We start from the raw sequence: 72,089 nt of genomic DNA on the forward strand, positions 1-72,089 counted from the left end.
AGATGTGAAATGAAGAAGATTTGCAGCGGTAGGCGAGATAAAAGAAAAGTCAAATGGCTCTGAGCACTATGGGACTTAACTTCTGTGGTCATCAGTCCCCTATAACTTAGAACTACTTAAACCTAACTAACCTAAAGACATCACACACATCCATGCCTGAGGCAGGATTCGAACCTGCAACCGTAGCGGTCACGCGGTTCCAAACTGAAGCGCCTAGAACCGCCCGGCCACACTGGCCAGCAAAGAAAAGTCGCGGCGCTTCGCACGATCCAGCAAAATGCCTACCAAGACTGTTTACTGAAGTGGAAACGGCTTTGGGAGTGCTGTATCAACTGTGGAGGAGAGTGTTTCGAAGAAGACCGTGCACAATAAATAAAAGCAAAATGTAGAAAAATTTTGTGGGCAAAGTTCCGGAAATTTTTGAACAAGCCGCGTATTTATGTTGAGGATCGATTGCCACTCCCTGTCCCAAGCATTTATCTTCTGCAGGTCTTCCTGTGTTTCGCTACAAATTTCTAGCGTTGCGAATTCGCTGTATGACAACAGCGTCACGCACGAAAAAATCTCGCGGAAGTTCCAATGTTGTCCTCTAGATCATTCTGATAAGTAATGGCCGTATAACACACATGGGGGCACATCCGAAGGTACTTTTACGTCCAAAGATTTCTCTCCGTTGAGAATGGCTTGCTGCTTTCTGCTTGATACAAATTCTTTAATCCAGTCTCACAATTGGTCTGATATTGTGCATGCTCGGCAGAGCGTAACTGCATCGAACGCCTTCCGGAATCCAAGAAGTGCGGCATCTGCCTGGACGTCTGTATCGACAACTTTCTGGGTCTCGTGGACGAACAAACCGACCTGAGTTTCACAGGAACATTGTTTTCGGAATCCGTGTTGATTCCTACAAATTTTACATATTCACGCACACCTTTACCTTTAACCCAAATAAATAGAGACTCATTTTGATTAATTTTTGGTTTGCTGCGAGTATACAAGACAAGAGGAGATGTTGAATCATAAGCTGATTTACCAAAGTCTTTACTACCAATTTCAAACATATGATAGGCACGATAGGCAATTACATCTCTATCATTAAAACTTTCAAGACCAGGTACACTAGAAACTCCGCTACCACCTCTTACTATGGCAACGGTGAACCATCCATTTCCATGTGAGAAAGTGTCGTTTATATCTACACTAAAATTAAGAGAACATCCAAGAAATACACAAGGTCCATCGACGAGCGCGTGGGCTGCAACACTCTTCACTGGAATACGATTTTTTTTTTGTCTCCTGATGTTGTAGTAAGTTCAATGTTTTCTATGGTTTTGTAGACTGTTGTGCGGGTACGACGATACCTCCTGTAGAAATGTGATGATACACGAGCATAAAACATGTTCCAAAATTCTGCAACAGACCAACATCAGGGATGTAGGCGTATAGTTTCGTGCATCTGTTCGTTGACCCTTCTTGTAAACTGGGATGATCTGTGCTGCGGTTTTTGATCATTACTAACGTCTCTCTCTTATGCAGAGCTACGGTACACTGCTGCTAGAAGAAAGGCAAGTTCTTTCGCATACTCTGTGTAGAATCGAATTGCTATTCCGTCAGGTCCAGCGCATTCCTGCGTTACACGTCGAGATAGAGACAACAGTTCCTGTCTCCCTCTGTCCATATGACTAACTCACATCTGGGAGCCGATTCCTTTTATTCTACAGGATAATATGTAGTGACTCGAGCTACTAAAGCTGAGAATGAGAGGAAACATTAGCCTAACAAACAGATGGCATGCGAACGGCACAACGAGGACAGAGAAAGCAGGTAGAAAGAGAGCATTGTTCGGCAAGTGATGTTTACCACTACCAAACATAGATCTTAATGTCAGAAAAATGAAATTATGAGAACATATTTCTGGATCACAGTTTTATATGGAAGTGAATCATCGACTAAGGGAAACCAGGAAAAGAAGAAAATCGAAACGTTTACAGAAGAATGCTGAAGTTAAATCGAATGGTAAAATAAAACATGGGTCGATTGTTTGGGGGGGGGGGAAGAGACCAAACAGCGGGGTCATCGGTCTCATCGGATTAGAGAAGGACGGGGAAGGAAGTCGGCCGTGCCCTTTCAAAGGAACCATCCCGGCATTTGCCTGTAGCGATTTACGGAAATCACGGAAAACCTCAATCAGGTTGGCCGGACGCGGGATTGAACCGTCGTCCTCCCTAATGCGAGTCCAGTGTGCTAACCACTGCGCCACCTCGCTCGGTGTAAAATAAGAAATGAGTACCTTTCCAGCAGGATCGCTAAGGAAAAGAATATGGGGAAAACACCAACGATGACATGGGACTCAATGATAGAACATAATGCGTATAACTAGAAATGATACGAATTTCTTGTAGTTTAATAGAGTGAGTCGTAACGGGTAAACAAGCATGAGAAGGCGGAGACTGAAATAAGATTACATACGAGAAGTAACAGAAGACGTCGGGTGTAAATTCTACTCTGAGCTGGAAAGCGAAGACGTTGGCACAGGAGAATATGTGGCCACATAAAACCAGCCAAATGATTGGTGACTGAAAAGAAATTGATAAGATTCAGCACAATTCAATGCAGTACTACTGAAACGTCCCCTTTGAACATTTATACATGACTGTGCTTAAACTGACACACAATATTTTTAGCGCAACGCAATCTGTCTTTCAGAAATCCGTACAAAGGAATGGCCCTGATTAACATTAACCTATACCTTTCACAAATCACTTACCTCACAAAAATCTTCATTACTCGAACTACTGCAAAACAGCGAGCGCCACTACTGCTAGCTAAATAAAAGATTCAAACTACTGAACGCACTAACTACTGATAGGCATAGTTAGCAAATTAAAGATTTTAATAGAGAACAAACAATGTATTTACCTTAATAGTCATCAAAAGTCATTATATATACAGCAGCTCATGACATCCATTTTTACAAATTTCAAAACTCCGCCATTTCTCTCCCCACATCCACCACTGCTGGCGGCTCACCTCCCACTGCGCAACGCTACGCGCTGTTCACATCCAGCTGCCCAACACTACAATGGCAGACAACAATGCAAACTAGCCACAGACTGCACACAGCACAGCCAGTGATTTTCATACAGAGCGCTACGTGGCATTACCAATATAAAAATGTAAACAGCCTACTTACACACTACGCATAGGAGTTTTTCTACATCTGTGGTACATCTAGTCCTTAAAGCTAAATAACACTAGAATTTAACAATGAAATACGGGAAAGAGTGTTTTGTCCCCGAGACTACAGATAGACCACAAACTTTATAAGAAAACTGACACTATAGAGAGATAGCAATAGCTTGTAAGGCAGCAGAGAAGTCACCTTAGTTCAATTGCATTTGCATTTTGCGTGGTTACTGTTGTAGGCAATTTAAAAATGCAGTAACTAGTTAATTTAATATATTTCTTTTTCTCTAATGAGTTACAAATCGTTTTCGGAGAAAACGATATTTGCAGAATACGGAACCGTGTTGTAACAGTTACATCTCGTGATATTCTTGAACATACTTGTACAGTGGAGACCTTCTCAAACTTGATATTTTGACAAATGCTTCACAAAACATGAACATAATTTGTTTTTATCAATATTTCTCCTATCCCAAAAGATAATACTAAGAATGAAAATAATACTACGATCAAAATCCATCTGTTGAAAAACTTCACGGGCTTAACAGGAAGGAATGAATCCAACGATGTGCCAGGGCACCTTTTACTGCTCTATACTCCACTGTGGCTTGCAAAATATTCCTGCACTTGTATTGTTGTTTATGTGCTGGAGTTTTAGACTGAACTATATAATTTTCTGTCAGGCAGCTTTTTCTACTCAAATGAAGAACAGCTTCATAGATACACTTAAAATACACATTTGACGTAATACAATAAAATTTCGTTATATTCAATTATTTCATTGTATTAAACTTGAATTATCTTGACATCTGTTCATATGCCAAACATCAATCTCCGTGGAACCCATGGAGCGCGACGAACGTAAAATCATATGTAATTATGACTATATTTCACCTGAATACATTCACGTTTCAAGTAGTGGAGCTATAAAAACCGTTCAACGACTATTATATTGATGAAATTAGTTCTAAGTTTGTCTTGTACCTTTAGACACAATATGTCTTTTTTATTTTAAGACTTTCCAGTGATGTAGGCGATATTAAGACTTTCCAGTGATGTAGGCGATTAAACGGACAGAGGTTGTTGTATATGAGTTGCTCTAATTGCTTTGGACTGATACGCCTGGAGGAACAGGGTTGAAAATCGTTTGTCTTTTTTTGTTTCCCTTCTTCCCTCCTGCTTCGGCAAAATGGACAGCTCCCTTTAATTTTTTTCAAACTGCCGTCTAATGGGGTTTGATTTCACGTCAGAGATACACAACGGTGTGCTCTTTGAAGGCTTCTGCTGGACCGCGCTTCAGACGTTGATAAAACTTTTCTCATTTCTCTGTAATTTGCCTTCTAATCAGGCGAGACGATCACGACAGAATAAATGGGCGGAAAATTGGAAACCAGTTTGCGTAATGCCCCCACCTCGCCAGATTCAATTCTCTCGACTGACGGCAGGCGAGAGTTTCAAGGTGAGACAGACATCTGTGCCCCCTGAAATACTGGGACGGTAGACTGAAGGAGTATGCCCAGATGAAACATTTCACTGAAAACGTGGAACACACTATTTTATGTGACAAGACAATATGTGTTTCTGTAGTGTAAAAGGAAACGAATTCTCAATTCGATTAATAGCATTGTTTTTATTATTATTTTTATCATTATTGTAAATATTTATAAAGCAGTTACAAGCTATACAACTTACTTCCTGCTGACTTAACATTTCCCCAACCTGTTTTTTCAGTGGTTTCTCTAACTAGTAATTTTTTCAAGAAAGAGGTATGTTCCACACCATGCAAAGACCCCCTTCTCGTTCTTCCTGGTGGTATGCTCCCTCGTAGGGATTTTCCCTCATGGTCTTGAAGAATCGTCTTCTGGGATCTTGCATGACCAATACACTCAATTCTTGCAGCCGGTATTTTTACAGTAATGCCATATTCTTTAAACAGGGTAACTAGTGCTCTGAATTTTCGGATTCGCCAGTCTATGCTGGCCCTCAATACTGAAAACATTTTGCATAGTACTTCCTCTCGTGTAGCCTGAGGGCATCCTCACTGCTTGTATCAATGTCCAGTCTTCGCAAACATATGTTGGAACTGGTTAAACAAGTGGTTTATGGATGCACATTTTAGTTGTCCTACACACTTTCGTTCTGAATTCTAATTTAAATTTAATCTTTCAATTATGTGCTGTACAGAAGAAAACTGTCAGTTATATTGATTCGTTCATTTGTTCGAAAGTTTCAATTTAGATTTTCAAGTTATCATTGTGTTTGGGAGTACAGGCAAACACAAAATATGTTACTTGGTTGACATTTAATTGAAAACCATTACCTGTAATGCTGAAACGTCCCCTTAGAAAAATTGTACAAGACTGTGCTTAAACTGACACACAATATTTTTGGCGCAACGCAATCGGAGTTTCAAAAATCCCTACAAAAGAATGGCCCTGACTAACATTAACCTATACGTTTCACAAATCACTTACCTCACAAAAATCTTGGTTACTCAAACTACTGCAATACAGCGAGCGCCACTACTGCCAGCTAAATAAAAGATTCAAACTACTGAAGGCACTAACTACTGATAGGCATAGTTAGCAAATGAAAGGTTTTGATAAAGAACAAACAATGTATTTACCTTAATATTGTTCAAAAGTCATAATGTATATAGTAGTTCATGACATCCAGTCTTATAAATTTCAAAACTCCTCCATCTCTCTCCCCACATTCACCACTGCTGGCGGCTCACCTCCAACTGCTCAACGCTACGCGCTGTTCACATCCATCTGCCCAACACTACAATGGCAGCCAACAATGCAAACCCGCCACAGACTGCACACAGCACAACCAGTGATTTTCATACAGAGCACTACGTGGCGTTGCCAATAAGAAAACCTAAACAGCCTACTTACAATGCATCCGCTTAAATCCTGTATGAGACCTGTAATTCCTCTCTTACCGTTTCCTAAAAGAACTATGGAATTTCATTGTTTTAATTTTGTATCCTCATTTAGATTGCTATTGTAACGGATTGGTTTTTACATTACTAACCTGAACACAACTGGTGATAAAGGGTCTCCCCTTTGACACAGTAGTGCATGGGAAACCCATCTGTATTTTAACTTTTAATTTTGCTCCTGAAAGTGACATTTTCTGTTCATCTTTTGTCAGATTCCGTTTTTAAGAAATTCCAAGCACTCCCATATTCTTCCACAAACAATATCTGTTAACTCAGTCAATGACATTTTAAACTTATCAAACAGTGAATATACTTTTTGATTACAGTCACACTTTTCTCTCAAAAGATTTTCAGTGTAAATATGTGATTCATGTGGATGTACTAGGATACATCGTGATGCATCGAAGACTCGACAGTTTGGTAACGAATGGGAGTGTGCAGATATAAAAATTGTGTAGAGACACCACAGCTTGAACACAGTAAGCAGGTTCAAGTGGATGTAGGTTACAGTAGTTATGCAGTTGTAGATGCTTGCTTAGGACAAACTAGTGTGGAGAATTCCATCAAGTCGTTCTTCGGAATTAATGCCACCAAAACAACAACATTTTATGTGATAACAGTGTGAAGATAACATATTACTTAAAATTTCGTATATTATATTTACCAGTGAGAATGTGGTTTATGCATATGGTGGGCTTGCCCATAGTTTTATCTTTTTTTTCCTCTTGTGCTTTGTGCCGCATCGGCACATGGCCAGTGTTGTTATTAACGGATTTAGCTTTGTTAATTTAAGGGATGGCCAAATGCCCATCCTGTCTCCCATGTCTTCCTGTTTCCTCCACGATGGAGTATGTGTGTCTGCAACTTCCTACATGTAGTGTTACCCTTGTGAAAGTGAGCAGAAATTCGCTGAATGTTTGCGAATAGTGCAACTGAGCCGGGGCTTGGGTACAGCCCAGTATTCAACTAGTGGGACGTGGAAAACCACATAAACACTATACCCAGGCTGGCAGGCCCATCGACCTCCGCCATTAACCCGCCCAGCGGATTCCATCCGGGGCTGGCGAACATCGCCGTCGAAGAAGCGGCGCTTCAACATGCACTGCTATCGAGTTGTTTGGTACCTATTGTTTAGAGAATGGGGAAATGAAATCTTTCTTCTCGTCCTTAGTATTAGCCCCTGGTTCAGCCCAAATGCACTGTGTTCCTGATCCCACTGCACACTTACTAACAACTCTCTTGGATCCGAATTAACGTCTCTCAAAGGAAACCCCTTTCCCAAACACTTTTCACCTCCTACCCTGCCGCAAGCCGCATTATGACGTTATATGGACCTATTTGGGAAAAAGAAAGTCAGGGGAAGTTATTTGCTCGTACATGAGACTGGTGGTACAAATGATCATTGAGTGTAGGGGGACACATTACGTTCCTTAGCTTTGCATTTCTGCTTCGGAATGATGTAACTATGGTACAATGGTGTACAGCACACATATTGAAAACCGAATGATAATATGTTTGTAGCCTAGCCCCATGTTACTCCAACTGTATAGTAGGCAAAAAATATGTGATATGTTGCAAAATTTGACTATTAATTGTTTGCCACTCATCACACGTATCATATATTTTTAGCAATGTCCCTCTGTTTTATTGATTCTGTAACAAGGGACACCACCGTCCGATTCTTATTTTGACGTTGGCTTACCAATGATCTGTCTATTTCACTTCTGAAGACGACAGTTTAAACTGTCGAAACCGGTGAAGCGACCCAATATAGGTTTTCTTGCGTAGCTGACGAATGATTTTTCATCTTTGTCGAAATATTCTGATGCTGCTGAACTACAGCATGACCAGACATTATACAAATCGAGTATGTAACACTTTGTAGTGATACGAAATGGAACGATCGCATAGGCTCAGTAGAACGAAAACCAGATGGCAGAGTTTGGTTCAATGGTAGATTGGTGTTTACAAGCATTTGCTCCCATATTATGGAAACACGCATAAAAATTCGTCGCCTTGACTAAAACGCTAGTCTCATGAAATTTCAGTTCATGGAGTCACAGTGCAAAGAATGTCCGGCTATGTCCGAATTGCCAGTTTGTTCAGTGTGACAGTTCCTCTCCTGTGTTCGGCTGAAATGGTTTTCGTACTTCTTTTCGTGGTTCCCAGTTACACTCACTCAAGTGTACGGACTTTTAATTACACCAGCTATAGCCAATGAATGGGGAACAAGCTTCACACCTCTAACGAAATTGTCTATTTTCCAGATGGGCTTGGAAACCGATTTAACCCTATCTTTCACCAAAACATTTCCAGAGCTGTCAGTAGCTTTGAACGTAAAAGGGAGGAAAAATTTTCTCATTGGCAGCTGTATTTCTTCAAATTATTCAAATGGCTCTAAGCACTACGGGACTTTACATCTCAGGTCATCAGTCCCCTAGAACTTAGAACTACTTAAAGCTAACTAACCTACGGACATCACACACATCCATGCCCGAGGCATGATTCGAACCTGCGACCGTAGCAACAGCGCGGTTCCGGACTGAGCGCCTAGAACCGCTCGGCAACAACGGCCGGCTGTATTTCTTCATTAGACCTGAAGATTTAGGATCCGAGTAGTTTGAAGTAGCTTACGAAAGGTCAGGCAGATCGAGAATTCTCTGCGCGGGAATCAGGAAATACACTCCTGGAAATGGAAAAAAGAACACATTGACACCGGTGTGTCAGACCCACCATACTTGCTCCGGACACTGCGAGAGGGCTGTACAAGCAATGATCACACGCACGGCACAGCGGACACACCAGGAACCGCGGTGTTGGCCGTCGAATGGCGCTAGCTGCGCAGCATTTGTGCACCGCCGCCGTCAGTGTCAGCCAGTTTGCCGTGGCATACGGAGCTCCATCGCAGTCTTTAACACTGGTAGCATGCCGCGACAGCGTGGACGTGAACCGTATGTGCAGTTGACGGACTTTGAGCGAGGGCGTATAGTGGGCATGCGGGAGGCCGGGTGGACGTACCGCCGAATTGCTCAACACGTGGGGCGTGAGGTCTCCACAGTACATCGATGTTGTCGCCAGTGGTCGGCGGAAGGTGCACGTGCCCGTCGACCTGGGACCGGACCGCAGCGACGCACGGATGCACGCCAAGACCGTAGGATCCTACGCAGTGCCGTAGGGGACCGCACCGCCACTTCCCAGCAAATTAGGGACACTGTTGCTCCTGGGGTATCGGCGAGGACCATTCGCAACCGCCTCCATGAAGCTGGGCTACGGTCCCGCACACCGTTAGGCCGTCTTCCGCTCACGCCCCAACATCGTGCAGCCCGCCTCCAGTGGTGTCGCGACAGGCGTGAATGGAGGGACGAATGGAGACGTGTCGTCTTCAGCGATGAGAGTCGCTTCTGCCTTGGTGCCAATGATGGTCGTATGCGTGTTTGGCGCCGTGCAGGTGAGCGCCACAATCAGGACTGCATACGACCGAGGCACACAGGGCCAACACCCGGCATCATGGTGTGGGGAGCGATCTCCTACACTGGCCGTACACCACTGGTGATCGTCGAGGGCACACTGAATAGTGCACGGTACATCCAAACCGTCATCGAACCCATCGTTCTACCATTCCTAGACCGGCAAGGGAACTTGCTGTTCCAACAGGACAATGCACGTCCGCATGTATCCCGTGCCACCCAACGTGCTCTAGAAGGTGTAAGTCAACTACCCTGGCCAGCAAGATCTCCGGATCTGTCCCCCATTGAGCATGTTTGGGACTGGATGAAGCGTCGTCTCACGCGGTCTGCACGTCCAGCACGAACGCTGGTCCAACTGAGGCGCCAGGTGGAAATGGCATGGCAAGCCGTTCCACAGGACTACATCCAGCATCTCTACGATCGTCTCCATGGGAGAATAGCAGCCTGCATTGCTGCGAAAGGTGGATATACACTGTACTAGTGTCGACATTGTGCATGCTCTGTTGCCTGTGTCTATGTGCCTGTGGTTCTGTCAGTGTGATCATGTGATGTATCTGACCCCAGGAATGTGTCAATAAAGTTTCCCCTTCCTGGGACAATGAATTCACGGTGTTCTTATTTCAATTTCCAGGAGTGTATACCAACGTAAGAGTTGCGGACTCAGTGACACGTGGAAGTTAGGATCGGTCCTGTAGGTGTGTTCGGTTGGCCGTAGTGGTTAAGGCGACGGCTCACAATAAACGTGAATTCCCGGTTGGTGTGACGGTTCGTCACAAATTTTCATGTTTAGCAAACAGCTAATGTCAGTGCAGATTCGCAAAATGAGAATCCATTTCGTGTAATTTCATTTAACAGTGCGGTGCGGCATTTTTCGGTCGCCACAACTATCTTCAGTTCAGCGGAATCGTGGCGTCAGCACTGTTTACCCTTCGATACTTTTTCGTGATATAAAAGAAGTATAAAAGAAGTTTAGTATTGGAGGACAGCGTGGAGGGTAAAAATCGTAGAGGGAGACCAAGAGATGAATACACTAAGCAGATTCAGAAGGATGTAGGTTGCAGTAAGTACTGGGAGATGAAGAAGCTTGCACAGGATAGAGTAGCATGGAGAGCTGCAGCAAACCAGTCTCAGGACTGAAGACCACAACAACAACAACACAACAGAAGTTGATAGTTCCAGTGGCTGTCTGCACAGAAGAGGCAGTCTAGTGATGTAGTGGTCAACTGTCACAAGTCTTTCAAAAACAGTGGGAATGACGGAAGAAAAGAATGACAATTCGCAATATACAGTCGTATAATTGATAGGTACCGCAAATTTGCTAAGAAATGTCATTACAACACCAAGCAGAATGTTCATCATTTTGATTTGCAGCTCCTTGTGTTGGCCGTGTTTGCAGTTAAAATTGTTGGTTGTGAGGTCCGTCAGTTATGCAAAACACCGTTTTTTCTCATTACCCAAACATGTTTCGGCACCACTGTGCCATCGTCAGTGGGTTTCCGTTTTATTTTATCTGTAATTTGAACATTTTTACTGAATGATTACAAAAATTATGTGGATATTTAGTTCACACAATAGATCGTTTCTTTTTGTAAATACCATTACATTTGGTGTGCATGAAAATTCTGGATCACATGTGTGTTAATTACTACAGGTAGCTTATCATCTGCAACCAAATGATGTTGATGAGAAAGTGTTTTGCTGGGAGTTAAGATATCTTCTAGAATGCAATTTAGTTTGTCCTGATGTTTTCGGGCCTACATTCGTTTTTACTTAAGTTTTCGTGTGGCAAGCACTTCCATTCTCCGCATGATGCTGAGCTGTTGTGATGTACACGTAACTATAACAACTATTTTCCACACATAACGTCGTAAAACACTTTTCACTTCACCAAAACACAGTGTGATTGCGGTTTGTTGTGTGTCCCAGACCCGTCAGTGTTCATTTATTCACCAGAGAGTTCGGCGCCAAATTTGAATTTTGTTTGCATTTTATCTTTTTGTGTGTGTGTGTTTTCTCTGCTCTTATTAGCCGTGTGTGTTGTAGTTTATACGGTATTCCTTTTGTGTGTAAATGGTGCGTCTTTGCAGATTTTAGTGTATCTATTTTTCGTGTGTGTGTGTGTGTGTGTGTGTGTAAACTTTAACAGTTTGTGCTCTTTTTATTTGTAAAGTTCCTTTAATGTGTTAAATAGAGTGCCCTTGCAGAGTGTAGTGTATTCGTTTAAGACCTGTTTTCCTTCCACTATTGCCTTCTGTATATGCAAGTTTTCCTCAATGGTCAGTTTGCTGTATAGGCTGTGGCTGGGTTTTAGTATTCTTAAGTCTGTTTCTATTGTGGTTGGGTGGTGTACGTTGGCTATAAGGTGGTCAACAAATGTGCTATGGGAGCTGTCGCTTTTTAAAGCTCTGAGACGTTCTGAATATCTGGTTCTGAAGTTTTTGCATGTTTGTCCTATGTACACTGACTGGAAAGTGTTGCATGTGAGTTCATATATTCCTGATCTGTTAAATTTATCCATGGGTGTCTCTTGTGTTGTGATCTTTTTCTGTGTTGTGTGCTCCGTCCTGTATCCTATTTCGGCTAAAGATGCACATAATTTTATAATCATTTAACAAAATTGTTCACATTACAGAATAAATAAAAACGAAAACCCACTGATGATGGCACAGTGGCACAGAAACATGTTTGTTTACTGAGAATAAACGGTGTTTTGCATAACTGGCGGACCTCGTATCCAACAATTTTAACTGCAAACACGGCCAACACAAGGAGCTGCAAATCCAAATGATGAATATTTCGTCGCCCAGCCAGGCATTTCCCAGCAAGCTCTACAACAAATACTGGGACATCATAATGAAGCTTCAGAAGACAACTCTCAATATACAGTTTAATAAAAATTGTCTAACTAATACTGTAATTCCAGATTATACCAAAAACTCTGTGAACAGCATGCCATCTGCACCAAAGAAAGTGAAAAAGAAGGTGGAGATTTTGTAGCTAAAGCAGGAAATTAGGGAATTACATGCTAAAAAGCAGTCGCTCAACACTGAACTTTACCAAACACATTTAGATTAGGCCAACAAATTTACAATACCAGCTCACTTTAAGGAAATAACAGAGAGAGAAAAGGCATATATTCAGAAAGTAATACAAGAAGAACGAGAGACACTAAACACAAAACTCAACACAATAATCAACAGCACAAACACAACCACTAAAAACAATCTCAACCAAGAATATGTTACATGACAGAATCACTAATCTAACTGACAACAATCTTACCAAACAAGAAAAGAGCCTACTAGAAAAATGACCAAAACACAACATTAACACAAACATAGCACACAAAACAATAGAAAACCTCATAACGGAATCAGAACACATTAGAAAGGAACAAGAAAGTCTGAGCACACCAAATTTTAATGCAAACTTAACAAGAGAATTAGTAGCTGCAGAAATAACACAGATAATCAAAACAGACAAATCCACAATAATTTCTAATCATAAAACATCAGAGGAAATCACAGCCAGCAAACAAAAACAAAAATTAAAACAGAATAATGCCATAGTAACAAGAGCATACAAAGGGAATATTACTGTAAATATGGATGAAAAAGAATACATAGAGAAAACACTCGATTGTCTCAAAGACAACATCACAAAACTGTTCAGTGACCCAACAGCAAGATAATAGAAAAACACTCAACAGACACCGAAAAACATCAAAACATTCTCAAACATTCTCAAAAAGGCCAGGTAAACAGGATGACACAGAAAAATCCAAAAGCACCCTAAATTTCCTACCAAAGGTTCACAAGTATAATATCCCATTAAGACCCATCATTAACTTCCGAAATTCTCCATCCTACCACCTAGCCCAACAAACACACACACTACTGAAAAAACTGTACACGTTTGATAACAACAGGAGTCTGGAAAACTCAAAGGAGTTAATTGACAGAATCAAGAACATACACATACCGGACACAGCAACCCTCATATCATTCGACATCACATCACTGTGCACTTGCATCCCAATAAGTGAAACAATCAACACCATCACCCAAAGATTAAAACAAGAAGGAAACACACCAGACACACACATCAGTGAAATTACAACCATACTCAAGACCATAACAGCACAAAATTATTTTGTATTCAACAAAGAACTGTTTTCTCAACATGTCTTCAGCGAGCAAAAATAATTAAATAGTACTGAAAATTGTTTTGTGTTCTGTGTTGCTGAGAAACGTGAAATATGAAACTAAGTCGTATACCGTTTGACAGCATCGCCATTTAATGCAGTACATTCACTGTTTTCCCCTTATTCCCCCTCCTCCAGTGTGTTGTGGTGGTGAGGGTATTGTGCAGCCAGGTATGCACACGTGCAAGAGCAATACTCATGTGCGGAATTCCTGGCTTCCCTGTTCTAAATGACAGAAACCACTTGGCTGTTCAGAAAGGAGGAGGGAGTTCAATGAAATGACACATAGTTTCCTATTCCGCACAAAAATACTCTTTTAATGATCAATTAGTTGTATTTTAGAAATATATCATATGTCAGGGATAATAATGTGTATTTGCTATCATGTAGCGAATTGTAGTACTCCTATAAAGCTCACATTTCTCCTATAAATTCTACTTCCTTGACCATTCACGTACGGTAGTTGTGAAGGTTTCAAATATATGAAGATGTGTCGTCACAGACGAGAACGAGACGTCATTGTTGAGTTCAGGAGACTGGTTTGATGTAGCTCTTCAAGGCAGTCTATCCAATGCAAGCCCCTTCGTACATACGTAACTTCTGAAACGTACAGCCATTTGAAACTGCTAATTTAATCAAGCCTTTTTCTCTCTCAATAATACGAGAGAAGGAAAGTTGCTACTCACCATACAGCGGAGATACTGAGTCGCGATAGGCACAATAAAAAGATTCACACAATCATAGCTTTCGGCCATTAAGGCCTTTGTCAGCAGTAGACACACATACACACACGCAAACACACACTCACGCAAGCGCAACTTCAAGAGTGTGCGTGTGTGCGTGTGTGTATGTGTGTCTACCGCTGACAAAGGCCTTAATGGCCGAAAGCTATGATTGTGTGAATCTTTTTATTGTGCCTATCGCGACTCAGTATCTCCTCTGTATAGTGAGCAGCAACTTTCTATCTCTCGAATTGTTACATTCCATCCTGGGTTTTCCATTGTTTGACTTTTTCTCTCTCAACTAGTTTTATCCATCATACTTAAGTCCACTACCAAACTCATTCACCAAATGGATTTGTTTTACTTTCCTCCTTTCCGTAGCTTCAGAGCTTCCGAAAGTTATAAACCTTTCAGCAAGCTGGTTAGCCAAAGGCTGAACTACTCCTCCTCCTCCTTCTCCCAAATGCTTCTTTGCAAGCTTTATTCTTGGTATAACTTCTACATCTACATCTACATCTACATCCATACTCCGCAAGCCACCTGACGGTGTGTGGCGGAGGGTACCTTGAGTACCTCTATCGGTTCTCCCTTCTATTCCAGTCTCGTATTGTTCGTGGAATGAAGGATTGTCGGTATGCCTCTGTGTGGGCTCTAATGTCTCTGATTTTATCCTCATGGTCTCTTCGCGAGATATACGTAGGAGGGAGCAATATACTGCTTGACTCTTCGGTGAAGGTATGTTCTCGAAACTTCAACAAAAGCCCGTACCGAGCTACTGAGCGTCTCTCCTGCAGAGTCTTCCACTGGAGTTCATCTATCATCTCCGTAACGCTTTCGCGATTACTAAATGATCCTGTAACGAAGCGCGCTGCTCTCCGTTAGATCTTCTCTATATCTTCTATCAACCCTATCTGGTAACTAATCCCACACTGCTGAGCAGTATTCAAGCAGTGGGCGAACAAGCGTACTGTAACCTACTTCCTTTGTTTTCGGATTGCATTTCCTTAGGATTCTTCCAATGAATCTCAGTCTGGCATCTGCCCTACCGACGATCAACATTATATGATCATTCCATTTTAAATCACTCCTAATGCGTACTCCCAGATAATTTATGGTATTAACTGCTTCCAGTTGCTGACCTGCTATTTTGTAGCTAAATGATAATGGATCTATCTTTCTGTGTATTCGCAGCACATTACACTTGTCTACATTGAGATTCAATTGCCATTCCCTGCACCATGCGTCAATTCGCTGCAGATCCTCCTGCATTTCAGTACAATTTTCCATTGTTACAACCTCTCGATACACCACAGCATCATCTGCAAAAAGCCTCAGTGAACTTCCGATGTCACCAACAGGTCATTTATGTATATTGTGAATAGCAACGGTCCTATGACACTCCCCTGCGGCACACCTGAAATCACTCTTACTTCGGAAGACTTCTCTCCATTGAGAATGACATGCTGCGTCCTGTTATCTAGGAACTCCTCAATCCAATCACACAATTGGTCTGATAGTCCATGTGCTCTTACTTTGTTTATTAAACGACTGTGGGGAACTGTATCGAACGCCTTGCGGAAGTCAAGAAACACGGCATCTACCTGTGAACCCGTGTCTATGGCCCTCTGAGTCTCGTGGACGAATGGCGCGAGCTGGGTTTCACATGACCATCTTTTTCGAAACCCATGCTGATTTCTACAGAGTAGATTTCTAGTCTTATACTCGAACACACTACGTGTTCCAAAATTCTACAACCGATCGACGTTACAGATACAGGTCTATAGCTCAGCACATCTGTTCGACGTCCCTTCTTGAAAACGGGGATGACCTGTGCCCTTTTCCAATCCTTTGGAACGCTACGCTCTTCTAGAGACCTACGGTACACCGCTGCAAGAAGGGGGGCAAGTTCCTTCGCGTACTCTGTGTAAAACTGAACTGGTATCCCATCAGGTCCAGAGGCCTTTCCTCTTTTGAGCGATTTTAATTGTTTCTCTATCCCTCTGTCGTCTATTTCGATATCTACCATTTTGTCATCTGTGCGACAATCTAGAGAAGGAACTACAGTGCAATCTTCCTCTGTGAAACAACTTTGGAAAAAGATATTTAGTATTTCGGCCTTCAGCGAACAATGAAATTGTACGAGTGTTTGCAACTCTGTGCCTGACACGTATCTTCATCGTCCCTGGACTCCGTGATGTCGGCGAGATATGAACCACTGCGCTGACTTCTGCAGTATCGGAGCCGCACCAGACTATCTTTCCCGAATACAGACCGACAGGTTTCGCACTTTAGGCCCATTGCTTCGACAGCTTCCCCACGCCCATTCAGGAAGTGCGGTGTGACGTGATGCGGGGCAGCGGTTCGTGACGACGAAAACTGAACGCGTCTGAGAAAAACGCCAGAGTCGGCGTTTCAAAGGGACAGAGTCGGAGTAAAGCACGCCGGGATTTTGATGGCTGCGCTGAACCGTCTGGCCACACCTGCACTACAGGGGTTCTGAGCTGCGCGCACAATAGGCGGCGGGCCGCTTTGTACCCTGCAGACTGCGCCGCTGCCACAAGGCCTTGCCCACCAAAACAGAACGGAAATGTCTTTCTTGGAACCAAAGAGAATTTGTACAATTGCTGCTGGGGCCTCAGGAATGTTTTTCGCTTTGCTGCCAGGTGCGGACGTAATGAGACAAACCACAGAACATACCAACGTTACTGAATGTTAAGTTTAATAAAAAGATTCGATTGTCAGGTTTAAAACCTCTTTGCTTCACAGCTTAGAGCAAACGCACACTGAGCACTTATGAAACAAACGCGTGAAACAATGCAACTAATAGGCACTTCGTAACTAAAATAGTGAAGTTTTTTGGGAAAAATAATTTGGAATATTGTATCAGTCGGAACGAAATCGTTTCGATGAGATCCATTTGGCAAGAAAAAGAAGCAGGTCAGTGTTATATTTGCAACGGAATTTTGCCCCACAGATGTTTTCACAGCAGTTTACAAAATTAAGAATCTTTTCCTTTGTCTTTTCATGGGTTTTTGGTGACTTACAAACAAGTGAAATGAAAAAATATGATAATGATCAAGGTTTGATAAAATGATTTTGCTTCCAAGATGGTTCGATAAGGGGAAAACAAGACACCTACGTACTCTATTGTATTCCATGTATGATGACTTGTCTGGTAATGAGATTGCACGGCGCTGTGGTGAGCTGAGATGAAACATTAGCAATATTCGACACTGTTGTGTGGAAATACTTAGTTTGTAACAGCATAGAACATTTCAATAGCCCACAGGTGCTGCCTTCTTATGCCATTAACAAGTGCGTCATTTGAAATAAATTGCAATTATAAAAAAAATATATCTACAGTCTAGAGGCAGTGGCTTCGTACAATATGTAAAAAATATTCTGTGAAGAAATATCGCTACCTGTCACTTGCCATGCATCATTTTGAAATTTAATGAGTGAATGGCAGTTTATCTCAAAATTTGTTTTATTAAACAGTGGCCAAGTGTCGAAGCGTTTTAGTGAGAAATATGTAAGTAACTTCGTACAAATGTTCCTACTTGAAATTATAGACAATTCGTTATATCAATCTGATGGAAGTGTTAAGCTTAAATATGAACGTGAATACAATATAGGTCAATTTTACGGCAGGTACGTTTACATACAGCTCAACAGAACGATTTTTATCATGACTTACGCGTTTCGTCTTTATTTATTCATTTACACTCCTGGAAATTGAAATAAGAACACCGTGAATTCATTGTCCCAGGAAGGGGAAACTTTATTGACACATTCCTGGGGTCAGATACATCACATGATCACACTGACAGAACCACAGGCACATAGACACAGGCAACAGAGCATGCACAATGTCGGCACTAGTACAGTGTATATCCACCTTTCGCAGCAATGCAGGCTGCTATTCTCCCATGGAGACGATCGTAGAGATGCTGGATGTAGTCCTGTGGAACGGCTTGTCATGCCATTTCCACCTGGCGCCTCAGTTGGACCAGCGTTCGTGCTGGACGTGCAGACCGCGTGAGACGACGCTTCATCCAGTCCCAAACATGCTCAATGGGGGACAGATCCGGAGATCTTGCTGGCCAGGGTAGTTGACTTACACCTTCTAGAGCACGTTGGGTGGCACGGGATACATGCGGACGTGCATTGTCCTGTTGGAACAGCAAGTTCCCTTGCCGGTCTAGGAATGGTAGAACGATGGGTTCGATGACGGTTTGGATGTACCGTGCACTATTCAGTGTCCCCTCGACGATCACCAGTGGTGTACGGCCAGTGTAGGAGATCGCTCCCCACACCATGATGCCGGGTGTTGGCCCTGTGTACCTCGGTCGTATGCAGTCCTGATTGTGGCGCTCACCTGCACGGCGCCAAACACGCATACGACCATCATTGGCACCAAGGCAGAAGCGACTCTCATCGCTAAAGACGACACGTCTCCATTCGTCCCTCCATTCACGCCTGTCGCGACACCACTGGAGGCGGGCTGCACGATGTTGGGGTGTGAGCGGAAGACGGCCTAACGGTGTGCGGGACCGTAGCCCAGCTTCATGGAGACGGTTGCGAATGGTCCTCGCCGATACCCCAGGAGCAACAGTGTCCCTAATTTGCTGGGAAGTGGCGGTGCGGTCCCCTACGGCACTGCGTAGGATCCTACGGTCTTGGCGTGCATCCGTGCGTCGCTGCGGTCCGGTCCCAGGTCGACGGGCACGTGCACCTTCCGCCGACCACTGGCGACAACATCTTTGTACTGTGGAGACCTCACGCCCCACGTGTTGAGCAATTCGCCGGTACGTCCACCCGGCCTCCCGCATGCCCACTATACGCCCTCGCTCAAAGTCCGTCAACTGCACATACGGTTCACGTCCACGCTGTCGCGGCATGCTACCAGTGTTAAAGACTGCGATGGAGCTCCGTATGCCACGGCAAACTGGCTGACACTGACGGCGGCGGTGCACAAATGCTGCGCAGCTAGCGCCATTCGACGGTCAACACCGCGGTTCCTGGTGTGTCCGCTGTGCCGTGCGTGTGATCATTGCTTGTACAGCCCTCTCGCAGTGTCCGGAGCAAGTATGGTGGGTCTGACACACCGGTGTCAATGTGTTCTTTTTTCCATTTCCAGGAGTGTACTTAGTTTGTAACAGCATAGAACATTTCAATAGCCCATAGGTGCTGCCTTCTTATGCCATTAACAAGTGCGTCATTTGATATAAATTGCAATTATAAAAAAATATATATCTACAGTCTAGAGGCAGTGGGTTCGTACAATATGTAAAAAATATTCTGTGAATAAATATGGCTACCTGTTACTTGCCATGCATCATTTTGAAATTTAATGAGTGAATGGCAGTTTATCTCAAAATTTGTTTTATTAAACAGTGGCCAAGTGTCGAAGTGTTTTAGTGAGCAATATGTAAGCAACTTCGTACAAATGTTCCTGCTTGAAATTATAGACAATTCGTTACATCAATCTGATGGAAATGTTAAGCTTAAATATGAACGTGAATACAATGTAGGTCAATTTTACGGCAGGTCCGTTTACATATAGCTCAACAGAACGATTTTTATCGTGACTTACGCGTTTCGCCTTTATTTATTCATTTATTTTTAATATGTCAGCACTGGCCCGAAATACATTGCTCCGCAAAGCCTAAGGACTAGGTTTATGAAGTAACATAACATGTTAACTACTCGGTGAAAACGAATGGAACTGCAGGAGTATATTGCCTGGCGTCTCCCAGTCATTCTCAGAAAGCTTCGCGGTAATGTTTCTCCCTGAAGAAAAGTATCATCTGTTCCTTCATTGTGTATTTCTTTCAGTTAACTTCTGCACTACATTTTAGCAATTGTTTCTACGTGTGGTCCAAGTTCCATCGTGCTATGTTACTTTTCAGTGATACATCACGCGAAGGTTACTTTCGTCCTTAAGTTTTGCACCCAATATACATAAGAATGTGTCTTTTTTTTTTACTTCTTAGTGAATACTACTTTGTTTTACGTATTAGACACTGAGCATTGGCGTTGCGTTATAAGTGACGCTGGCATTTTGTGATTTTCTGTGACGTAATAATAGTTCATATTTCTACTTTCAGAATTTGTAGATGCTGCTCTACTGGTATTCTTGTTCTGGTTTTAGAGCTCGAAATGCCCGCTAAAGCCGCTCGGAAAAACAGTTGATTAGGATTGTGGAAAGGGCCAAATTAGGTGACGGTCAGTTTCACTCAAAATTGTAGTTTATTGTAATTTAATAACACATTTACAATGAAAGCGGCAGATAGCCGAACTTTTACAACTACGAGTTTCAAACTCCAAATCTTTCATGGCTGAAGGCCTCCAAACAAGAACTCTTAAAAATCAACAAGGTAAATTTCAAGTGACTGGATTCACGCAGTTACAACTACAAATAAAATAATTAGAATATAAAGGGTGTTTCAAAAATGACCGGTATATTTGAAACGGCAATAAAAACTAAACGAGCAGCGATAGAAATACACCGTTTGTTGCAATATGCTTGGGACAACAGTACATTTTCAGGCGGACAAACTTTCGAAATTACAGTAGTTACAATTTTCAACAACAGATGGCGCTGCAAGTGATGTGAAAGATATAGAAGACAACGCAGTCTGTGGGTGCGCCATTCTGTACGTCGTCTTTCTGCTGTAAGCGTGTGCTGTTCACAATGTGCAAGTGTGCTGTAGACAACATGGTTTATTCCTTAGAACAGAGGATTTTCTGGTGTTGGAATTCCACCGCCTAGAACACAGTGTTGTTGCAACAAGACGAAGTTTTCAACGGAGGTTTAATGTAACCAAAGGACCGAAAAGCGATACAATAAAGGAGCTGTTTCAAAAATTTCAACGGACTGGGAACGTGACGGATGAACGTGCTGGAAAGCTAGGGCGACCGCGTACGGCAACCACAGAGGGCAACGTGCAGCTAGTGCAGCAGGTGATCCGACAGCGGCCTCGGGTTTCCGTTCGCCGTGTTGCAGCTGCGGTCCAAATGACGCCAACGTCCACGTTTCGTCTCATGCGCCAGAGTTTACACCTCTATCCGTACAAAATTCAAACGCGGCAACCCCTCAGCGCCGCTACCATTGCTGCACGAGAGACATTCGCTAACGATATAGTGCACAGGATTGATGACGGCGATATGCATGTGGGCAGCATTTGGTTTACTGACGAAGCTTATTTTTACCTGGACGGCTTCGTCAATAAACAGAACTGGCGCATATGGGGAACCGAAAAGCCCCATGTTGCAGTCCCATCGTCCCTGCATCCTCAAAAAGTACTGGTCTGGGCCGCCATTTCTTCCAAAGGAATCATTGGCCGATTTTTCAGATCCGAAACGATTACTGCATCACGCTATCTGGACATTCTTCGTGAATTTGTGGCGGTACAAACTGCCTTAGACGACACTGCGAACACCTCGTGGTTTATGCAAGATGGTGCCCGGCCACATCGCACGGCCGACGTCTTTAATTTCCTGAATGAATATTTCGATGATGGTGTGATTGCTTTGGGCTATCCGAAACATACAGGAGGCGGCGTGGATTGGCCTCCCTATTCGCCAGACATGACTCCCTGTGACTTCTTTCTGTGGGGACACTTGAAAGACCAGGTGTACCGCCAGAATCCAGAAACAATGGAACAGCTGAAGCAGTACATCTCAACTGCATGTGAAGCCATTCCGCCAGACACGTTGTCAAAGGTTTCGGGTAATTTCATTCAGAGACTACGCCATATTATTGCTACGCATGGTGGATATGTGGAAAATATCGTACTATAGAGTTTCCCAGACCGCAGCGCCATCTGTTGTTGAAAATTGTAACTACTGTAATTTCGAAAGTTTGTCTGCCTGAAAATGTACTGTTGTCCCAAGCATATTGCAACAAACGGTGTATTTCTATCGCTGCTCGTTTAGTTTTTATTGCCGTTTCAAATATACCGGTCATTTTTGAAACACCCTGTATATATCACAGCTAGGCTGAAAGCCTCAAGGCAGGGGTGGATAGACAAACATAAACAAGATGCAATACAAACGGCTGTAGGCCCACAATAAAATTTCCAAGATTTTAAAATAAATTATCATAACCTTTCAAAGGCAGAAGGCCGCAGTGTTTAAGCTTGAAAGGTAATTTTAAGGATAAGGTTCCAAGGCTGAAGGCCCACAATTAATTTTCCAAAATTAAAAAAAAGTATAACAATAAGCCGTAAGTTTTAAATAAATGAAACCGAACTAAAGGAAAAGCCAGCAAATATCCACTTGCTGGTATTCAGACTTACTTATACGCGGGTGAAGACCTTTAATTTACATAAAACACAGTGAAACCAAGATTTTTTAAAAATCATTGGCTATAATAGATCATAAACAGGCGTTTAAACACCAGTGAGAAAGGCGGTAAAGACAACAGCACTCAGAAGCCTACAGAGGGTCGGTCTGACCTCGTTCACTTCGGTGTGACAGGTGGTGGGTGAACCCAGCTACACTTGACTCGTCGGAATCCAACCAAGGGACAGCCACAGACCGAGCGACAAACGACTTGCTTGCCACCAATCGGTACATGAGAATTCGAACACAAAATGTTACAGGGGTAATTATCCACAATCAAATATGTATATGTATTAAATTGTCAAAACTACACACCGTGTTGGACAGCGACAACAGGTGAAGAAAGGACACTGCCTGAAATTACGTTAGTGGCCAGGGCCCGGTAACCGGAACACTAACCGGCACAAGGCAGAAAATTCTGCTGGTGCACTTGAATTGCAGTCAGTCAATATAGTTAATTCCACCGCATGGCGGCTAAATTTCAGCAATACAAACACTCGGTGTTGGTCACAGGAACACCTCCCCAACAGCGAACCACCGAAACGAAACACACAACACAAATGGGCGTGGCTTGGGTACTTAAAACACAACTCAACTTTGACGTCCTGGGTCGGTGGGCTACGAAGCTCGTAGCGATCGGACAGCTCCGCACACGCTCCGACACTGTGCAGGGACCACCATCAGACCCGACCGACTGCACCGCGTGGAGATACATTCCCTGGTCCGCCACAACCGACCGACTACCCTCAGAATGCCGACAGCATCTAAAATAGTCGTCGGTTGAAATAACGCCAACTACACACAAAACCTGGCAAACATGTGCACGAAGACCTGAACAGTACCCAACAGTAACTAAGCACGCACGAAGACAAATCTGGAGTCGACGCACACACACACACACACACACACACACACACACACACACACACACACAGCCGACTCATGAACGATCGGCGAGCCAAAACGCGTCGTCCAGTAGGACGACCGACCGACGATCCACCAAGACCGTGGCCCACTGAAGTGATGGGTGGCGGCAATGGTCGGGAGAGCCATCTGGACGCTGACCTCACTGCTGCTCCAACCCGACTGCACTACTGCCGCATTGCAACTCCCCGACAGGCAGTTAAACTATCAGTTTAATAAGTCGACAGCTGCAAAATACTAACGCGAATTCTTTACAGACGAATGGAAAAACTGGTAGAAGCCGATCTCGGCGAAGATCAGTTTGGATTCCGCAGAAATGTTGGAACACGTGAGGCAATACTGACACTACGACTTATCTTAGGAAATAGATTAAGGAAAGGCAAACCTACATTCCTAGCATTTGTGGACTTAGAGAAAGCTTTTGACAATGTTGACTGGAATACTCTCATTCAAATTCTAAAGCTGGCAGGGGTAAAATACAGGGAGCGAAAGGCTATTTACAATTTGTACAGAGACCAGATGGCAGTTATAAGAGTCGAGGGACATGAAAGGGAAGCAGCGGTTGGGAAGGGAGTGAGACAGGGTTGTAGCCTGTCCTCGATGTTATTCAATCTGTATATTGAGCAAGCAGTAAAGGAAACAAAAGAAAAATTCGGAGTAGGTATTAAAATCCATGGAGAAGAAATAAAAACGTTGAGGTTCGCCGATGACATTGTAATTCTGTCAGAGACAGCAAAGGACTTGGAAGAGCAGTTGAACGGAATGGATAGTGTCTTGAAAGGAGGATATAAGATGAACATCAACAAAAGCAAAACGAGAATAATGGAATGTAGTCGATTTAAGTCGGGTGATGCTGAGGGAATTACATTAGGAAATGAGACACCTAAAGTAGTAAAGGAGTTTTGCTATTTGGGGAGCAAAATAACTGGTGATTGTCGAAGTAGAGAGAATATAAAATGTAGACTGGCAATGGCAAGGAAAGCGTTTCTGAAGAAGAGAAATTTGTTAACATCGAGTATAGATTTAAGTGTCAGGAAGTCGTTTCTGAAAGTATTTGTATGGAGTGTAGCCATGTATAGAAGTGAAACATGGACGATAAATAGTTTGGACAAGAAGAGAAAAGAAGCTTTCAAAATGTGGTGTTACAGAAGAAAGCTGAAGATTAGATGGGTAGATCACATAACTAATGAGGAGGTATTGAATAGAGTTGGGGAGAAGAGGAGTTTGTGGCACAACTTGGCAAGAAGAAGGGACCAGTTGGTAGGACATGTTTTAAGGCATCAAAGGATCACAAATTTAGCATTGGAGGGCAGCGTGGAGGGTAAAAATCGTAGAGGGAGACCAAGAGATGAATACACTAAGCAGATTCAGAAGGATGTAGGTTGCAGTAAGTACTGGGAGATGAAGAAACTTGCGCAGGATAGAGTAGCATGGAGAGCTGCATCAAACCAGTCTCAGGACTGAAGACCACAACAACAACAAACGACTGGCAGGTCCGCACTGCTCTCGAGACGCGTTCCAACTGACTGGCAGCCCGAACTCGCGACCCGAACTTCTTACGACGGACAACGACCGGGATGTAATAGCAGTCGAGCAAAGATACTGCGAGAGGGGATATATAGATACCCGCTACTAGTGCCGCTCACAGTCAGGCAAAGAAGCGACTCAGTGACACCAGTAATTTAAATTAACGTAGTGAGGTGGAAATACGTTAAAAACAGGGTGTAAAATACATGATGGCGGGAACATGAGCCACGCACGTCTCAGAGCTGTTATTCTGCTTTCTGTCATTCGAATTTTCATTAGCACAGCACAGAGAAAGAATGTGAACACTCGTTTACTTCAATTTATGTTTAGAATGTTGTTACCGTCTCTTGGATTTCGTTGTCAACCGTTGAATGTTTGGAATGTGTGGTTGTGCTACCCTTGATCTCTGTCTCTCTCTCTCTCTCTCTCTCTCTCTCTCTATCTCTCTCTCTCTCTGTGTGTGTGTGTGTGTGTGTGTGTGTGTGTGTGTGTGTGTGTGTGTGGTGTGTGTTAACTGGAATATGTTTCAGTATACAGTACAGCTCTTATAGCCACTTATTAGAGCAGAAGGAAAACACAATATAACACATTCATCTTGCAATTTATGAAAGTTAAATACCAACACACAAGAAAAATAATTGATAATATTGCTCATTTGTACCATACGCCTTCGAGCTCTTTGGCAGAATACAGTACAAATATCTGTTGTTGGACACCGTAACCGGAGGTTGAATTTTGCATAATATATCAGATTCGTTGCACATAATAACATACCTTTCTTTAGGCCAAATCCAAAATTTCCTACTTCTTGCCGTGCAACACGCTTCTGCCACAGATCAGCAGATTTTCATGACTCCACTGGTGCAGACTTGGCCCTCATTTTTGACAGTTACAGAATCTTTAATTTCAGATTCTCTCCTCCGACTCGGCTTTTCTCTCAAGTACGTCCCTTAAAAATATATTCATTACATCTGGGGCATAGGGGCGATATGGCCACACAACTATTTCCCGCTCAGGTTTATCGTCCATTATTTATTACAGTATAATCAGAAATTTGTATTAAAAAGAATTATTTTAATATAATGTAGGTAAATACCATACCAAAGGTAAAGTAATTTAACAAGGACACCTTGTAGGTGGTAATGTTGGACTACAGTTAAGTCCCATGTTTAAATTTCTTACAAAATGTCGTATAATGCAAATTTATGAAAAATATGTGTGACAGATCATTGCTAAATAATGAAAAATAAGAACTGTATCCAGCAGTATCTAAATTTCCATAGTTCTTTGTGGTTACAGACAAAAGTTTGCAACAAAATCAAAATGAGATTCACTACTCAAAAACGTTCCGCAGCAACTGCCGCTTTCCGAGTATGGCGATATAGTAATTTGGCGATTCCACAGAGTGGACTTCCAAATGCAGCACAAAAGAAATACAACTGTCCAGTTCTAAACAAAAATATGATACGGGACTGTCAGCTAGGGTCAAAGATATGTGCCCAGACCACAGTCATGGATAATTACTGTACTCTAGGAGTAACGATTCGTCGCTTGCATGCTCCCCTCTTCAGTTCCTAATCGGGTTGCAGTTACCGTAGCGGAGAAGTAGCACTCACAGAATTGCTTTCTTCCGCACTTCTTGAGCGTTTCCTGCTCCCTCCCAGATATATAATTAAATTTTCAGCTTAGGCTTGTAACGCCGGAAACGCATATCCTCCTATTTCCATCTATTGCACTGCAAATTTTTTTCCTTATTTTGTCACCTGAAGATATGACATTTCTGTCTCTTTATATATTGTAATTGTTTTACTGTTTGTATATATATATATATATATTTATGCATTTATGTTGGTTTGTTTTGTGAATATTATTTGTATTTATACGCTGGGTCTGGCCTAGGGAAAACTATGCTATCGAACGAATACATCGATAGGTCGTGTGGAGAACCAAAGTGTTTAGGATCCTTGGTAGTGTTAACTCCGTCGCGTGGAGCGCGGGCAGAGAGGGGAGTCTGTCGGGAGTAGTGCAGTGGAGCAGGTGTGTTGTGTGACGCTCCCGCGAGTTGCCGCGCTTTCGGTGTTTGGCAGCATGTAATTGCGCTCGACTTGCTATGATAGTTTCTGACACGGTGTCGCGGACGGGGAGCATTAGCTGGCGCACATCAAGAGCCCGTTTCGTCTGGTGACCGTGTCGAGAAGAAGGTGCGCCAACATCCAGCTTCAGCAACAGCGACGGCCGACAATGAGTGACTGTCGCCACCTCCTCGATCGACGGCTTCAAACCTTCAATCAGCCAACAAGGAAGACTGGAAGCGCGGAAAGTTTTAGAACTGTATGGCAGACCTCAGCTTTTCAAACTTTTAAAACTGTTGCATCACAAAATTACAGCAACTTAGCATGAACGTTTGTTGCTCATTGTCCCAATTGCATTACCAAGCAGGGTCCCTTCCTTTTCCGGAATGAACGCGAGTGTCGTTGAAAGTCAAACGCCAGCATCATTCGATTTCACTGCTTTAATTTCAAAGTTCAGTTAAGGTATTCATAGCTGGCTACAATATTCGGATTACACATGCACAAATTAAGAGTGCGAGTTTTGTTACCGTATTTTAGCTTACCTGTGACTGCAGCTCAGCTTGGTACGTACTAAATTTTACTACTGTTAATTGTTCAGAATCATTTAATTCAAGTTCAAAGTTAAATCCCTTATTTCTAAATTGCGTAGATTCAAGTAGCTTTTGAAATGATTGTTGAGGTAGTCCAAGACTAACCGTGTTTTACTGAATTTCGATGTGCTTCAGAAAGAAAGTTCACTACTAACTTCAGTCACTAAATTAACTTTCGATTTTCCGGTTTTATTAATTCTTTTGCTAAATTAAGTCAGAGTGTAGCGAAATTTATTACTTCTGACAAACTTTCAGTTTTCACACTGCACGTGTCAACCTTCAGTTGCCACGCTTCTAGTCCTAATTATATGTGTAATAACCTTTCTTTTTCAGTTACTATAGTAATTGTCCTTAGGACTGGTGACCGTAATTTCCCCCAAATCTCAAATATCTAATTACCGCTAGTTAATTGTTAACGTAACGGCCGCACATTTACTTTCTTTATTAACTTTACCCCTTTTCAAAATTAATTTCCACCTGTTTCATTAGCATTTTTCTTTTCATTTAGATGTAACCCTTTCCTCCCTCTTTACCGACAGATTAACTTCGGTGACGATTGCTTTTCCCAAATTACCATTAGGTACACGCGGTTTAATTTTTCACTGTCATTAAGGTCGATAAGTGAGGGGGAGGTTACAGGCTTTCACGACGCCTTTATTTCTCGCCGTCCCTCTAAAGACGTCTCCAATGATGTTCAGTGTTTCCTTCCAGGTCCTGCTAGTCATTCGATTGGCAGCTTCCTCTAGAATATTCCCAACCCCAAAGATGGTGAACTTTTTGTTGTTTGCAGCAACGTAACTTTTTATTTGCGCCTTCACACCTTCAGTACCACTGAAAGACAACGGTACGCGGGAAGCCCAACGACTTCATGCCAGTGTCTTTTGGCAGTTTCATCATTGATAAATTCTGAAAACTATGGTTTCCTTTGCACCACATTTTCGATCAATTCATCTCCATTCAAATCTTCTCAGCCAATTTCGATTGAAAAAAAAAATGCGGAATTATCTGCGGGACATCGTGGAATAGTCCGGCCTCGGCCACTATAGCTTCATGAAGTTCCGACGGATGGCGGTTGTGTATGTAGTCTTCAAAATGCCGTCTGTAGCGTAGGCGAATTTCAAGCAGAGAGGCTGTCATTGAGATTTTGTTTTCCGGAAACCCACAGCGTCGCAAATACCCGCAGGCGCTTGTGCAACAAGTGGGTGCCTTTCTGAGAACCGTCCAAAATTATTCTTTTGCAGCTTTCTTCCTGCTGGCTACAGTCTGGTACTGCCAGTATCATCACAGACAGTGCTGTACACCAAGCGAGGTGGCGCAGCCGTTAGCACAGTGGACAAGTATTCGGAAGGACGACGGTTCAAAACCGTCTCCGGTCATCCTGATTTAAGTTTTCCGTGATTTCCCTAAATCGCTTCAGGCAAATGCCGCGATGGTTCCTTCCCCACCCCTCCATAATCCGAGCGTGTGCTCCGTCTCTAGCGACCTCGTTGTCGATGGGATGTTAAACACTAGTCTCCTACTCCCCAGTGCTATACCGTATAGTTTTTTCCGCTATCGTTGTAACAGTATTCTGGATTACTTTCAAAAGCTATTGTAGACATTTTCGCAAACTAAGCCACAGGGAATAAAGGTTCAGCTACTTTCTTTTCTTCCTCCTAGTATTCCCTCCCAGGACACACGAATTCGCAAGACTGTGTGTAACACCACAGCTCTTATGCTGTATGGATTTAATTTTTTTTTTTTTTTTGCTTTATTTAATGTTACATTGTTGATCGTCTGTAAATGTGTTTGAATCGATAACATAAAATTGTGTACTCTTTCCTTTGTTAAACCTTTGATGTCGTGATTTGATTCTATGCAAAGTAGTGTATCTGCAATTTATACGCTTTGTCCCGTTTGGAGGGAACAAAACTTACTGTATATGATTGTAATGTTGTGTGAATAATTTTTTCTTAGAAATGTCAATATGTGTAAATGTTTTGTTTTATTTAATGTATTTGTTTGCTGTTATGTAAATTGCTGATCCTCACTTAGGGTTCTTAGTTAGTTTGTATGTAAATGGTGTAGTGGTTCCCCTCGGGAACGGAACTGTGTAGCGCGCGCAAATTGTGGTTGGCCTAGGTGGAAAAGGTGGAACTGATAGTCAGTCGGGGACGAGCTACGAGTCGGGGACGAGCTACGAGTCCGTGCACTGCCAAGTAACAGATGCATATTGTGATGATTCCGAGGGAGGCTTTTTCTGCTACTTTCCAATGCCTCGGATGGGTGGATAAATAGCTGGAACTATTCTGGAATTTCTGTTTATCATCGCCACCAAGAAATGACAGAGTCCAGCAATTCTACCTGCAATTCCACCTACCAACATGCAGTTGCCACCACATTGCGCAATCTTCGTATCGGAATACTGCATTGATGTACAGTGAAGGATCAGCCTAATGGATGTGTTAGTGTGTTGAAATATAAGGTAATTCATATCTGAATTTATGTACCTACCTTGATTTTACTCCTCATCATAACACCTCTCAGGGTCCTCTCCGTTTGAAGTAAAGTGATTACCGAGTGTCCTTACTGAAAGTACATTGAAACCCAGTTTTCTAATTGATGCCCTTTGAACATAGTAAAGAGAAAGTTAAAGTTAATGATGCTTGCTGAAATAATTTTCCTAGTAAAACTGCTTATTAAAGTGTTATTGCCAACTTCAAATTAAAATTTCTTAAGACAGTGGCTTATAGAGTTTTGCTTAGTAAATAATCACACTACTGCCTGTTTTTAATATCAGAAAGTGGGTCAGTATCTTACATTAATGTTAATTTTATGTTTCACGGTAGTAAAAGTAGAAAACTGCATAGTAGGAAATTATATGTTCATGATCACTAAGTGTTTATCTCTCTTGTGTGCATATTAACAGTATAAAGACCACTCAGTTTGTGTAAACCCTGAAAGTGATAGTGTTTTTCTGTACGTGTTATAATTTTGCAAATAGTTTTTGTGCTGCTCCAGTTGTTAGCTTCAACCTTAAAACATATGTGTGTCGGCGTTCATTGCACTCGCGTGTGGCCAAGTCTAGGTTGTGTTTTGTCCGTTATAGTTACTTATACATATTTTCTTGAACGAGAATGTTAATCATTCTCTTGCCTAGTTAGGCTGGCGACCGTTTTCTTTATCAATTAAACAGTGCAGATAAACAAAATTTCGTTTGTTACTGTTCAAATATTAACGTAATTCTGACTTTCATTTCCGATAAGCCACCTCCGTTAGGAACAACACGGTCAACATAACAAAATTGTTATAACAAAATAATTCTGTTTTGCAAACTGCCTCCAGCTTCGAGGTTAAGGTATAGTAGTAGCAGATAGGGAGTGTTATATGTGCAGCAAGCTTTTCTTCCTTCGTTACACTTCAAGTGATGGGCTTCCACAAATCGTCACCTTGACCATGGTTTCTTATGAAATACAAGTGAATAAACCAAAAACGAAATAGAGTACTAATCACACTTCTAGTTAAGCAAAGCGAAACGATAGCACCAGTCACGTATACACCGAAAACTCAGTGATGTTGTGCCCATTGCAACAGAAACTGACGATGTCGTTGGTTCAACACAGGAACATGAAAGAGTCGTTATGATGTGGGGCTCCATGTTCAACGACAGCCTTTGAACGGTGAGCTCCGAAACACTTGTGCCTGCACCAGCATTGTACTCTGACGTCAGATCTGCCACAGATCGCTGCCTGTCCTGGATAACACAGTGACGGATCCTCTGACGTCTAGTGAAACGCGTACGTTTCATAGGCAGCGATGGCGAGCCGCAGAATCTCTGACCGGAGAGCATATAGTCAGCTCAGTTGCGAGAGAGTAATAGCGCGCGAGAGTTAGTTGTTGCGGGTTAGCAGTTTGAGTTGCATGTAGGCAGTCAGTGCGAGTAGTACGCGAGAGACAGTGGGTGTTGTGTGTGAGGAGTCGGCGGGCGACGACATGGCAGTCTGGTCGAGATTCAGGACAAGGTATATTGTTAAATAAGGTAATGAAGCAGCTTTGCGCACATCTGATAATGTAATGTAAATTAACTGTAATTAATTTGTTCAAGAATCGCCCCAATAATAATTTAGTTTTTAAAGCAACCATTTTTAACAAAGAATCCTTTTTTGAAATAATATTTCCCTTGCATTTCCTTAAAGAAAAGTTTCCCCTCAAATTCAAAAAAAATTATATTTGCGATGCATTTCCTCCAAGCTATGGCGAAAAATAAGAGCAGATGCAGTTTTATTGAGGTAAGAATTTGAGTTTAATCGGGGCCTAAAGATCGACATTTCGGTCTATTTGCGTTTTCATTGTCACTGAGATTTCATTTTTTATTGAATTGACTTACATTTTTTGGGGGGGTTACACTTAGGACGATTATAGTTGTCATTTCAAATTATTGTCATTATAAGAAAATTTCTCTGGGAGGTTACACGATTGGCATTCTCACTCTCTTACATTTCTCTGGGGAGGTTACACTAGTGTCATTTATTCTCTTAAATTTCTCCGGGGAGGTTACACTAGGTTTTGTGATGAGACCTGGACATCCACTACCATACGGCCTACGAATCATTCCACTACCCTTCAACCACTTTCCAGAGATGCTCACTACAGTAGTAGGCAAACAGCCGACCAGCTTCGCCGTTTCAGAGATTCTCGTTTCCAGCCATAGCGTCACAACAATGTACCCTTTGTCAAAACCGCTTACATCAGTGGATTTCCGCATTTGCGGCGCGTGTCTTCGCTATAATGACTGCCTATTCGTCTCTCTTCCTCTTACATTCTTTCGTTACTGCGACACGTGCCCTAGCAGCACGAAGAGGCGGTCAACCTCACGATGGGCAGTGGTCCTAATGTCTTACCTCATCAGTGTAAGACACGTTGCAGACACACGCGTGCTTGTTTTGAAGGGCAGCAATGTGGCTCAGCTGCCTGCTCAAGCGCCTCATGCCGTTGCTAGGCGCAAAACGACACTATTTCTTTCGCGGAGCGAAGTTCATTAATATCTGTACAGATTATTGTACACAGCAATATTTCAAGATAAAAATTAATACCCAAAAGCGTAATACATAACGTCATCATGATCTCCAGGAACGTAGGTAGCGTATCGAAAGGCTTGCCACCACACAGGGAATATTTCATCATCATCATTTAAGACTGATTATGCCTTTCAGTCTGGAGCATAGCCCCCCTTATACAGCTCCTCCATGGCTCATGGTGTGGGTTCCTGTAGTCATGTCCTAGTTCATGAACCACGGGCAACGTATGAGTGGCCAAGTAAGTGGTTCCGACAGTCGGGATACCAGTTACTTTGGAATAAGGCTGGGCATCTCGGACATGTTCTGAGTCGTGGTCACATTTTTGCTCATACGTCAAAGACTACCAAATCCACCGGTTAGTCCCTCTGCCATTAGGGGTAAAACCCAATGGGACTCGGGGCAAGTAAGGCTAGCAACCTGCTTCCCTGGTACTTTAAATATGATGCTGGCAACAATCAGAGCAAAATGCCTCGGACCTTTGGAGGTGACGGACCTCTAACTGACAAACCAGGGACTCCTAAGATACGACTTGGCAAACAAATGGTAATGAGATGGGGAGCTATTAATATCAATGGGGGCTACTCTGGGAAGAAGGTAGAGCTGGCAGAGGCTGCAAGTAACCGCTGGACGTTTTAGCTGTTAGTGACATTCGGGTAAGGGGTGAGAAAGAAGAGGAAGTGGGAGAATACAAGGTCTACCTGTCAGGAGTCAAAGCAGGAATAGCACAATGGGGTGTAGGGCTTTACATCAGGAAAGAAATGGAACCCAGCGTAGTTGCAATAAGGTATGTAAACGAACGACTGATGTGGATAGATTTGACAGTGTCTAGCAAGAAAATTAGGATTGTGTCAGTATATTCGCATTGTGAAGGGACAGATCAAGATAAGATGGATAGTTTTTATGAGGCACTCGGTGATGTAGTTGTTAGAGTAAAGGACAAGGACAGTGTTCTGCTCATGGGTGTTGTTAACGCCAGGATTGGAAATCGAACAGAAGGGTATGAAAAGGTTATGGGTAAATTTGGAGAGGATATGGAGGCCAACAGGAACGGGAAACAACTCTTGGATTTCTGTGCCAGTATGGGCTTAGTAATCACAAACTCCTTTTTTAAACATAAGAACATTCACCGGTATACTTGGAAAGGCAGGGGAACCAGATCTGTCATTGACTATATAACAACAGATCAGGAATTTAGGAAGGCTGTGAGGGACACACGTATATTCAGGGGATTCTTTGATGACTCTGATCATTATTTAATCTGCAGTGAAATTGGGACTGTGAGGCCGAAAATGCAGGAGGTCAGGTCCATATGTAAGAGGATAAGAGTGGAGAAACTTCAGGATAAGGAAATCAGGCACAAGTACATAACAGCGATCTCAGAAAGGTACCAGTTAGTTGAATGTAGTCAATTACAGTCATTGGAAAAGGAATGGACAAGGTACAGGGACACAGTACTAGAAGTGGCTAAAGAATGTCTTGGAACAGTAGTGTGTGAAAGTAGGATGAAGCAAACAGCTTGGTGGAATGATACAGTCAAGGCAGTCTGTAAAAGGAAAAAGAAGGCGTATCAAAAATGGCTACATACCAGAACCCAGGTAGACAGAGAAAGTTATGTTGAAGAAAGAAACAAAGCCAAACAGATAATTGCAGCATCCAAGAAGAAATCGTGGGAAGACTTTGGAAACAGGTTGGAGACTATGGGTCAAGCTGCTGGAAAACCATTCTGGAGTGTAATTAGCAGTCTTCGAAAGGGAGGTAAGAAGGAAATGACAAGTATTTTGGACATGTCAGGAAAACTGCTGGTGAGTCCTGTGGATGCCTTGGGCAGATGGAGGGAGTATTTTGAAGAGTTGCTCAATGTAGGTGAAAATGCGATCAGTAATGTTTCAGACTTCGAGGTAGAATGGGATAGGAATGATAATGGAAGTAGGATCACATTTGAGGAAGTGGAAAAAATGGTCATTAGATTGCAGTGCAATAAAGCGGCTGGGGTGGATGAAATTAAGTCGGAACTCATCAAATACAGTGGAATGTCAGGTCTTAAATGGCTACACAGGATAATTGAAATGGCCTGGGAGTCGGGACAGGTTTCATCAGACTGGACAAAAGCAGTAATCACACCAATCTTTAAACATGGAAACAGGGAATATTTACCAAAGAAAAATCATCAAACAGCCGTATGTTTTCAGAAGTTGCTATTTTATTCGGACGACCAGTTTCGGTATTTCATTATGGCCGTCTTCAGGACCTTGCCTGTTAAAAACGAGTGTGCATGTAGTGCACATAAAGGTATACCACAGTTGACATTACAAAAACTGAAGCGCAGTAATTAAAAAACCTACAAAATGCAATATGCAGTGTTAAGAAGAGTATCTGCCCGCAAAGAAACGCAACAAAGCAGAATATATACACATACTGGTTAGCACTGAAACTATTTTGACATCATAGAGTTGTAAGAGTACATGCTAAACACTGCGAAAAAACAAAAAATAGACTGTATACAAAATCAGAAGCACAAACGAATAATGTCTGTCTACTTGTATCGCTTATTCTTTCTTTTCATATTTTTATGTATTTTTTATTTTTATTTATTTCTTTATATAAAAAGCATACATTTTTCTTATAAGTGAGAAACACCCTAGTTCTTAAGGTAACTTTTCCTCATGATGAGTGACGGAACACCCTCGTTCTTAGGAAAACGTAGTCTCATGATACATACAGCGCCTACTATGGAAATCTAAACGCATGTTATTTGTCCACGTTATGCAAATTTGCATCATCGACAGTAGACACAGGTTTCACGGAAACTACATAAATAAATAAATAAACAAATAAAAAGGAAATGATAATCAGAGCAGAGTATGAGGTATCAAACACAGCAAAACTTGGCTGTTAAACCACGCATCAGAAATATACCATTGTGGAGCTACGGCCACAAAACGACAGCCAGTCACGACCAGAACATGTAAATGTGTACATTTTAACGTGTTATCGACAGCTCCTACTTATTATACAAGTACTAGCGAACGAGGTTACTAGTTAAGTTAGCACAAATTAGTTCTTTAAGCTGAACAATCGCAGCTTCATAAACTTTAAACTACTTTCCATCGTTGGTTTCTTTATGCACGATTTTCCTCTGATATTTACGAGGTAAAACGCGACTGTTAAATCAACTACGATGGAAATATCGTAATTCTAGTAGTCTGTTAAAATAATAAGATGCATGGCAGTACGGTAGTCGACATATGGCACTGTAACAAGCAGTGTTTTTAATACAGAAATCTGAAGGTTTTGCTAGTGTACAGAAAACATTAATGAACAACCATGCCAATAAGTGGATCAGTAACTGTGGACTTTAGACATTGACAAAAGAAAAATAGAAATTAAACTCTTCCATTTTCTCTCATATATCACTATTTATCCCAATTTTCTGCTCCCAACATTACTACAAAGTTGACAACATAGAAGAAAGGACTAATTCACTCTAGGCGTGTTACGAATGACAGAGGCTGTGTTATAAATTCTCGTAACCAGTTTTCAGTGGTTCATGACGTACGTGTGCACAAGCTGTTGATTGCTTTCCGTTTCAAGCTTCGATTCTATGCCCCCTTTACTGACATGATCTTATAGTCATTGTTTTCTCTGCATCCTGCGATTCAAATAGTAATTAAGGTTTTGACACTGTCCTGTCTTTTTTTTAAGTTGAGGTATGCCTTTCACGTTATAGTAAGGTTGCATTTTGTACACTATGTGATAAAGTATCCACAACCCCCCCAAAACTTACGTTTTTCATATTAGGTGCATTGTGCTGCCACCCACTGTCAGGAACTCCCTATCAGCGACCTCAGTAGTCATTAGACATCGTGAGAGAGCAGAATGGGGCGCTCCGCGGAACTCACGGATTTCGAACGTGGTCAGGTGATTGGGTGTCACTTGTGTCATACGTCTGTAGGCGAGATTTCCACACTCCCAAACATCCCTCGGTCCACTGTTTCCGATGTGTTATTGAAGTGGAAATGTGAAGGGACACGTACAGCACAAAAGCATACAGGCCGAACTCATCTGTTGACCGCCAGAGACCGTCGACAGTTAAAGAGGTTCGTAATGTGTAATAGGCAGACACCTATACAGACCATCACACAGAAATTCCAAATTGCATCAGGATCCACTGGAAGTACTATGACAGACATGAGGAGAGAAAACTTGGATTTCATGGTCGAGCGTCTGCTCATAAGCCACACATCACGCCGATAAATACCAAACGAAGTCTCCCTTGGTGTAAGGAGCGTAAACATTGGACGACTGAACAGTGGAAAACAGTATGGAGTAACGAATCACCGTAGACAATGTGGCGATCCGATGGCAGGGTGTGGGTATGGTGAATGCCCAGTGAATGTCATCTGTCAGCGTGTGAATTGCAAACAGTAAAATTCGGAGGCGATGGTGTTATGGTGTGGTCGTGTTTTTTTGGAGAGGGCTTGCACCTCTTGTTGTTATGCTTGGCACTATCGCAGCACAGGACTACACTGATGTTTTAAGCACCTTCCTGCTTCCCACTGTCGATGAGCAATCCGGGGATGGCGATTGCATCTTTCAACACGATCTAGCGCCTGTTCATAATGCACGGCCTGTGGCGGAGTAGTTACACGACAGTAACATCCCTGTAATAGACTGGCCTCCAAAGAGTCCTGACCTGAATCCTACAGAACACTTCTAGGATGTTTTGCAACTCCGACTTCCTGCCAGGCCTCACCGACCGACATCGATACCACTCCTCCGTGTTGCACTGCGTGAAGAATAGTCTGCCATTACCCAAGAAACTTTCCAGCACCTGATTGAAAATATGCCTGCAAGAGTGGAAGCTCTCATCGAGACTAAGGGTGGGCCAACACGACACCGAATTCGAGCATTACCGATGGAGGGCGCCATGAACTTGTAAGTGATTTTCAGCCAGGTGTCCGGATACTTTCGATCACATAGTGTATATTATCTACTTCGGTCACCATTAGTTACTTTGCTGCCTAACTAAAACTCAAATAGTACTTTTAAGGTCTCGCTTTATAATGTAATTCCCGTAGCATCGCATGATGCCCTCGAATTAAATAGAAATAAATCGGATGACGCTGGAGGAGTTAGCTTAGAAAACGAGACACTTAAGTAGTCTGAGCAACAAAAAACTTGTGATGACCAAAGTAGAGGAGATATAGAGTGGAGACTGGCTAAAGCGCGAAAAGAATTTCTGTAAGGGAGAAATTTTTTAGCAGTGAATATAAATGTAAGAGCTAGTAATCTTTTCTGAAGGTATTAAACTGAAGTGCATCCTTGCACGGAAGTGAATCGTGGACTATAAACAGTTCAGAGAAGAAAAGACAGAAGCTTTTTAAATGTGGTGCTACATAAGAATGCTGAAAGCTGAATGGGTTCCTCGAGTAAGTAATGAGGTGTTACTGGACAGAACTGGGGATAACAGACATTCATGGCACAGCTTGATTAAAAGAAGAGATCGTTTGATAAAACGCATCCTCAAGCATCAAGGGATCGTCAGTTTGGTAGTGGAGGAAGTTCAGATGTAAAAATTGTGGAGGGAGATCAAGGGATGAATACATAAAGCAGTCCAAAATGAGTGATGTTGCAGTAGTTATACGGAGATGAAGAGGATTTAGCAGCATAGACTGTGTAAGTAGGCTGTTGATGTTTTCTTATTGGCAACGTTACGTAGCGCTCTATATGAAAATCACTGGCTGTGCTGTGTGCAGTCTGTGGCTAATTTGCATTGTTGTCTGCCATTGTAGTGTTGGGCAGCGGCAGCTGGATGTGAACAGTGCGTAGCGTTGGGCAGTTGGAGGTGAGCCGCCAGCAGTGGTGGATGTAGGGAGAGAGATGGCGGAGTTTTGTAATTTGTCATGAACTGCTATATATATTATGACTATTAAGGTAAATAAATTATTTGTTCTCTATTAATATCTTTCATTTGCTAACTATCCCTATCAGTAGTTAGTGCCTTCAGTAGTTTGAATCTTTTATTTAGCTGGCAGTAGTGGCGCTCGCTGCATTGCAGTAGTTCGAGTAACGAAGATTTTTGTGAGGTAAGTGATTTGTGAAAGGTATAGGTTAATGTTAGTCAGGGCCATTGTTTTGTAGGGATTATTGAAAGTCAGATTGCGTTGCGCTAAATAATATTGTGTGTCAGGTTAAGCGCAGTCTCGTGTACAATTCTTCAAAGGGGACGTTTCAACTGGAGTGGAGAACTGCTCAACGCAGTCTTCGAACTGAAGACCACAACAGAAACTTGCTTTGCTCGATGGCGAACAGAGTTGGCTTCATTTTGGTGCTAGACGCTTTAGTTTTTAAAACGAATGTCGTAGAAGGTTAACATTTAACGTAGCGTAAATTAAGCGGTCGGCTCTCGACATGAGACTCATGAGCCTAAAATGGAGGTGAAAAACCGGTTTCATGATAGTATGGCTGCCAGTCACGGCTACGTAACGTACCTCGGCGAACTTCGTGTCTCCCGAGCCGGCTTGCGGAAGTTGTGTTCTGGACCCTCAGCCGCCTCCGGGCTTCGTGGCGGAGATGGGTTCGAATGCCCGTCCTAGCGTCCAAATTTAGTTTCCCCGAGGTTTCCCTAATTAGCTGAGGCAAATTCCAGGTTGCTTGGTTCAGGTAAAACACGGCACATTTTTAATCTGTCTTTTTTCCAGTCCAATACTCATCCGTTTGTTCAACATTGTCCTGTAGACTCCACTCGTGATTTACAAAAATCTTTCTGTAGAGTCTTATATAAATGAGACAGTCATTCCACTCGGCTACTAGTCCTGTAGTCCAAATGCTGTACTTTGAGCAGAGAGAAGCTCAGGAGACAGCACACCACAGTTCTGCTTAGTCACTACCTCACATGACTTCCATCGGCTTCGGCGCTTCAACAGAGAATTTATCTATTGTTTCCCATGACTTACAGATTTTACAGACAAGTGAGTATGAACGTCGTTAATTAACTTAAGTTACCAGATTTACCTTGATAGTCTGATATTGTTAGAGTTCGTACGATACTCCAAACTACTGCAGTAACAAGAGATGTTTGACACTGAGGGCTAATAGTGTAATGGTGAGTGGTGCACACGCCGATAATCTCACCTCAAAGTACTTACGAGATAGAAGTTTTGCGGGGTTAGTAAGCGAACGCCCTTTAAGTACTTCCTTACCTTTAACATTTTTGTTGTAACTTCTGCCACGATAGATGAGATTTTACGGTGCACTAACATGGAATACATGTCGTATCACAATGTGTAAATTCACGTTGCACAGCATTGCGAAGCGTGGAAGCCTCAGTGAGACATGTCGGATTTTTACTTCATGGAGAGGAACGTGGCCACTGAGATGCAAGATAGTTTTCTACATCACAGGCAGCACATGGGAGACACCACATTTGTTTATGTTGTTTCACTAGAAACCCATATTCGTTGGGGTTTATGTTATAACTTATGTTGTATAAGTATAGGCCGTTTCAAAACACCAGCACCGAGCGAGGTGACGCAATGGTTTGCACGCTGGACTCGTATTCGGGAGGACGACGGTTCAAACTCGCTCCGGTCATCCAGATTTAGGTTTTACGTGATTTGCCTAAATCGCTCCCGACAAGTGCCGCGATGGTTCCTTTGATAGGGCAAGGCCGATTTACTTCCCCATCCTTGACCCAACCAGAGCTTCTGCTCCGTCTCTTATGACCTCTATGTTGACGAGACGTTAAACATAATCCTCCTTCTTTCCTTCCCTCAGAACCTTGCACAATGACGATCAGTGGAAAACGGGTCGTTTCATGTACGATTTGTTGTAATAAAATAACACAAACCTCATATTGGTGGTTAAAGATTTGTTTGTTTTCGTATTATAGCTTGTATGTTATGAAAGCAGGCCACACCAAGGCAGTGATGCATTGACAATTTATCAAAACCTCATCGATCTTGGCACAATGTCTAATAATTAATTGTTAGTAAATGACATATCGGTGGTCAAAGCTTTCAGGGTATCGTAGCATGAAAGTCGAAGACACATAAATCAACACTACCTGTGATGTAGAGGATAGAGGGCCAGAGTTGTACAGCGCAAAATACTGTGGTACCACATCAACTGCAGTATTGTATGGAATAGCTTTGGAGCAGCAAAGCCACCCAATCGTTGTACGTTTTCATAGCTATAAAAAACTCAATGCGACACAAAGAAAATTTTTAACTATATGAAGCTTTCTAGTCTCATTACCTTAATACTACGACAGCCTAAGCGAATGAGGGGCGAACATAATAGATCAAAAGTGATGAAGAAAAGCTATGGAGAAAATGTAAGTAGCGGCCACTTCGAAAAGATGTAGTGAAGATGACAACGAAAGTTAACGTTCACTCCTATTGCATAAGGCCACTTATTGTTGCTGGTACATTGTCGCAGTAGACACCCGATAGTAAACTAGAACGCAACATGAAACTTCCTGGCAGATTAAAATTGTGTGCCCGACCGAGACTCGAACTCGGGACCTTTGCCTTTCGCGGGCAAGTGCTCTCCCACCTGAGCTACCGAAGCACGACTCACGGCCGGTACTCACAGCTTTACTGCTGCCAGCACCTCGTCTCCTACCTTCCAAGGCAAAGGTCCCGAGTTCGAGTCTCGGTGTGGCACACAGTTTTAATCTGCCAGGAAGTTTCATATCAGCGCACACTCCGCTGCAGAGTGAAAATCTCATTCTAGAACGCATCACTGTGCTGGATCCATTTGTTCGTTTACATTTTTTACTTTGTAATTCCCAGCAGGTATCTTTTTATTGCCGGCTGTGTAAGCCTTATATCTGAACGGCTTTTGCCTCAAAAGTTCCACGACTGATGGCCATAATTTCTTAGAAAATTTGAGGCCCAAGCAAATGTTATGAAAAGAAACAAAAGTGTTTCCGGTTCGTCTGATACCGTTCTTGCACTATCACACTTCGGATCATCATCATAATCGATGTCAGGGGACACTACAAGTCAAGGCAGACTGATGTCTTTACGAACTGAGTTGGTAAAATTTTATAAGCAGTCTCTCCCTCTAATAATAAGGCGGCACAGTTAATTGTGGTATAGTGTTGATGGGAACTACAAAGCGTCTCCGAATAGGAAAAGGAACTTCAGCGTGACAGTTTTCCACGAGACAGGAGGAAAAAAATGTCGATTATTCTCCTGTTTCCTTTTATTTAAATAACGAAGCGCCAGTTGTATACAGTGCTACCATCTAAAATTATAATCCATCTGTGACGACAGATCTGCGTGGAGGAACAACTTGCCGCTTCCTTTGGAATGTCGCCGCAAGCTGCCACCTGGCTCCTTATTATCACAGACGGCAACAAACCATTAACTCCTCTGCAGTATCAGCGCCTGCAATTTCATGCCTGAGAGACGTTCGCACGGTTTTGCTGCGATGTTATTCCTGAGTACCGTTTTTAACGAATTCGTCATATCTGACTAAATTATAGAGGCATTCCTTTAGCCTCTGCACGGAAACGTGTTCATCATTTCGACTCGCCACAGGGAACGTTTCTTCTGTCTCACCAATTTTTAAATTTCTCAGTTTCTTTGAACCACACATAGACGCTTGTTTTTGTCCTTCGAGTATTAATTTCACGGGGGAAGAGACTTTCGTGCCGTTTTGCTATAGTCGTCATTATCAGTACCAACTTCCATAATTTAACGGTACCATGTTTTCCACAGTGATAATACGAGGTGCATTCAAGTTCTAAGGCCTCCGATTTTTTTTTCTCCGGACTGGAAAGAGATAGAAACATGCGCATTGTTTTAAAATGAGGCCGCGTTCATTGGCAATACGTCCCAGAGATGGCAGCACCGTACGGCAGATGGAATTTTACCGCCAGCGGCGAGAATGAGGTTTTAAATACTTAAATGGCGACGTTTTCCTTACTTGAACAGCGTGCAGTCATTCGTTTTCTGAATTTGCGTGGTGTGAAACCAATTGAAATTCATCGACAGTTGAAGGAGACATGTGGTGATGGAGTTACGGATGTGTCGAAAGTGCGTTCGTGGGTGCGACAGTTTAATGAAGGCAGAACATCGTGTGACAACAAACCGAAACAACCTCGGGCTCGCACAAGCCGGTCTGACGACATGATCGAGAAGTGGAGAGAATTGTTTTGGGGGATCACCGAACGACTGTTGAACAGATCGCCTCCAGAGTTGGCATTTCTGTGGGTTCTGTGCACACAATCCTGCATGACGACCTGCAAATGCGAAAAGTGTCATCCAGGTGGGTGCCACGAATGCTGACGGACGACCACACGGCTGCCCGTGTGGCATGTTGCCAAGCAATGTTGACGTGCAACGACAGCATGAATGGGGCTTTCTTTTCGTCGATTGTGACAATGGATGAGACGTGGATGCCATTTTTCAATCCAGAAACAAAGCGCCAGTCAGCTCAATGGAAGCACACAGATTCACCGCCACCAAAAAAATTTCGGGTAACCGCCAGTGCTGAAAAAATGATTGTGTCCATGTTCTGGGACAGCGAGGGCGTAATCCTTACCCATTGCGTTCCAAAGGGCACTACGGTAACAGGTGCATCCTACGAAAATGTTTTGAAGAACAAATTCCTTCCTGCACTGCAACAAAAACGTCCGGGAAGGGCTGCGCGTGTGCTGTTTCACCAAGACAACGAACCCGCACATCGAGCTAACGTTACGCAACAGTTTCTTCGTGATAACAACTTTGAAGTGATTCCTCATGCTCCCTACTCACCTGACCTGGCTCCTAGTGACTTTTGGCTTTTTCCAACAATGAAAGACACTCTCCGTGGCCGCACATTCACTAGCCGTGGTGCTATTGCCTCAGCGATTTTCCAGTGGTCAAAACAAGACACCTAAAGAAGCCTTCGCCGCTGCCATGGAATCATGGCGTCAGCGTTGTGAAAAATGTGTACGTCTGCAGGGCGATTACGTCGAGAAGTAACGCCAGTTTCATGGATTTCGGGTGAGTAGTTAATTAGAAAAAAAAATTGGAGGCCTTAGAACTTGAAGCACCTCGTACTTTAAAATCCCTAACTGTCATTTCTGTGCTCAGGGGAAACATTAACATCTCTTTGTAAGAGCATCAGCTTAGGAAAGCATTGTCTGTGTATTGGACGACAGTGGATTCGCCCGCTTGTCTTGGGTAGTCCACTGTTCGTAGACTCTGAAAGAAGGGGGCGACACACAGATAATGCCGTTTCTTCCAGAATTCGTGATTGTTTCCTGCAGATATTAGCTTTGAACTATTTGATGATACAGAGATACACCGTTAATGTCCACCTGCTTAGCTGGGTGGTAACGTACTCGCCTCCCATGCACGGGGGCCCGGATTTGATTCCCGGCCGGATTGGAGATTTTCTCCGTTCGGGGACTGGCTGTTGTGTTGTCCTCATCATGGTTTGATTCTCATCACCGGCGCGCAAGTCGTCCAACGTGGCGTCGACTGAAACAAGACTTCCACTCGTCGGCCGAGCTTCCCCGGACGGGGCCTCCCGGCGTACGATGCCATGTGCTCAATCCGTCTTTTACCGTTAATACGAGGTGTGGCTAGAAAAAAACCGGACTAGTACTGGTGAAACAATAAAACGAATGCAATAAGGCTGAAAGTCGTGTGACCTGTCACGTGACTCTCGCTCCGCCTACTGCTCGAGTTTCATCTGCCTCCTGCACTCAGTCTGCCCGTGGCGTCTGTTTTAAGTAGTTGACGTTTTGTCTGTGCGTCGGAAAATGTTGAGTGTACAGAAAGAACAGCGTGTTAACATCAAATTTTGTTTCAAACTAGGAAAATCTGCAAGTGAAACGTTTGTAATGTTACAACAAGTGTATGGCGATGATTGTTTATCGCGAACACAAGTGTTTGAGTGGTTTAAACGATTTAAAGATGGCCGCGAAGACAGCAGTGACGACACTCGCACTGGCAGACCATTGTCAGCAAAAACTGATGCAAACATTGAAAAAATCGGTAAACTTGTTCGACAAGATCGCCGTTTAACAATCAGAGCCGTGTCTGAGTTAGCAGGAGTTGACAAGGAAAGTGTTAGGCAGATTCTTCATGAAAGTTTCAACATGAACAAAGTGTGTTCAAAAATGGTTCCAAAGTGCTTCACAATTGAACAGAAGGAACGCCGAAGAATGATTTGTTCTGACATCCTGGAAAACATTGAAAGTGATCCCATCTTCTTACAAAATGTTATTACCTGCGATGAATCGTGGTTTTTTACTTACGTTCCCGAAACTAAACGCCAATCGATGCATTGGAAAACTCCTGGTTCTCCACGACAAAAAAAAGCACGAATGTCAAAATCGAAATTCAAGGCAATGGTGATTGTTTTTTTTTGACATCAAAGGGATTGTGCACATTGATTGGGTACCAGAGGGACAAACAGTGAATCAGCATTACTACTTTAGCGTCCTGGCTACCCTACGTGAGCGAGTACGGAGAAAACGGAACGATTTGTGGAGAAAAAAGTCATGGATCCTTCACCAAGACGATGCCCCAGCTCACAGTGCGTTGTCAGTGAAGACGTTTTTGGCAAAACACAACATTCCCATCTTAGATCATCCACCCTACTCACCTGATTTGGCCCCCTGTGACTTTTTTCTTTTCCCTAAAGTCAAGTCAGCTTTGAAAGGAACTAGATTTGAGACTGTTGAAGTAGTAAAAGAAAAGCGACGGAAGTAATGTATGGACTTACCGAAAATGATCTGCAGCATTGCTATGAACACTGGAAAATTCGTATGGAGCTGTGTAGAGATCGAGGAGGAGAGTACATTGAAGGAGATAACATGAAATTGTAAATAATTGTAAATAAATGTTTTTTCCAGCATCAGTCCGGTTTTTTTCTAGCCGCACATCGTAAATACCTTTCAATGTGTTCATAGTTGTGATAATCACATGGAGGTTAACGAACTACAAATTAAGTAACTTTAATCAGTAATAGTTTAACTGTTTATATGTTCTTTAATCCAAAATTGCTGATTAAAAAATTCAAGAAAGATTCATACTGACTGCAGAGTGGCCATGGAATGTCATTTACCTGTTGAACTTAAGAGAACATATATTATTTAATATCTTGTGTGTGACGAGTTATAACTTCGCAGTGGTCTCACACTAGTGAAATTAGACGACGATTAACTGCAACATGTGTTTTCTTTCAAAGCAGTCTCTGATTTATTTGTGTTTTGGACTGAAATGAAAACTAAACTTTACGATGACTTTTATTTACCATTTGCTCACGCCTCTGACTTATACTGAAGCAATCGACGATGTAGACGAATGCAAACAGAATCAGTTACTTCTCCTTTTTCCAAAATTATTACGTTGCGCCTTAGATACAAAATTACGGTCGAAAACTGAAATGCATCAGAAATAATAAATATCGTAAGCCTTAGTAGGGAGCTTACGGTTACCATTACCAAGTATCCTCCCGTTCTGGGGTCTCGGCTCACAATTTGTTGGGTCCATTGACGATGGTCTCCCTACATTTCTCCTTCCGCGAGGTTTTTACGGAAATACTTTACGTAGCGGTTTATTCTCTGCCAACCTAATAACATACTGTTGCGAATTAGATTTTTGTTCCTGTTGTAAGAGGTCCGAGCAGATGTAATATCGATGTATTGCTCATGCGCTGCCTGCGATATGCAAGGTATAAGAGAATCGCTGACCAGAGAGCAGTGTTGACTGAGTAGGAACTGTGTAGCTGTAGCAGTAAGTTGTTGCTAGTGGCTAGTCTGCAGTCTGCTCTGGTCTGGTATAGTGTATCGTGTTGGCTGGGCCGGTCGCGGTGCAGCGGTGCCGGAGCCTGAGTATTATTGTATAAGGTAAAAAGCAGCCTGGCGCATATCTAGTAATGTTATCTGAACTCCCATGTAAATGTTTTAAAAATGTCCTAATAATAATCTTTCTCATATAAAGTAATTTTTAACAAGCATTCATTTCAATTTAAAGAATTTACTAATTTCTCCAATCTATGATCATTCCGATTGTTGCAAAAGAAAAATCAGTTGCTTCCTTTCATAAATGATAAATCTGTCGGCCAGCATTGCACAGGGCTGTGCTATATATATATATATATATATATATATATATATATATATATATATATATACTCCTGGAAATTGAAATAAGAACACCGTGAATTCATTGTCCCAGGAAGGGGAAACTTTATTGACACATTCCTGGGGTCAGATACATCACATGATCACACTGACAGAACCACAGGCACATAGACACAGGCAACAGAGCATGCACAATGTCGGCACTAGTACAGTGTATATCCTCCTTACGCAGCAATGCAGGCTGCCATTCTCCCATGGAGACGATCGTAGAGATGCTGGATGTAGTCCTGTGGAACGGCTTGCCATGCCATTTCCACCTGGCGCCTCAGTTGGACCAGCGTTCGTGCTGGACGTGCAGACCGCGTGAGACGACGCTTCATCCAGTCCCAAACATGCTCAATGGGGGACAGATCCGGAGATCTTGCTGGCCAGGGTAGTTGACTTACACCTTCTAGAGCACGTTGGGTGGCACGGGATACATGCGGACGTGCATTGTTCTGTTGGAACAGCAAGTTCCCTTGCCGGTCAAGGAATGATAGAACGATGGATTCGATGACGGTTTGGATGTACCGTGCACTATTCAGTGTCCCCTCGACGATCACCAGTGGTGTACGGCCAGTGTAGGAGATCGCTCCCCACACCATGATGCCGGGTGTTGGCCCTGTGTGCCTCGGTCGTATGCAGTCCTCATTGTGGCACTCACCTGCACGGCGCCAAGCACGCATACGACCATCATTGGCACCAAGGCAGAAGCGACTCTCATTGCTGAAGATGACACGTCTCCATTCGTCCCTCCATTCACGCCTGTCGCGACACCACTGGAGGCGGGCTGCACGATGTTGGGGCGTGAGCGGAAGACGGCCTAACGGTGTGCAGGACCGTAGCCCAGCTTCATGGAGACGGTTGCGAATGGTCCTCGCCGATACCCCAGGAGCAACAGTGTCCCTAATTTGCTGGGAAGTGGCGGTGCGGTCCCCTACGGCACTGCGTAGGATCCTACGGTCTTGGCGTGCATCCGTGCGTCGCTGCGGTCCGGTCCCAGGTCGACGGGCACGTGCACCTTTCGCCGACCACTGGCGACAACATCGATGTACTGTGGAGACCTCACGCCCCACGTGTTGAGCAATTCGGCGGTACGTCCACCCGGCCTCCCGCATGCCCACTATATGCCCTCGCTCAAAGTCCGTCAACTGCACATACGGTTCACGTCCACGCTGTCGCGGCATGCTACCAGTGTTAAAGACTGCGATGGAGCTCCGTATGCCATGGCAAACTGGCTGACACTGACGGCGGCCGTGCACAAATGCTGCGCACCTAGCGCCATTCGACGGCCAACACCGCGGTTCCTGGTGTGTCCGCTGTGCCGTGCGTGTGATCATTGCTTGTACAGCCCTCTCGCAGTGTCCGGAGCAAGTATGGTGGGTCTGACACACCGGTGTCAATGTGTTCTTTTTTCCATTTCCAGGAGTGTATATTCTGAACTTCACACGAGAATTAGATAACATTAGATATTTTAGAGCTAAACCTGAAATAAAGGTGATTAAATTTTCAGTTAGGCTGAACTTAAGAAATCCGTTGTCCTACGGACTTAGCAGGAACGCGCTTAGCCGGAGATCTTACCACTTCAGACGCTCGCCACGGACAGACTGCCCTGGTCACTTCCTGAGGGGTGGCTCGCAAATACAAACGGAAGTGGCGAGAGATGCAGCTTCCTATACCAACATGACAAAGGACAGACAGGACCATACTAAGGATAGAAACCTCTTTGCTTTTAGAAAGCGTAGCTACCTGTTCCAACGTTGGTCATTGTCTGCTACCCTGAGGCATGTAACTAGAAATACATTTGCTCATTCATCCTCTCACACAGAAGGGAAGGGGGTTGACAGTATCTTATCATATACAGTATATAAAAGAAAGCAGATGTAGGTTCCGTATGGAAATGGAAATGTCGTGTGGCTAGGGCCTCCCGTCGGGTAGACCATTCGCCTGGTGCAGGTCTTTCGATTTGACGCCACTTCGACGACCTGCGCGTCGATGGGGATGAAATGATGATGATTAGGACAACACTACACCCAGTCCCTGAGCGGAGAAAATCTCCGACCCAGCCGGGAATAGAACCCGGGCCCTTAGGATTGATGTGCCGTCGCGCTGACCACTCAGCTACCGGGGGCGGACAGAGATGAAGTTGAGACTCCGCTAAGAAGCACAAATATTCTGCACTGACGGTATCAACAAACTGGTCTCTCGTTGGGAGAAATACGCTACTGGCCTTTAATATTGCTACACCAAGAAGAAATGCAGATGAAAAACGGGTATTCATTGGACAAATATATGATACTACAACTGACATGCGATTACACTTTCACGCAAATTTGGGTGCATAGACCCTGAGAAATCAGTACCCAGAACAACCAACTTTCACCGTAATAACGGCCTTGATACGCCTGGGCATTGAGTCAAACAGAGCTTGGATGGCGTGTACAGGTACAGCTGCCCATGCAGCTTCAGCACGATACCACGGTTAATCAAGAGTAGTGACTGGCGTATTGTGATGAACCAGTTGCTCGGTCACCATCGACCAGACGTTTTCAGTTGGTGAGAGATCTGGAGAATGTGCTAGCCAGGGCAACAGTCGAAGATTTTCTGCATCCAGAGAGGCCCGTACATGCGGTCGTGCATTATCCTACTGAAATGTAGGGATTCGCAGGGATCGAATGAAGGGTAGAGCCATGGGTCGTAACACATCTGAAATGTAACGTCCACTGTTCGAAGTGTCCTCAATGCGAACCGCCAGGTCGCCAAACACGGATGCGACCATCATGATGCTGTAAACAGATCCTGGATTCATCCGAAAATATGACGATTTACCATTCGTGCACCTAAGCTCGTCGTTGAGTACACCATCGCAGGCGCTCCAGTCTGTGATGCAGTGTCAAGGGTAGCCGCAGCCGTGGTCTCCGAGCTGATAGTCCATGCTACTGCAAACGTCGTCGATCTGTTCGTGCAGATGGTTGTTGTTTTGCAAACGTCCCCATCTGTTGACTCAGGGATCGAGACGTGGCTGCACGATCCGTTACAGCCATGCGGATAAGATGTCTGTCATCTCGACTGCTAGTGAGACGAGGCCATTGGAATCAAGCACGGCGTTCCATATTACCCTTCTGAACCAACCGATTCCATATTCTGCTAACAGTCATCGGATCTCGACCAACGTGAGCAGCAATATCGCGATACGATAAATCGCAATCGGGTTAATCTACAATCCGACCTTCATCAAAGTCGGAAATGTGATGGTACGCATTTCTTCTCCTTACACGAGGCATCACGACAACGTTTCACCAGGCAACGCCCGTCAACTGCTGTTTGTATATGAGAAATCGGTTGGAAACGTTTCTCATGTCAGCACGTTGTAGGTGTCGCCACCGGCGCCAACCTTGTGTGAGTGCTCTGAAAAGCTAATCATTTGCATATCTCAGCAACTTCTTCGTGTCGGTTAAATTTAGCGTCTGTAGCACGTCATCTTCGTGGTGTAGCAGTTTTAATGGCCAGTAGTGTATGCTCGTCGCCTTTGTGACTATGTTGAGAAATAAATATGTAGACATAAAGAATAAAGATGTAGAAAGTTTTATTTTAAAATGTACAAGAGTGTTCACGTAAAAAATTCGGAGCTAATACTTTTTAGCACGTCTTCGTACATGTATGGAAACGTTACGCAACGGGTTTGTAAATCACGTATCTCATCCGAATGTTGTTTTTAGTGAGTAGTCGTCTTCTACGTCGTATAAGGAGAAGCAACATATTGTAGAATGTGTCGGAATTCGATGGCCGCAGGTTCGTGACCCATGAAGACTGCTCATTTTATCGTTCAGGGATATTGTTGCTCGCATTAGTCAGTATCCCACGAGGGTTGCGAGGTGCCGGGGCTAGCGGTGTATTTAACACTAAATTCTTCTAGGATCTACATATGTAAATGATGCTCTAAGCCCCCCCCCCCTCCCTATTCTAACTCCGACTTTTGCTGTTGCACATGGATTAAAAAGATACGCGAACTGACTGTAATCAACCCTGCAAGTGGAGTATAAAAGAGTTTGGCACCTGCAATAATTTAATTTGATAAATAAGTTAAATGAAGGAAGGTTTCATTAACGTAGTGAGAAATGATAGGGTTGCTCTACCGATTAACAGAATGAAAGTTCTGTCCAAAATACCAATATGATTTATTAAGACTAAACGCAAAATAATAAACAAAAACACATGAAACATTTACAATACATCAAATTGGCTGAAATTCGATACTCAAATAAACGCTGTGAAGGTGAAGTTGTCCCTAAACTAGATTGTGACGTTTATGACGAAGTGGTATGTGGAGCCAATTCCTTGCAACTCAAATCTTAAGAGAGACACACAGCTAACCCAGCATTAATTGCTGCTACATTAGTGAGAACTCAGACAATGAACACCCAAGATAGAACAAAGTTAGAAAAGACGAACAGGCGCGCTCTGCTAAGCTCTGATTATCGCCTAGCAAAAATGCCTGCTTTGCCGGTGCTGCGGACGTACATTACCAAGCTGTCTTCTTAGCTGCAAGGACACGATCTGGCGTACTGGAGGCGATGGCTGGTTGCTTCGACGTCCCGTCGTGGTGATGATAACGTCGCGAGTATAGCCCGAAACAAATTGTCCTGGTCTGGTTGTTCCAGACTAAAGACTTCCTATCAATACAAACGCGCCTCTGAGGGAGACGAAGAAGGCTCGCCACACAATCACTGACGGTACAGTGATTGATTTCACAAGCGAAGTCACACAGTAACTCCGATACAGTAATCTGTAGCCAAAACTGCCCAAGACAGACAACATAGGCCTCTTGTACGCAGAACTCTCAATTGCCAACTGTACTCGGAAAGTTACGTTGAAGTCGACACTTCAGCAACTTTGTTAAACAGTTACAATCAAATAAAAGTATATTAGACAGCCAACGGAAGGCAGGCTGTCCAGACCAGCGAGAGCTCAGTGTTGTAACCTACTCCGACTGAAAGCCGAGAGCCGACTACCCACAAAAGCACCCGTACAAACCGAACACAGAACATTCGCGCCCCCACAACAGTGGCCGTGGTTAACCGTTCCAATCAGCAACTCGAAAACCGGCGGAAAATTCCACTCTATTGCCAGAGCACTACCATTCCACCAATGGAGATTCTTGGCGCCAATTTCTGCGCTGATTTTGCTACGTCACGGAGCTACGCCCTGAGCAAGCCAATCACAGTTATGATTTTGCAGTTAGCGCGGGAATTTGCCCGCCACAACTGCCTGGGTACACAAGTCATTCCCACGCCTTGCTGGTGGCCCGCCAGAAAGTGTTTTCGCTAAGTTTCTGCGAAGTAACGGAATCTCTAGCCCAGCCGCTCCTTCAGGCCCCTGCGGGCGTGTCTTTTGACAATGTCGGCGTCTGGAAAGCATTCACTCGACTCCCTCACACCTGTCGGCTTACCCTTTCATGATCAGCAGAGCCCGCCTGTCACTGGACCACCCGGGTGACGAGAGATGCTGCGTGGGAAGTCCGCGTGTGAAGGAATAGCAACTTTTCACCGCATGCAATTAGAGAGGAAAATCGTAAGATAGAAATATGAGAGGGAGCTCGTGCCACCTCTCAGGGTAAGGCGAATGTGGACCCAGTCAGCAGCACCACATTCAACAACGCGTAGGTACTCAACTGCCCAATGCGATTAGCACCCGAAAGGACAGACATGTCCACTCGACCATGCAAGTACACCCACCTCCACTGTCTGGAATCAGGAAATGATCTTTTCTGCAACATGAAAACGATCCAAATGGACAGTGCAACGATGTAGATGGCACTACAGATTTTCAAAAAGGCCACAATTGTTGGCGTTTCCCCTGATACAGCATAGCAACATACATGCTGGTCACAAGAGTGGCGCCACGAGTCTCGTTGGTGCGTACAAAGTATGGCTTATATACTCATGTGTGGGTGTCCTGAGGGGCATAACGTTATAAGATTGCGTTCGTCATCGTCATACGGGCCAAGCAAGTAGTGTGATAGTATGGGGTGCATTGGGTGCTCAGTAACGTCACCTTCAGTTAGCATAGCCGCAATTTGGACAGCAGCTACCACATTTCTGCTGTGCGTTAAGGCCGGTGGTTGTACCGTATCTTCGAAGTGTGTGATGATATCTTTCAGCAAGATAATCCAAGACAACATGTTTCCCGTGCTGTACTGTCCTACCTCTATAGAGAGAGTGTTCGTTTGGCTGTTGCCCTGGCGAGCATTTACTGCAGGTCCTTTCGCAACTGCAAACATCGAGTCATAATATTTCAGAGGCCCCGGCAGTCTACCTCTCGCCACTTGCTGCGCCTGATGAACTCTGGCACAGAGTCGTAGTAGCACGGAATGACATACCTGTAACTACTATCCAATCTCATTTCGACTCGATGTACAGTTAGGTTTGAATCATTTCCGTTGACAGAGCCAGCAGCTCTGTGTAAAAAATTTCAGCCGTTGTATGTATATTTTCAAATCACCTACAAACTTCATATCGTGTAATTCCTACTGTACAAAAGCAATAACTAAATTTTCGTTATTTGCTATCCTTTATGACTATAATTTTGATGACCTGTGCATCCGTAGGATTCCGTGATCATTGTCATCCACCCATATTATAAAAATTAGTGTACGTGTATATGCATGTATGTATGTATGTGTGTGTGTGTGATCCACATTCCACATCTCCTCCTAAACCACTGGACCAATTTCAACAAAGCTTGTTGAAACTTCCTGGCAGACTAAAACTGTGTGCCAGGCCGAGACTCGAACTCGGGACCTTTGCCTTTCGCGGGCAACTGCTCTACCGACTGAGCTGCCCAAGCACGACTCACGGCCCATCCTCACAGCTTTACTTCTGCCAGTACCTCGTCTCCTACCTTCCAAGGCAAAGGTACCGAGTTCGAGTCTCGGTATGGCGCACAGTTTTAATTTGCCAGGAAGTTTCATATCAGCGCACACTCCGCTGCAGAGTGAAAAATCTCATTCTGGAAACATCCCCCAGGCTGTGGCTAAGCCATGTCACCGCAATATCCTTTCTTTCAGAAGTGCTAGTTCTGCAAGGTTTGCAGGAGAGCTTCTGTGAAGTTTGGAAGGTAGGAGACGAGGTACTGGCAGAAGTAAAGCTGTGAGGCCGGGGTGTGAGTCGTGCTTGGGTAGCTCAGTCGGTAGAGCACTTGCCCACGAAAGGCAAAGGTCCAGAGTTCGAGTCTCGGTCCGGCACACAGTTTTATTCTGCCAGGAAGTTTCATATCAGCGCAAACTCCGCTGCAGAGTGAAAATCTCGTTCTGGAAAGCTTGTTGCACATATCGCTTGGTGTCTGGAGAGAATCGGTGTGGGGTAAGAACCACGTACCTATCAAAGGGGCGGGGGTGGCGATGAAAAAGTCACTACGATCAAATTAGCATATTTTATTCATGCAGTATTTGAGAATGAGAGCACTAAGTGACTTGCAACAAACTTTGTATATTAATTTCAAACCATTTCGAAAATTTTTCTCGCTGGCAACCCCCAACAAAGTGGTCAAGAAAAAAAAAGAAGCAGTTTATCTTTTAGTACGTCTTCGCTGTTCATGCAGTAAATCTGTAGCAACAGGCTTGACGTTTTACTCATTATGTCCTTACTACTACCTCTGTTCCAAACACATTTCGCAGACATTGTCTGCATGTGCCACTCAATGTACACTACCTCTCATTAATTTCAGTACACCCTGGTATTTCAGATTTACAGCACAAATCAAACGTTATTTTAACTTCCACATATATAATACAATCACAACCGTTATATTTTACTTTCGTCAAAGTATCCTCCTATGGATTTAATGACTGCCTCACAAACTAAAGGCATGCGGTCAATCAGTTTTTGTAGGTATCGTGAATCTATATGATCCCACACATCTTTAACAATATTCCAGAGATGTTCCTTCCTGGATGTATTAATTTCCCTGTTATGTCTGTCTACTTCATCCCATTTAAATGGGATTACAATCGGGGCTTTGGGATGGCCATACCATATCATTCAGTACTTTGTGTTTTTTCTTTGATGCAATGTAGTTCGTACAGTATGCTGACCCATGTTTTGGATCATCATCCTGTTGTAAAGTGAACCCTTTCTCTATTAAGCGCAATCCACTTCGTATTGCGTGATACTGAAGTACGCGGTGGTACTGCTTCTAATCTATACACCCTTCTATTTTCACAATGTCGCCAACTCTGTCTCCGGCAAAATATCCCCAAACCATAATAGAACCTTCAGCGCGTTAACTGTAGGTAGAACACACTGCTGGGCTGCCCTTTCCCCTACAGATCGGCGAACACATATTCTCATTCTCGTTCCAAAAATCTCGAACTTCGATTCGTCGGTGAATAACACCTTCGTCCACTCTTCCGACGCCTAATTACGATGCTTTCTAGCCCATTCAAGTCTCTTCTGTTCATTTGTAGGCCTTAGAAGTGGTTTTCTTGCTGTGACACATCCTTTCAAGCCAGCTCCAGTTAGTCTCCTTTCTACTGTTGCAATAGATACTGTTGTCGTGTTCATTTCTACCAATTCTGCACGAATTCGTGGCGCTGTTTTGAATCTATTTCTCTTACTGGTAATTCTGATATATTTATCATAACTTTTAGTTGTTTTACGTGGTCGTCCTTGTCGTGGTATGTCCTTGTTGCTACCTGTTGTCTTCTGACGGTGAACGATGTATTGCAGTCCCCCTATAGACACACTACACTGTTTATGGATATCTCCACTCGTGGAGCCATACTAGCAATGTACACACTTCAGTGTCACGAAGGAATGACGTGCATGAACCACATGTCATGTATCGCAGCAATGCTTGCCGTTCGCTGAGGACATCACATCATTACAGGGAGCAACACAGGTGCACCAAATGCGGCGTCCGTCGGCAAGTACGGAAACAAACATATCAGATAGGTACATAACGTTTATGTACACAACATTGTTTGTTGGATACTATTCTATCGGTGAACGAATGAATGTCGTGTGACGAGGGCCTCCCGTCGGGTAGACCGCTCGCCTGGTGCAAGTCTTTCGATTTGACGCCACTTCGGCGACTTGCGCGTTGATGGGGATGAAATGATGATGATTAAGACAACACCCAGTCCCTGAGCGGAGAAAATATCCGACCCAGCCGGGAATCGAGCCCGGGCCCTTAGGATTGACAGTCTGTCGCGCTGACAACTCAGCTACCGGGGGCGGATGAGCACAAAAAAAAAAACATGACATGTGTACAACTATTCCTTTGCTTCCTCAATCGTACGCATGGCATTAGACCTTACCTACAGAGAACGAGATGTCATTTATTAGGTGTATTGGAATTAATGGGCGGTAGTGTAGCTGCAAAATGTCACTGTACGATACAGGGTTGAGGAGATATGACGTCATAAACATTTAACTGTGGGAAAACGAAACTGAATGGCAAAATCCGCTAGATACACAAGTGAAATGCGTATGCCACCTGAGTGAAATATGCTAAATATATGTGACAAGCCCTTACGCGGGCAAAGCTGCAGGTAGTCTCCTCCTAAACCCCTGAATCGATTTCAGCTAAACGTAGCACACATATTGTTTAATATTTCGAAAGAAATACAATGGAGGAAAAAGCAATCAACACCCTACTGCGATGGCGGTGATAACATGGAAACAGCCAAAGGAGAAGGAGATGGAAGGAGAAAGTAAAGAGGAGGAAATGGACAGAGAGAGGGGGTGTAGGAGATGGTTGTGAGAGGTGATGGAGGAAATGATGTGAGAGTTGGGGACGATGGAGGGGAAGAGCAGACGGACAGACAGAAAGGTAGGAGGAGATGGACAGAGAGAGGGGGGGAGAGGGGTGTAAAGGGAGCAAGGAGGAGATAGGCGGGACTGGAGAGTATGGTATGGTTATGAAATACTTAAGAGTAGTTTGGAATAATAATTTCTCTATTTCAGGAACTTTTGTGGGGAGAATTAAATGTCAGGCAGGTAATATTAAGGGGATCGTAATAATCTTCGGAAGTGACCAACGGTCACAATGAAAACACGTGTAGCAATAAGTTGAAATACTTCCGAGTGCTTAAGTTAAGCTGAATTACTAGCATGTGTACTATAAGTTGGAAATATTTAAGAAATGGCGTGTGCAGGACTTGAAATTAGAGACGAGTAATTCCACGTGGTGAATACTGTGTGAGTCTCAATCTGTGTATGAGACAAAGGATAAAGAGAAGTACTCGTTCATGGTATCAGTTGAGGACTCGCGTATGTGACGAATATGTTCTTATTATTACTTTGCGTGTTACGTTTCCGTGTGACGCTAGATTCAAACTGTAATACTCTGAGAGAGAAGCAGGGTGAGTCAGCCGTCTATACAGCAACGGCACTTGGCTTGCATTGCACAGGAAGACGTGCATATATCCTCCAGAGTTCGTAGCAGGAAAGAAAAGTTACGAAGTGGGGCAGTGTCGTGTGAAACTGGGATGAATACTAATTGAAGTGGGAAAGCTGAAAGTGAAGTGATTCTAACGTTGTGACTATTCTTTGTGACGTATTCTATGTTGCCAGTGTGATGTATTTCATGTAATTTAAGTAAGTGTGGTTTGTATAGGAGAGTAGCAAGATAGGTTCACTATGCATGTTCCTTTTTGTACCGCTCGGTCTGGAGGAAATTTTCGTGATGATGGGTGTGAGAGTCGAAGTGTGAGATATAGCAAAAGATCCACCATCCTATCCAGAAAGTGCACTGTAGCGTTAGATAATTACGAGACCATAAGATAGAGAATTACCAATGTAAAGTCATGCCCACTGGGCGGAGTTTCTCATTTGTAATTGTTGTATAAAATGTAATGGTGTGTTTAGGTTATCTTTGAATCATAATAGAATTTATCAGAATAAAAAAGATAGTGAAAAGAAAAAGATTGGTGGCCTTTTTCTTCGAATAGTGTGTAGTTATGATATTCAGAATTTATAATGTGTGCGCCATTCATATTCAGTGCGATGGCCACGTGTTGATCAAAGCCGTTGGGTAAGAAAGAAAATGTGGTATTGCCAGTGCGTAGTGAACAATCAGAGTTGTGTAAATTCCTAATAGTCAGATGTGCGTTATCCGTTTCCGTTGCGTAATATTCAAACAGGAGAATAATTTGTAGCTTAATTGTGAGTACTAGAGCTCATAATCAGTCATTGATGTTACTCGATAAATAAGAATAAATCCACTCGCTTGGCAGACCACTCATATTGCAGGCCTGACTGCTTGATGCCACAATATGAGCAAGGCATGTGGGTGCCTCTCAGGGGGAGGGGGAAGATGTGCCTAGAGGAAGGCGGAAATTACGGGCAAACAATGTGGGAAGGAGAAGTTACGCTAATACACTCCTGGAAATTGAAATAAGAACACCGTGAATTCATTGTCCCAGGAAGGGGAAACTTTATTGACACATTCCTGGGGTCAGATACATCACATGATCACACTGACAGAACCACAGGCACATAGACACAGGCAACAGAGCATGCACAATGTCGGCACTAGTACAGTGTATATCCACCTTTCGCAGCAATGCAGGCAGCTATTCTCCCATAGAGACGATCGTAGAGATGCTGGATGTAGTCCTGTGGAACGGCTTGCCATGCCATTTCCACCTGGCGCCTCAGTTGGACCAGCGTTCGTGCTGGACGTGCAGACCGCGTGAGACGACGCTTCATCCAGTCCCAAACATGCTCAATGGGGGACAGATACGGAGATCTTGCTGGCCAGGGTAGTTGACTTACACCTTCTAGAGCACGTTGGGTGGCACGGGATACATGCGGACGTGCATTGTCCTGTTGGAACAGCAAGTTCCCTTGCCGGTCTAGGAATGGTAGAACGATGGGTTCGATGACGGTTTGGATGTACCGTGCACTATTCAGTGTCCCCTCGACGATCACCAGTGGTGTACGGCCAGTGTACGAGATCGCTCCCCACACCATGATGCCGGGTGTTGGCCCTGTGTGCCTCGGTCGTATGCAGTCCTGATTGTGGCGCTCACCTGCACGGCGCCAGACACGCATACGACCATCATTGGCACCAAGGCAGAAGCGACTCTCATCGCTGAAGACGACACGTCTCCATTCGTCCCTCCATTCACGCCTGTCGCGACACCACTGGAGGCGGGCTGCACGATGTTGGGGCGTGAGCGGAAGACGGCCTAACGGTGTGCGGGACCGTAGCCCAGCTTCATGGAGACGGTTGCGAATGGTCCTCGCCGATACCCCAGGAGCAACAGTGTCCCTAATTTGCTGGGAAGTGGCGGTGCGGTCCCCTACGGCACTGCGTAGGATCCTACGGTCTTGGCGTGCATCCGTGCGTCGCTGCGGTCCGGTCCCAGGTCGACGGGCACGTGCACCTTCCGCCGACCACTGGCGACAACATCGATGTACTGTGGAGACCTCACGCCCCACGTGTTGAGCAATTCGGCGGTACGTCCTCCCGGCCTCCCGCATGCCCACTATACGCCCTCGCTCAAAGTCCGTCAGCTGCACATACGGTTCACGTCCACGCTGTCGCGGCATGCTACCAGTGTTAAAGACTGCGATGGAGCTCCGTATGCCACGGCAAACTGGCTGACACTGACGGCGGCGGTGCACAAATGCTGCGCAGCTAGCGCCATTCGACGGCCAACACCGCGGTTCCTGGTGTGTCCGCTGTGCCGTGCGTGTGATCATTGCTTGTACAGCCCTCTCGCAGTGTCCGGAGCAAGTATGGTGGGTCTGACACACCGGTGTCAATGTGTTCTTTTTTCCATTTCCAGGAGTGTAGAATAAATACATACCCGGGGAACGCCGCGTATTCAGCTAATTTACAATAAAACTTGCCAGTGTACCATGCGGTTCAACCCATAAGAGTTTGAGCCAAGACATGTCGACGGAGAGGAACCGCATGTGAGCCCGAACATCTATGGGATGTTAGCTGGCAGTTTGGTCCATAATGCTCTAAACCTTCTCAAGTGGGAGTGTTCCGGCGACCTTCTGGCGCAGGTAGAGTATGGCAAGAAAGACGATAAGCAGTAGAAACTCTCACCGTGTGCCAGGGGGGGCATTACTTTGCTGAAATGTAAGCCCAGGATGTCTTGTCATGAAGGGCAACAAAACGGAGTGCAGAATGTCATCGATGTGCCGTTGTACTGTAAGGGTGCCGTGGATGACAACTGAAGGGGTCCTGCTATGAAATGAGTACCACCCCAGACGATCACTCCTGGTTATCAGGCCGCATGGTGGCCGACAATCAGGTTGGGATCCCACTGTTGTCTGGCGCATCTCCAGACACGCCTTCGGCCTAGAGTTTCATTGACTGGATTAGAATTGTTTCCAGTGACGGGTCCCGCTTCGAAGTGATCTCCGATGAGCAGAGAAGACGTGTCTGGAAACGCCCTGGACAGCAGTGGGATACCAATCTGACTTTCGTCCCCCATGCGGCCCAACCGCCAGGAGTAATGGTCCGGGATGTCACATCTTTTCATAGCAGGTTGTTACCCGCGGCACCCTTACAGCACAGCGATAGATCGACGATATTAGGTGCCTTGACTGTTACGAAATAAATCTTCATAAATCTTCTCACGTACAGATCCAACGAACGTGACTGACTCTCAGCTGTTTTACGAGTATCCGCGGGGTATACCAACGATTACACGTGGGTACGATGAGCAAATTCCATGCATGAGGATGTTTCTCAGAGTTGTCTTGTCATGTCGTTACGTAGAATAAATGACGTAACTTCTTCTGTGCGAATACTTTCTGCGAATTCAACCTGTTGAATTTCTGACAGCTACGGTCTGCCAGAACCTTCGATAGCCTGGTGAAGGCATTTCCACAGTTGTACGCATGTGTTACCGATTATTACAGGCCTAATAGAAAACGCTAATTAGCAGGCGATTACAGTTTAGCCGCTAAGCCGTCCTGAGAACGCTGGAGGAAGGTTCCCTGGCCCCGCTGGTGCACCTGTCATGTTCCACCAGTGTGTGGTAAACACGGCGTTGTTAGCCGGCTGCCCTCTAACGAGCAGCGACCAGCCGCCAACACTGGGCTCATAATTCGCTCTGCACGCAGACAACTCTGAAAAACATCCTCATGCATGGAATTTGCTCTTCGTACCCACGTCTAGTCGTTGGTATCCCCCGCCGATACTCGTAAAACAGCTGAGATTCAATCGCGTTCGTTGTATCTGTACGTGATAAGATTTATTTCGTAACTGCAAATATCGAAAACCAAACAGTGGACAGCTTTAGATGAAATTTGTGGAACTGCATACCGAAGAAACAAAGTCCAAACTCAGCAACGTATCAAGACGAAAAGTTTTCCTTGAAAATCACCCTCTAAAAGAATTTCACTGCCATGTTGTCGAGTACTTACTGGCATCAACCGGACAGTCTGTAATAAAAAGATCTCAAGGAACCTCTAGACGTTAAGGATCATCCCTTGAATAGAAAATTTAGGGTAAGAACCAATTGTGTCGTCCAGAAGGTACGAGACGCGGTCAGACACAGAGAAGGCGCCATGTGGAAAGACCAGATGCTGTCTGGTTATGGTCAGAGGTAACGTAGAGTACCGTAAACTCTCGTAAGTAAGCGCAGAATTCGGTAGTTTTCCTAGCAGCTTTGGTCAGTTAAGGCCGTACCCGCGTTACCTGTATATTGGGTGCGTTACATACTTATTGGGCGTACCTCACAACGATCGCTTTCTTTGCGTAGTATGCGATCAGTGTCTTACCAGATTCTTCTAGAAACCGGAAGCGGTGAGCCGTCCAGAAACTGAATCAAGATATGTGAAGTGGCGTATAACGAGATACTTTTGCCCTGCGTAGTTATCTTCCTGGCTGTTACTTAAAAGTAAACTGAAAGTATCAACGTTTAATTCATTTTTTATTCGAAAATGGTTGATTTGTAAAGTCAAGCAGAGGGATGTTGTAGAAAAAAAAATACGGGTTTGTCTTACAGGGCTAGAAAACGCAATTTTTTCGACAAAAAGGTGAAATAAACATTCTGCAAAACAAAATGCATGAAACATCGGTTCAATGGCTAGTTGGTGCTCTGTGTGTTTCTTGTAACACTAAAATATCACAGTTGTTTTGTTTGCACATGTCAGATAATAAAATTTCTTTATTTACAGATAAGCCTTCAATATTGCAGGAAGATGTCACTAGTGATGGTCTTGATAAAGGCCTTTTTTGAGTCTCTTCGGAGAGTTGTTTTGTCATCTTTGGTTTTGGTGCTCCGGTGTTTGCAGGATTGGCCGACTAGGTCGTTTCCAGGGGACGCCCGATTGCTTGTTGTTCGAGTGGTGAACGCAATCTTCGTGGAGGCTCCTGCAGTGTCCCCCTTAACAGAACTTGCTACCTATTACGACGGCAATAATCTCAAACCAAACCCTAGTAAATCTGAAGTATCCGCCTTCCATCTTAGGAACAAACAAGCTAAACGGAAACTCCGAGTCATGTGGCAAGGGGAAGAGCTGAAACATACAAACAACCCAAAATACCTGGGAGTAACATTGGACAGAGCACTTACTTTTAAGCAGCACTGTCACAACACTAAAAAAAAGGTCTGTGCCAGGAACAACATACTGCGGAAGCTAACAGGTTCATCGTGGGGAGCTCAACCACATGTTTTGCGCACCACGGATCTGGTGCTGAGTATCTCAGCAGCGGAATATGCGGCGCCAGTTTGGAGGAACTTTGCTCACACTAAGCAAGTTGACGTCGCCGTAAACGAAACTGTACGTATTGCCACAGGATGCCTCAAACCAACTCCCACAGACATCATTTAGCCCATCATAGGCATAGCACCACCCACTATCCGCAGACAAGTAGCCGCCGAGATCGAAAGATCAAAACAAAAGAATGATCCTCGACACCCGATGCATATGCACCGAAAACAACGTGTCCGGCTGAAATCCCGCAGGAGTTTCATTGAAACTACTGAAGAGCTCGCCACCAAGCCCGTCGCAAGGCGGCTATCTCTTTGGGAAGAAATGGTGCCACACTCCACAATGGAACTACTTGAGGAGGGATCTGCAGGATTTCAACTACCTTTTACAACTTGGAGGTCATTAAACCGGCTGCGCACTGGAGTAACTGGGTGCAAATGAAACCTATTTAAATGGGGTTACAGTGATGGCGACAGGTGTGAATGCGGAGCAATACAGGACTTGGACCACCTGCTGAACTGCCCAGATATGTCTATAACATGCACTAAAGATGATATTTTGAAAGTCAATGACAAAGCAATCTACGTTGCTAATTACTGGGAAGGGAAGATATAATTGGTGCATCCGGACACGGAAGAAGAAGAAGAATCGGTTCAATACTTCGACGAACTTACACGAACTTACATAAAACATGTTTCTGTATTCATAAAAAAAAATCGTTTTTGTCAGTAATAACAGGAAACTTTTGCCTTTGATCGTGATGAAGAACATTCTGTTGAGTACAAAATAACAACAGGCGTTGTATCACGCTTACCATGTAAACTATACTTGCATCATAAGTAATTGCTTTGGTTACACAAGGCGCAGAAGCTACACAACCAGCTAACTTTTATTACCTATAAAATGCAGTTTGTATTCTGGAAATGTATAAAATACCATAACAATGAATGACGTGCTGATCTAATTATGAGCAAAACAAATACCCAAACAATCAGAAAACGAAGAGGAGTCGTCGACTCACACTTTCCCCCTTACACATCCATTTATGTTTCTTTCCCTACAATGATATCAATACTACCGGAAATCCTACCGCTTAATACGTCATTTACAAAGTGTACCAAACCTACCTTTTTTTGCCTGCAGTGCAGGTCCTTCAGATATTTAGAGGAAGTGGATTGCTCCTTCTTTTTTGGACGTTGTCGTACTTTTCAACGTGTTTTAAGCGTCTATTGTTATTCTTATCTTTAGCCTTTGGTCTTTTTGTTTTAAATAAAACAATGAAAATCAAAAGTTCAGTTTTATAGCATCACTCATCCGACATAGTATTTATTTTAACATAGTTTGTAAATTTGCATCCTCTAAACACGTCTGCTGTTGCATTACGACAAGTGGAAGATGTATAAAGACGAATCCAATGATGTGTATGTAACAGTAAGGTCTTTGAAGGTCAACTAAAGTCACAAAGGTGGCATGTACGTCCAGTTACAGAAGGTGTTCGAAGTGATGACCATTGGTATCCGTGCAGTGCTGCAATCTTCTTATCATGGATTGAATGGTTTTCCTAATCACTTCGGTACTTATCGAAGCACATGCTCCGACAATTTTCTCTCGTATATTGTGCAAATAGTGAATTTTCGCCGTGTACGACGTATCCATCTAACGTGCCACTGTCATGTAAACACCATTCGACAGTTTCGCAATATAACACTAGTAGGAACGGTAAAACTAGTATCGTCGAATCAAGTGAATGTGAATGACGCATTCCTTCGAAGAACAAGTCGATATGCTTCTCCTTTACGGAGAATGCCAACGAAATTGAGTGAGAGCTAGAGACTTATACGCTGAAAGATATTCTCAATGTACTCACCCTACACGACGTACATTTAAATATGTGTATGATAAATTGAGGCCGGCCGCAGTGGCCAAGCGGTTCTAGGCGTTTCAGTTCGGAACCGCACTGCTGCTACCATCGCAATTTCGAATCCTGCCTCGAGCATAGATGTGTGTGATGTCGTTAGGTTTAAGTAGTTCTAAGTTTAGGGGACTGATGACCTCAGCTGTTAAGTCCCATAGTGCTTAGAGCCATTTGAACCATAAATTGAGAACAACTGGATCTTTAACGCATCGGAAACATATCCGGCAAAGGAAACTTAATAACGAGGAAACGCAAATTCGTACTCTTCCCACTGTGGTCCGAGATCCTTGTGTTAGTTCGCGTCAAATCGCAAGGGAACCTTGCATGAGCCAGAGTAGTGTTATTCGTGTTCTGCATCGCCATAAATATCATCCTTAACATATCAGTCTCCACCAAGAATTAACTGTGGAACGCCTCCTTTGAACAATTATTCATGACTGTGCTTAAAATGACACACAATATTTTTATCGCAACGCAATCTGACTTTCAAAAATCCCTACAGAAGAATGGCCCTGACTAACATTAACGTATACCTTTCACAAATCACTTACCTCACAAAAATCTTCGTTACTCAAGCTACAGCAATACAGCGAGCGCCACTACTGCCAGCTAAATAAAAGATTCAAACTACGGAAGGCACTAACTACTAATAGGTATAGTTAGCAAATGAAAGATTTTAATAGAGAACAAACAATGCATTTACCTCAATAGTGTTCAAAAGTCATAATGTATATAGCAGTTCATGATATCCAGTATTACAAATTTCAAAACTCCGCCATCTCTCTCCCCACATCCACCACTGCTGGCGGCTCACCTCCAACTGCGCAACGCTACGCGCTGTTCACATCCAGCTGCCCAACACTACAATGGCAGACAACAATGCAAACTAGCCACAGACTGCACACAGGACAGCCAGTGATTTTCATACGGAGCGCTACGTAACGTTGCCAATAAGAAAACATAAACAGCCTACTTACAACTGGTACCGATTGCATGCGTCGCTTTGAATTCTGCCGATGGGATCAACTTCAGTTTCAGGGGGATGACACATTTATTAATTTGATTTTATTTACTGACGCAGCTACATCGACGAACCATGGAAATTTTAATTTGTATAACATGCAATATTGGGCAGCCAAAAATCCATGTTGGCTGCGGTAAGTTGCACACCAAAAGCCATGGTCGGTGAATGTATGGTGTGAAGGACACAATTATAGGCCCCCATATCATCGAAGGAAATCTTAATGGTAGGAAGTACACTACATTCCTGTAAGAAACATTAGATCTGTTATTGGAAGAAATATCTTCAGGAACAAGGAACAGGATATGATATGAACACGATGGATGTCCCACACATTTTTCTCCGATGGTTAGAAATGAGTTGCAGAGACAATTTCCAGATCGTTGAATTGGACGCGGAGAAGATGTGTCGTGGTCGACTCGTTCGCCAGACTTGACGCCTCTGGATATTTTCTTGTGGGGACTCGTAAAAGACATTGTTTATAAAGACGTTCCAAACTACACCCGAAGATATGCGAGAGACAATTGTCACAGCATGTGCTCCGATAACTGCCGATGTGATACGGAATACCACTCAATCCATGATAAGAAGCTTGCAGCCCTGCATTCATACCAATGGTCATCATTTGGAACAACGTCTGTTAATGGACGTTCATGCCGCTATTGTGATCTTCGTTGACCTTACTGTTACACATCATTGCATTCGTCTCGATAGCTGCTATCAGGAAATAAGTACCAAACTGCAGCATCCCATTTAAAAAAACAAAGTTGACTTCATGTCTCTGAAGCGCCCCACCCTCCCCCCCCCTATCAACAAAAAACCAACGTCATATTGCGGCCCCCATAGTCCCATGCAACTTTTGTGTCACAAACGTTTCAGCTACTATCATACTTTGGGAGTTATTCTTGGTGGCAGTAGTTGGTGACTCGCCCTGTATATCCTACATTACATTGTCCCAACGATGTGTCTGACAAGTTGTCTTCATTCTTTTTTGTCTCGTGATTTAATTCGTATCGGAGGCAGATGGTACACGATTACACTTGACCTCCTGATTTTCATTGGGCGGCAGCTGCGAGGCATCTCATCTCAAAGACAGATCGCACCATAGAAAAGCAAAAGGAGCGCACAAGTTATTGAGACACACTCTGGTCCATATAATATCTATACATCACTTTATAATGGTGCTATCATCCTCTTCACTATTCTCAAATATATTTTTCTCTTTACTTCCATGTTCACAAGAGACTGATTGCGTCTCTGAAGCAGCGTGATCTTCATACGGATTCGTTGTTTCCGTAGCTGGTCTCGTGTTTACTAGACTAAATTTTAATTTGGCTATCGAACTTCTTGTGAAGCATTTAGTAGACAAACTACCGAGCCGTTACATGTAGCAACAAAGTATTCATTACACTTTAGTCTTTACCTTGAACTATCGCTTAGATAATTTTGTTCTTCACTACACATTGTGACTTCACGCATCACTGGAACAGAAACTGTTACTAAACACAGATTGTGAGCTTTCTCCTTTTTGCTATTCGGCCACCACCTTCATGAGAATTTTCAAAATGCCTTTTAATGAAACTGAAACTTGCTTTTTAGAACCAGAATGGAACTGACAAGATATTTATCGAATTGCTATCGTTATTTTAAGACTTTTGAATGAACCTTTAAAGTTAATAATTGGTATCTGAATGAAGATACTTTGCTCTTGAAGATCTAAACAAATGATTTTATACAAATACGTTTAACGCAAACAAATTTTACTCAAATCCTCCAGCTCCCTTCAAAGCGACCCATCAAAAATGTCTATTATCTCATTAAGCTGAACATGACATTTCAATTACCGTTGTTGCTGTTACACAACAATGACCAATTTTAAGACAGGAAATAAGTAAAATGAAATAGGTTCTGGAAATCTGTCGGTAGCAAACTTTAGATATACGAGTAAATGCCACTACACTTACCAAAAAAACGCACTTGCTGACAGTGTATGTCGAATTACATCTGGCTCTCCTTTTAAAGGAATGACAAACAATCTGTAGCTTGCCTTATCAGATGCAGTGCAGCTGCGGGCGTTGTGTCAAAAACCACTTCTGCAAATTCTTCACGTCTCTGAATGAAACGAGAGACCAAAGATTTAGTATGTCCCCCAGCTGGAAGCTGAGGAAATCGTTGTCTCACCATAATTTAGCCTGGTAAATAATACAAACTGGAAAAACTGGTAAAAGCCGACCTCGGGGAAGATCAGTTAGATTCAGTAGAAATGTTGGAACACGTGAGGCAATACTGATCCTACGACTTATCTTAGAAGCTAGATTAAGAAAAGGCAAACCTACGTTTCTAGCATTTGTAGACTTGGAGAAAGCTTTTGACAATGTTGACTGGAATAATCTCTTTCAAATTCTGAAGATGGCCGGGGTAAAATATAGGGAGCGAAAGGCTATTTACAATTTGTACAGAAACCAGGTGGCAGTTATAAGAGTCGAGGGACATGAAGGGGAAGCAGTGGTCGGGAAGGGAGTGAGACACGGTTGTAGCCTCTCACCGATGTTATTCAATCTGTATATTGAGCAAGCAGTAAAGGAAACAAAAGAAAAATTCGGAGTAAGTATTAAAATCCATGGAGAAGAAGTAAAAACCTTGAGGTTCGCCGATGACATTGTAATTCTGTCAGAGACAGCAAAGGACTTGGAAGAGCAGTTGAACGGAATGGACAGTGTCTTGAAGGGAGGATATAAGATGAACATCAACAAAAGCAAAACGAGGATAATGGAATGTAGTCGAATTAAGTCGGGTGATGCTGCGGGAATTAGATTAGAAAATGGAACACTTAAAGTAGTAAAGGAATTATGCTATTTGGGGAGTAAAATAACTGATGATGGTCGAAGTAGAGAGGATATAAAATGTATACTGGCAATGGCAAGGAAAGCGTTTCTGAAGATGAGAAATTTGTTAACATCGGGTAAAGATTTAAATGTCAGGAAGTCGTTTCTGCAAGTATTTGTATGGAGTGTAGCCATGTATGGAAGTGAAACATGGACGATAAATAGTTTGGACAAGAAGAGAATAGAGGCCTTTGAAATGTGGTGCTACAGAAGAATGCTGAAGATTAGATGGGTAGATCACATAACTAATGAGGAGGTATTGAATAGAGTTGGGGAGAAGAGGAGTTTGTGGCACAACTTGACAAGAAGAAGGGATCGGTTGGTAGGACATGTTCTGAGGCATCAAGGGATCACCAATTTAGTATTGGAGGGCAGCGTGAAGGGCAAAAAACGTAGAGGGAGACCAAGAGATGAATACACTAAGCAGATTCAGAAGGATGTAGGCTGCAGTACATATTGGGAGATGAAGAAGCTTGCACAGGATAGAGTAGCATGGAGAGCTGCATCAAACCAGTCTCAGGACTGAAGACCACAACAACAACAAGTCTTACAACTACGGTTACTAGTTACCAGAGATGATTTCCTGATTCTGAAGCAATAATAAACGAATTACTGCCAGCAATATCTGCATATTTTAGCACAAGTTTGTGGTGTCTTATGGAGCACACCAAAACGGACACCTGTTACCCTGTAATGCCGGAAATGCATATCCTCCTATTTCCATCTATTGTGATATAAATTTTTTTCCTTATTTTTGTTACCTGAATATATAACATTTCTGTGTCTTCGTATATTGTAATTGTTTTACTATTTGTATATATATATTTATGCATTTATGTCGATGTATAATTGGTTTGTTTCGTAAATATTATTTGTATTTTTGCGCTGGGTCTTGCCTAGGGAAAACTGCTATCGAACGATTACATCGATAGGTCGTGTGAAGAATCAAAGTGTGTAGGATCTTTGGGAGTGTTAACTCTGGCGCGTGGAGCGCGGGCAGAAAGAGTCTGGCTGGAGTAGCGAGTGGAGCAGGTGTGTTATGTGACGCTCCCGCGAATTGCCACGCTTTCGGGGTTTGGCAGCATGTAACTGCGCTCGACTCGCGATGATAGTTTCTGACATGGTGTCGCGGACGGGAAGCATTAGCTGACGCACATCAAGAGCCCGTTTCGCCTGGTGACCGTGTCGAGAAGAAGGCGCGCCAACATCCAGCTTCTGCAACAGCGACGGCCGACAATGAGTGACTGTCGCCACCTCCTCGATCGACGGCTTCAAACCTTCAACCAACCAACAAGGAAGACTGGAAGCACGTAAAGTTTTAGAACTGTATGGCACACCTCAGCTTTTCAAACTGTACCATTTTCGTAACTATAATTACAGCAACTTAGCATGAACCTTTGTTGCTCATTGTCCCAATTGCATTGCCAAGCAGGGTCCCTTCCTTTTCCGGAATGAACCCGAGTGTCGTTGAAATTCAAACGCCAGCATTAAACTAAAAATATAGCATTTCACTGCTTTAATTTCAAAATTCAGTTAAAGTATATACACAAGCACGAATTAAGAGTGCGAGTTTTGTTACCGTATTTTAGCTTACCTGTGACTGCAGCTCAGCTTGGTACGTACTAAATTTTACTATTGTTAATTGTTCAGAATCATTTAATTCAAGTTCAAAGTTAAATCTCTTCTTTCTAAATTGCGTAGATTCAAGTAGCTTTTGAAATGATTGTTGAGGTCGTCCAAGACTAACTGTGTTTTACTGAATTTCGATGTGCTTCAGAAAGAAAGCTCACTATTAACTTCAGTCACTAAATAAACTTTCGATTTTCCTGTTTTATTAATTCTTTTGCTAAGTTAAGTCAGAGTGTAGCGAAATTTATTACTTCTGACAAACTTTCAGTTTTCACACTGCACGTGTCAACCTTCAGTTGCCACGCTTCTAGTGCTAATTATATGTGTAATAATCTTTTTTTTCAGTTACTATAGTAATTGTCGTTAGGACTGGCGACCGTAAGTTCCCCCAAATCTCAAATATCTAATTACCGCTAGTTGATTGTTAACGTAACAGCCGCATATTTACTTTCTTTATTAACTTTACCCCTTTTCCAAAATTAATTTCCACCAGTTTCATTTGCATTTTTCCTTTCATTTAGATGTAACCCTTTCCTCCCTCTTTACCGACAGGTTAACTTCGGTGACGATTGCTTTTCCAAAATTCCCATTAGGTACACGCGGTTTCATTTTTCACTGTCATTAAGGTCGATAAGTGAGGGGGAGGTTACACGTGGCGACCTGGTGACAGGACAATCTTCAATTTTGAGTTTGTTCTGGACACGAATTTTGCATTGTGCAAATCTCGTAACAAAGTACTGGTTACGAAATGGTCGTTACGTCAGCGAGAATAAGTAGTGGGAGTAATCCTAATTATATTTGAGTTTTGGCATTTATATTGAAAATTATTAAAATGAGTGAAGGCAACAATTGCCAAAATTTGGTAGACTTGGATACGGAACAATCGGTCGAACAGTGGGAAACGCGCACCGCGGTACCCATTGTTCAGGGGCAGGCGGCTAGCATGAAAGACGCGACCGCCGAAACGCAACAAAGAGCAGAAATGGAATTCCAAACTTTAGAAAATGTTTCGGAATCGGAAGTGAAAATCAAATCTGAATCCCTTGATGACGAATATGGGGGAACAATTAAAGAGGAAGCCGCTACGGAAGTAAAACCGGTAGTTTCCGGGAATTTAACTGATTTATTGAATGTTTTTATTAATGATATCAAGAGTCAATCGGCAGAAATTAAAGCTCTGTCTGCCAAGCAAGAAGATCAGGCTGCCAAGCAAGAAGCTCAGGCTGCCAAGCAAGAAGCTCAGGCTGCCAAGCAAGGAGCTCAGGCTGAAAAAATTGAACGGATGCTAGACAATCAGAACAAAGCTATTAACGTTGTTAACAACAATGTTGGAGTTGTTAACACAAAAGTTGATAAAATTAAAGAAGATATTGTTGTGATTAATACCGAAATCGGTAATCTTAAACAGGAAATGGTAAGCGTTCAGGCGGAAATTGCGAGCATAAATACTCGTTTTAATTCCGAAATTAGCAGAATCGAGAAAAGTGTAGGAGAAGCAGTTGCTCCGATCATCGAGAATAAGGTGACGGAACAAATTCAATTAGTGAAAAAAGAGGATAAAAAGAAGGTGGAAACTTTAAAGGCTTCAGTATCCGAAGTAGATACCAAAGTGACGAAGCAGGCTAATACCTGCGAAGAGAAAAAAAGGGAAGTAGAAACGCTTGCGACAACCACTTGCCAAGTAATTACGAGAGTGTCGGAATTAGAAAAGAAACTTGACGAAAAACAGAGCTATGTGCCAATCTGTGCACATAGTTCGGAATTGTTGACGAAAGAGGAG

Source organism: Schistocerca cancellata, chromosome 6 (genome assembly GCF_023864275.1).
Source record: "Schistocerca cancellata isolate TAMUIC-IGC-003103 chromosome 6, iqSchCanc2.1, whole genome shotgun sequence".
NCBI lineage: Eukaryota > Metazoa > Arthropoda > Insecta > Orthoptera > Acrididae > Schistocerca > Schistocerca cancellata.